Below are 72089 nucleotides of genomic sequence, written 5' to 3'. Positions count from 1 at the left end.
ATGTGGCATTGGATTATTGAGTTTTCTACATGAAGGGTTGGTAGTAGTACTGTTACAAAGGCGACTCTGCCAAAAATTTATATAGATCCAGGGAATTAAACATTTGAGGACGAATGTTTCTAGGGGGGGAAGGATGTTACATCCCGCATTTCGTACGTTAAAGTTTCGCCGTAAGTTAATCGACGTAAGCTTGGGAATGAGATTATTTTTAAGGTTATAAGTATTTATGTTATTTGCAACAAGTGATAAGTGAGTGTTGTGAAGATTAGAGGGTAAACAAATGAAAGAATGAGTATTCGTTGAAGTTTATCAATTTGGAATAAAATACGGTCCAAGCTATAATACCCGGTATTTATGGACTAGTGTCATACAAGGTACCACATGACCATGATAGTAAGATATATAAAGTATGTTAAAAGTGATTAGTATTTTAAGTAATTTGAGATAATTCTTAATTATGTAGATAATTGGTTAAAACATGATACGAACTTAGCCGAGCCTTGAAATCACATCAAACAACGCTAAAATAATGAATCACACATCAAACATGATACGAACTTAGTCGAGCCTTCAAATCACATCAAACAATGCTAAAATCACAAATCGCGCATCGATTCAAGCCTAATGAACCTTTGAACTTCTAACTTCTACATTCGATGCTGAAACTTATCAAATCACGTCCGATTGACATCAAATTTTGCAGACAAGTCAAAAATGACACAACAGACCTACTCCAACTCCCGGAACCCCAATCTGAGCCCGGTAGCCACAAAGTCAACTCTCGGTCAAACTCCTAAATCTTCAACTTTTGCCATTTCAAGCCTAATTCAACTACGGACCTTCAAATCATAATTCATACACACTCCTAAGTCCATAATCACCCAACAGAGCTAACAGAACCATCAAAACTCCATTTTGAAGCCATTTACACACAAGTTAACCTCCGGTCATCCTTTTCAACTAAATCTTCCAACCTTGAGACTAAGTGTCTCAACTCATGCCGAAACTTCTCCGAACCCGAACCAACTACCCTGTCAAGTCACATAGCAATTATTTAAGCATAAAATTAGCAGTAAATGGGGAAACGGGACTACAACTCTCAAAATGACTGGTCGAGTTATTACACTATAATTCATATTGAGTAACTAAATAATTATATTAAAATAAGGTGAAACCCCAAAAAACCATACAAAAGGGATAAATGTATGAAAGCCAAAGAGATGTGCCACATAAGCTTTTCATTTATATATATATATATATATATATATATATATGTGTGTGTGTGTGTGTGTGTGTGTGTGTGTATGTGTGTGTGTATGTGTAATGACTTGGCCGGTTGTTTTGAGCACTACCACATCGTTTGGCGATTTGAGGCCCTGAGTATTTTTACTTCAGGACTTGCAGATGCAGTCGGATTTGAATTTCGGGAAGTTTGTGGTTGATTTGGAAGGATAATTCTCAATTCGGAAGATTTAAGTTGGAAGAGTTGACCAAGGTTTGAATTTTGGATAAACGACCTCAGAATTGGGATTTGAAGATTTCAATAAGTTCGTATGATAAAAGTCGACATATATATATATATATATATATATATATATATATATATATATATATATATATATATATATATATATATATATATATATATATATTTGTATATGTAATGACTTGGCCCGTTTTTTTGAGCTCTACCGCGTCTTTCGGCGGTGTGAGACCTTGCGTAGTTTCACTTCATGTATTATGACTTGAAGGTATAGTCGGATTTGAATTTCGGGAAGTTCGGGATTGATTTGGAAGGATAATTCTCAATTCAGAAGATTTAAATGGGAAGAGTTGACCAAGGTTTGAATTTCGAGTAAATGACCTTAGAATTGGGATTTGAAGATTCCAATAAGTTTATATGATAATTTTGGACTTGGGCGTATGTTCGGGTTGAGTATCGGATGGTCCGGGAGCATTTTGGCGCTCATTGTGGAAAGTTGGCATTTTGAAGGTTTTAGAATTTCTTAAATTTGATTTGAAGTGGACATTTGTATTATTGATGTCTGTTTGGGATTCCGAGCCTTGAAATAGGTTCGTATTGTGATTTGTGACTTGTACATAAAATTTGGCATCATTCCGGAATGTCTAAGTGGGATACAGATGCATTCGGCGAAGCATGAAGGTTTGAAAGTTAAGAGAGTTTAAGCAATTGAGTTTGATCTTTAATTCTTGGTTTTGATATTGTAATTCGTGTTTCGTGCCTTTGAACAAGTTTACTTAGGGTATGTAAACTTGTTAGAATATTTGTCGGGGTTCCACAGACCTCGGGTGAGTTTTGGTGTGGTTTCGGATCACTTTTAGGCCTTTTGGAAGTGCTGGTAACTGGTGTCAGGGGTATGAGATATGATCGCTAAGAGCAAAGTGCATTCCAGGCCTTGTTTTCACGATCATGGAATAAAGGTCGCGATCGCGTAGAAGAAATTTCTGTTGTCAGCAGTCTAACTTCGGGAGCTTATATCATGCAATATATAAGGAATTTGGAGATGAACTAAAAATGAAAGTTGCAGCTCTTTGAATCTAATTTTGCAAAAATCAAACCATTTATCATTTGGAATTTTGTACAAAATGTTGTGGCCATTATACCAAAGGGTATCTGTAAAAAAGAAAACACAATTTATACATCGCGATCGGGGAAGTTTGGCCGCGATCGCGATGAAGAAAATGATGCTGGAATATTTTTTAACCATGATCGCGTGGCTAATGACCGCGATCGCGAAGAAGGAGGCATGGCAGGTGTATTAAACATCCAATTTTGGGATTTTGAGTTTATTTCTTCACTTTTAAGTCCTTGGAGCACATGTAGGGCGATTTGGGGTAATTCTTGAAGACCATTTTTGCCATATATCATTAGGTAAGTTATTACTACTTGTTGTAAGTATATACAAGGATTATATACGAATTTAATCATGGATTTATAGAAATATTGAGATTTTGGAAGAAAACCTAGAATTTGGTACTTTTTTTTTTAATTTTGACCACGAAATTGGACATGGAATTAGGAATAAATTATATATTTGAGTTTGTAGTGTTATGGGTAATGAATATCTTCAAAATATTTTGGAATCCGGGTACGTGAGCCCAGGGGTTGACTTTGTTGGCTTTTTGAGTGGAATTGAGAATTGTTATAAATTGTTAAATTATGAGTATTGGAGCATAGTTTGTTTAGTTTGCACGTGTTTGATTAGTGTTGGATCGTTCGACATTGGTATGAGGTGTTAGAGAGGCGTTGGAGCCGATTTTAGAATTTCGGAGTGAAGTAAGTCTATTGTCTAACCTTGTGAGGTGGAAACTACCTCGTAGGTATTAAATTGTTATGTGCTATTAGTTGTGGGTGTTACGTACGCACGAGGTGACTAGAGTTCGTACGTAGCTAAAAACATGTTTATGTCTGGGTAGACTTAGGACTTTATCATGTAATATTTAAATTATTTGAACTCAATTTGCTAGTTTAAATACTTGAATTTGTAAGTGAGATTTGATTTTGGATTATGTTATGCCGATCTGTATCACCTTGAGTTGTTTGGCGAGATATTAGATAGATGGTAAAAGTCATGTTTAATTTATGCTCTTGTTCTTGTGTTGCAAACACATGCCCTGTAATTCGATAAGTTTCCTCCTTTATTATGGATCGAGCCGAACGCCTCGGCAGTATATTGAGATGCATCTATGGTTCACGCCGGTTGACCCTCGACAATGTACACATTATTCTAGATCGGGTCGTACGACCTCGGCATAATTCGTGCGTGAAATCGCTAGGAGTACGAATATCTTCGAGATTACCCTCTTGATTAAGGCTTGGAAATTACATGATATTCCCTTTATCACCGGAGATCGGATATTTACTTGATGGTTCTTATTTGTTGAGCTGACATATGGTATTTGGGAAATTTTAAAATGATATTTTGTTAAAGGATCACGTTAATTAACTACTATTTCTTATTCTATCGATATTGTTGTATTTCATGCTTATTTAAAATTCATGTATTTTATTTATTGGACCACTAGTAAGTGTCATTGTCGACCCCTCGTCACTACTTCTCCAGGATTAGGGCTAGTTACTTACTAGGTACGCATTGATTTATGTACTCATGCTACACTTCTACACTTATTATGCCGGTATATTTCTGATGGTCATTTGGGCGCGTAGGCGCAGTTGCCCAAGGGGACTTTATGGTGAGTTGTATTCTATGTTACGATCCGCAGCACACAGAGTTTCCATCATATTTATTTACTTTATCTTATATTCTAGACAGATGATGTATTATTATTGTACTTTCTTGTCGATGCTCATGCACTCGTGACACCGGATTTTGGGATATTCTCGTAGTTGTTAATGGTTTTGAATTAATGTTGTCATCTTTTTATTTTATATCTTACTAATATTGTATGTACCCATGATTTTTAAATGCATAGATTTCTTCCTTTAATAAAACTTATAATTTCAAAAGTAATAAAATAAATAATTATTTAGATGATTCACCATTGGCTTGCCTAACGGCGTCTTGGGCGCCATCGCGACCTATAGTGGGTTTTGGGTCGTGACAGCTTTGTATTAGAGCGCTAGGTTTACTTAGGTCTCACGAGTCATGAGCAAGTCTAGTAGAGTCTTGTGGATCGGTACGGAGATGTTTGTACTCATCTTCTAGAGGCTACAACACTGTTAAGAGAACTTCCCTTTCCTTATTCCTTATCGCGTGATTTGATTTCGTTGAAGTTTATGCCTTTAGTTTCTTCCTACTCATTCATACGCGACATTGAGTACTTGTTATCAGTTGGGCATCAAGGAGTTGTGGAGATGCTACATATGTGGTACAGGATGTTTTTCCCCAATATATGCGGGCGGACCATTATCTTCGCCTTGTGGAGGGGTGATCTGTTGTTTCAACCTAATGTTAGTGTTGCATATGGTTTTGAGGTTATACACAACGTATTATGGTAATCATGTGTTGTTATCGCGTAGGGTTGGTGTGAATGGTAGGGTGCTTGCTTATGTGCTGTGGTAGTGAGTAATTCTAGAGGAGGATTATTCGGTTCATGAATGGGAAGTATGGTATTCGTTCCAGCACTGGAGAGGCATTTGGGCTATGGATGTTCAAGTTTTGGGTAACGGAGTGGCCAGATTTGATATCTCCAAACTTGGTGGGATTCATGTTTGTGTTGTGGTGTCACTGTCCTTGTTTGAACACATTAAGGCTCGTCTGTATAATGGTCTTCATTTGTTTTCCTTTGGAGAACGGTATTGTGAAATGGTACCTAAGAAGCAGTTATCAGAGATGGCGGTGTGTAGCGGTTTCAGAGTCGAATCGGTGTTTCTAGTGTTGATGGCTCGAGAAAAATGATCTTCAAGGAGGCTTATAGTTGGTAGCAATTTATTAGTTCTGGTGCTACAGAGATGGATTATGATTTGAGGTAGTATTTGGGAAGCGAAGGATGAGGAAGGACATGGAGGGAGGTGCCTCGCAGAGGTTAAATTGATAGAGGTCGAGTAGTTCTCTTTGGAAGATGGTTAACCCAGAGTGAGAATGTTAGTGTATCATATGGATTTCATGATAGGATGGCCACATTCTTCCAGAAAGCTTGGTAGGATTATGGTCATGGTGAACAAGGGACTAAGTCTGTGTATTTCGTTTGAGATGAAGGCTTTTCTGCTTCGGAAGTTTGAATATAACGGAAAGCATTTTCTTTGGATGTAATATGACTTTGAGTTTTGGATGCATCGCTAGACATTCAATTGATGTTGATGGGAATGAGCGGACGCAATCAATTGGTGGGCGAGTGTGGGCTCAGTAGGATTAACTGATTTTGTGGTGGATGTAATCAGGGCAATGTTGTTGGAAGATGTCGATATGGGGTTACACATGTGGGCTATCTCCTGTGAGGTGTTAGGAGTTGTGTGATTTCTAGTAAAGGTGATGAATAACTTTATTTTCTATGTACTCTCGCATAGTAGCATGATAGGTGCAATGAGCGGTATGGGATTTGAATTTGGGGATCAATATTGCGATCCGGTTCTGACAGGAATGTCGTGTGCTCGGAAGAGCTGGGGAGAGATTTCAGATGTTCAGAGTATGCTGGCGCTATGTTTTTTTTTGACTCACCTGAGGATGGTGTTTTGTGGAAGAGGCATTGTGTGTTGATTTGTGGATTCTTAGTTGGCATTACAGAAATAGTATGGTTCGTAGCCACGGATATGCAAATTTTTCTACCTGGTACATAAGATTGTAGGAGTATCTCCCACAAGACAACTGTGTAAACATGATGTATCAGTCATTTAAATGGTTGAAATTGAAATCAGGTATGAAGATTCTGGTACAGTCACTGATTGGAGTATTTATGTCTGAGAGACGCTCCGTTCCTTTGGTTACTGACTGTGGGAGTTGTTCCTGTTTTGACGGTTGATCGTATGTGTCATGGATAGGGTCATTGTGGATCTTTGGAAGGTTATTGACCTATTTTGGAATGACCGGAATCGGCTTTGGGGTCTGTGGGTAGGCCTTATGTGAAAGTATATTTTATACCAGATCAGATATGCTTATTCAGAATAACATTGCTTATGGATGAGTCTTCGGGTGTGGTGGATGATATTCATGCCTTAGTCTATTTTAGGTGCTACTCTTTTATGTCACGCGGGTTATGAGACGACTTGATTATTCAGACGTGTGTTGTAGTCCTGTGTAGCTTATGGTGTTATATGAGCGAAATGGTTCTTGAGATGCAGGTCGTTTATTGAACCTTAGCCGTGCTTGGTATTTTGTCGTGCATGGTGCTATCCGTCTCCCCAGACTTGTGTTTATGCACTTGGCGTGCTTGAGGTCGATATTCGGGCATTTCGTGGGTATGAGCAATTTTAGCTCGATGGGTATTTTCTTATTTGGTTGTCATGTGCGGATCGGGTTGCACGCCCCAACGGTGAGATGTTGAGTACGGATCCTTATACTTATTTTGTGTGTTCTATTTCTCACCCTTGTGTTAGTTCATATCGTTGTCTGGTTGATTTGAATGTTATGCGGGATGGGTAGTTCCTTGCCAGAGTTCGTTTTTATTCTTTATTGGTCATATTCGAGTTATAGATTATTGGAGCATTGATGGTGTCGTATGATATTTTAGACAGTGTTTGAGGTGGATTATTGCTCGAGCATCTTGTACTAGGGGAGACGAGGTTATTGGACTTTAAATTATTGCGATCGGATTTATATGATGTATATTAAAGAGAAAATATTGCTAATCAGTTCAGAATGTGGCTATGGTTCATGTCGAGTGGAAGAGATCCATGATTTATTGATTTAACGGGTGATATATGTCTCTTTATTCGTTGTAGTGTTGCGAGGGTTGGAACAAGGCCTTCATGTATTCGGAGATGTATTACCGATACTGGATTCAAAAAAATTTGCAGTTATCGTAGTTGGAGGATGTTACTATTTATGTGGGGTGCATTGTATGTTTACAACATGTGGGTATGATCATGTTTTGATAAAACTTGCCGAGATCGATACGCTGTACGTATGCTGGAATCGAACCTTGGAGAGAATTCCGGATGTTGGGATTTGGTTCTAAGGCTTGTGGACTAAGGTGGAAGGAATGTGTAACACCCCAGAAAATTTCGAAGTATTTAAGTGTAAAGCCTAGTAAAATTTCGCAAATGAATTCAAGGTTACGTGTTTGAGGATTGTATAAAATCTTCACAGCGAGCTTTCTCGCCGTGTCTCATACTTTTTGGGTTGAACAATGCATTGAGGAGTAAAGGAAAATTTTTGGTAGAGAAATGCATTTCTGCGGTCCATTATGCGACCGCAGAATCACTCTGCGGGCCGCATAATGGCCGCAGAGTGAGGCAGGTATGGGCAGGTTTGGATGCCACTCTGCAATCGACTATGCGACCGCAGAACTGTTCTGCGATTCATTATGCAACCGCATAACAGGTCTGCGGGCCGCATAGTGATCGCAAACCCAGGCAGATTTTTTCTAGGAAAAGGCACCAATTGTGCGGCCGATATGCGGACCGCATATCAATTATGCGATCGCATATCCTGTTACGGAGCTTCATTTTTGGATTTTTATCACCTGACCCTACTTCGTTAAATAGACGCAATGGACCAATTTTGAGCAAAGATCTGATGTTTTAGAGAGAAGTGAGAGTATTTTAGAGAGAGAGGAAACCCTAGGCTAATTATTCATCAAGTCTTGCTCAAATCTTGAAAGATTAACAAGGAAAACTCACAAGGTCTTCATCCTAGAGGTAATTAGTAAGATAATTCTTGGGTATGAGAGTTGGTTATTTTTCATGCATGTGTTATCGAGGGGTGTAGGAAGATTGTTGAGCTAAAAATGGTAAAGAATGGGTTGTGGGATGATGGAATCCTCCATAAAAGGACCTTGAAACCTTAATGCACACCTAGTGTTTGATAAAATGCTCAAATGAGCTGGAACCATGATCATGTTCCTAATTTTGGTTCAATTTGTTATATTTCTCAAATAGATTGAAGTTGCTAAAATTTAAGGAAAGCTCAAAGCGAGGTATGTTGGCTAAACTTTCTCTCTTAGAATTGAATTCCATGAGATTCCCGTAAGTTCCAATTATGGTTGTCTCAAGTTCCTTATTCTATGTTCCGAGTTGTTCCCAATAAATTTGAATGTCCCGAATAAGCAAAGTGATGAGAATTGTGTAATCAAAACTTGTCTCGGATGTTCCTATCACATTACGTTATCCTTTGGGAATGTGTTCAAGAATGATATGTGTATTAAAATGCTATGTCTTTGAGTCTTATTCCAAATGAAGGTTATGATGCCAAATGATGTGAGAAAATCTCAATATTCTTAAAACTCTTAATTGCTCATATGTGTACCTAAAGTCTTGATTGGAAATGTCTTATTGTTGATAATCTATAAAGATGGTTGGAAGTGCAATAAGTGAATTGGGGATATAGAGTGTGGCCAACGTGCCAAGAATTTAAGTTATAGTTGTGGCTAGTGGTGCCAATGAAATGAGAATATTGGTAAAGATTACGAAATGAGCCTCGACTCAACTGTTTTAAAATGACTTCGAAAATAGAATTGCCTAAAAGCTTTTGTACTCAAGTCATGCCATATGGGGCTGTTTCAACTAATACTATGCTTTGTGAGTATTTTTAATGTGTTTTGCGTTCTTACATATTCGTGAGTGAAAATTGTGTATTGCCTTTTTTGGAGAAAAGTATTTCAAGAATAAATGGTGTGTTACTTGTTGATGATTTTAACTTGCGCATCAATTGCCAATTATTTTACTCCATTTCTCGGAAAGAAATCTATTGTGCTTAAATTGTTCATTTCTAATGAACTTAAAGTTATGATTTCTGGAATATTCTATATGTTGATATTTGATGATGATCTTTGAATTTGAAAGAGGTGAAAGTGTGGGATATGAAATACGGCCATCGTGCCAGGAATAAAGAATCTTGTGAATGGCCAAATGAGCCTGGGAAATATTATCGTTGTGAAGGACTGGAAATACTAATGAGAATTTATACAATGTTAAAAATGTTGAGGTGAGTACAATTGTATTTATGTTACCTCTGTGTGCAAATCAAATCAAAAATGTTTTGGGAGCATCATTAGCAAAACTGAGGAAGGGTGGGTCATAAGGCCCACACCTGAAACTACACATGTCGGTGTAGGGGTGAATTGTGATTATTCCCCTCATTTGGGATGAAATTGAAATATTGGTGAAATTGTGAAATTGTGATATTATTCCCATTAATTGGGATGGAAATGGTAATAATTATGGATTGGAAAAGTCAACCTACACGTCATTTGTGGGAAGGTGGCCTAGCTGATCGGGTGGAGATCGGACGCCATGTTGCGCACATGTATGGTACTACTCTAGGTAACAACTTTCTTTCGCATCACATGTCAAACCACATTGTTCGTGGGGAGATGGCCTAGCCGATCGGGCGTGATCAGACTCCGTGCTAACAAAGACGGTGGTATATCGGTGCTAATGATCTCCCAACCAAAATTGTATATGAAGTTCGTATTTTGAAAGTTATTATGTTTTAACTGGACATTTGGATATTGTTGATTGTGACTTGCTGTTTCTATGTGTTTCCTTTTCTTATATGGGCATTCTATTTTGAAAGAGGACTTGTAGCTATACATACTAGTGCTATTCGACAGTACTAACGTCCCTTTTGCCGGGGGTGCTGCATCTTTAATGGATGCAGGTAGTTCTATTGCAGGCGGCATTGATCAGTGAGAGCAGTGCACTCTTTTCAGCTGATTTGGTGAGCCCCACTTCATTTCGGGGTCATGTATCTTTTGATTCTCATGTACTGTGTTTTGAGGTATAGCCGGGGCCTTGTTGTCGGCATTTTCATATTACTCTTCTATTGTACTTAGAGGCTCCGTAGACAGGTTGTGGGTTGTTTTTGATGTTGGGAATTGAACTAGGAATGTTGGTATTTGGAAATCATATTTTTCATTAATTCTATAAACTCGTAATATTTTGAAAATTATGAATGAAGTTGTTAATGGGAATGAAAAGGAGGTTGTTAATAAAAATCTTTTCAGTGTTTGATTAATGGAGTACATCTCCTCTTTATTCATTTACTCGGTCGGTTTCTCTCGGTTGAGCGCCCCAAACTCGGGATTTAAAGGTTTCAATAGGTTCGTATGATGATTTTGGACTTGAACGTATGTTCGGGTTGAGTATCGGATGGTCCGGGAGTATTTCGTCGCTCATTGTGGAAAGTTGGCATTTTGAAGGTTTTAGAATTTCTTAAGTTTGATTTGAAGTGGACTTATGTGTTATTGATGTATGTTTGGGATTCCGAGCCTTGGAATAGGTTCGTATTGTGATTTGTGACTTGTACGTAAAATTTGGCGTCCTTCCGGAAAGTCTAAGTGGTATTCGAACGCATTCGGCGAAGCATGAAGGTTTGAAAGTTAAGAGAGTTTAAGAAATTGAGTTTGATCTTTTTTTCTTTGTTTTGATGTTATAATTCGTGTTCCGAATCTTTGAACAAGTTTACATAGGGTATATAAACTTGTTAGAATGTTTGGACTGGATTCTTCGGACCTCGAGTGAGTTTTGGAGTGGTTTCAGACCACATTTAGGCCTTTTAGAAGTACTGATAACTGGTGTCAGGGGTGTGAAACGCGATCGCAAAGGTCTGGGCTGCGAACGCGAAGAGTTCGCGATCGCGGAATGAAGGTCGCGATCGCGTAGAAGGAATTTCTGCTATCAGTGGTCTGACTTCGAGACCTTATATATTGCAATCTATAAGGAATTTGAAAATGATCCAAAATTGAAAGTTGTAGCTATTTGAATCTAGTTTGCATAAAATAAAACCGTATGTCATTTGGTATTTTTTACAAAATTTTATGGTCATTATACCGAAGGGTATCTGTGAAGAAGAAAACACAATTTGTACATCGTGATCGCGAGAGTTTGGCCGCGATCGCGATGAAGAAAATGATGCTGGAATATTTGTTAATCGAGATCGCATGGATAATGACCGTGATCACAAAGAAGTAGGCCTGACAGGTGTATTAAATATCCAATTTCGAGATTTTGAGTTTATTTCTTCACTTTTAAGTCCTTGGAGCACATGTAGGGCGATTTGGGGTGATTCTTGAAGATCATTTTCTCCATATATCACAAGGTAAGTTATTAATACTTGTTGTAAGTTATATACAAGGATTATATACAGATTTAAGCATGCAAGTTTGTAGAAATTATGAGATTTTGGAAGAAAACCTAAAATTTTGGTATTTTTGGATTTTGACCACGAAATTGGACATGAAATTAGGAATAAAATATATATTTGAGTTCATGGTATTATGGGTAATGATTATCTTCAAACAATTTCGAAATTCAGGCATGTGGGCCCGGGGGTTGACTTTTTGAGTAGAGTTAAGAATTGTTATAAATTGTTAAATTATAAGTATTGAAGCATATTTTGATTAGTTTGCAAGTTGTTTGATTAGTGTTGGATCATTTGGCATCGGTATGATGTGTTAGAGAGGCGTTGGATTCAGTTATGGAATTTAGGAGAGAAGTAAACCTCTTGTCTAACCTTGTGAGAGAAAAACTACCTCGTAGGTATTAAATTGTTATGTGCTATTAGTTGTGGGTGTTATGTATGCACGAGGCGTCGAGAGTCCGTACGTAGCTAAAAGCATGTTTATTTCCGGGTAGATTAGGACTTTATCATGTAATATTTGAATTATTTGAACTCAATTTGCTAGTTTAAATACTTGAATTTGTAAGTGAGATTTGATTTGGGATTATGTTATGCTGATCTGTATAACCTTGAGTTATTTGGCGAGATATTTGATAGATGGTAAAAGTCATGTTTATGTTATGCTCATGTTCTTGTGTTGCAAACACGTGGCCCGTAATTCGATAAGTTTCTTTATTTCTTATGGATCGGGCCGAATGCCTCTGTAGTATATTGAGATGCATCTATAGTTCGCGATGATCTACCCTCGGCAGTGTACACAGTATTCTAGATCGGGCCGTACGATCTCGACATAATTTGTGCGTGAAATCGCTAGGAGTCCGAATATCCACGAGATTGCCCTCTTGAATAAGGCTTGGAAATTACATGATATTCCCTTTATGATTGGAGATCGGATATTTACTTGATGTTTCTTATTTGTTGAGATTATATGTGATATTTGGGAATTTTTAAAATAATATTTTGGTAAAGGATCACGTTAATTAACTATTGTTTCTTATTCTATCAATACTGTTGTATTTCATGCTTATTTAAAATTCTTGTATTTTATTTATTGGACTCTAGTAAGTATCGATATCGAACCCTCGTCACTACTTCTCCGGGGTTAGGCTAGTTACTTACTAGATACGCGTTGATTTACGTACTCATGTTACACTTCTGCCCTTATTGTGCAGGTATATTTCTTATGGTCATTTGGGCTCATAGGCGCAGCTGCCGAGGGGACTTTATGGTGAGTTGTATTCCATGTTACGATCCGCAACACATAGAGTTTTCATCATATTTATTTACTTTATCCTGTCTATCTTATATTCTAGAGAGATGATGTATTATTATTGTACTTACTAGTAGATGGTCATGCACTCGTTACACCGGATTTTGGAATATTCTCGTAGATGTTAATGGGTTTGCATTAATATTGTCACCTTTTTATTTTATATCTTACTAATATTGTATGTACTATAAGGCCCCGTAAAAATTTGCCAAGGAATTTAAGTTTTTGTGGTGTCGAGGTAGACTAAGGTTTTGTGATTATTCTATAGTGCCTCCCTAGGTTCTGTTATATTTAAACACTCGGCTTCTAGAATCATTTACCATGCAATTGTCATGTGCAGAGAGTTTACGATCCTTAATATTCCACATCCCTGGATGGATAGGAGTTTTATTTGCCTTTCTCCCTGGAGTATCATATTAACCATTAGAACCTCTCCAACTCATGCATGATTTCATCCCAATATTAGGATGTCCTAGATACATGGTTTCCCTCGTGTATGGTTAAAGTTAAGTAGTCTTACCGCGACCTTTCCTCCCCACTTCAGGTGGATGTTTCATATTTTGGCACATATCATGAGCATATTGATTTGAAAGACAAGTTTATTGCATTCCTCTCATATAGCATAAACTATCGGGAAGGGTTAAAATGTCGGAGTCATAACCTTACAAGTGCTCAACCTCTTTTTCAACCTCGCGGGCTTGGGGCGTAGATTCCTTTTGTCAAGTACTGTTAAGAGCGTAACGCAACTTCATGTATTTTTGAAACCTCTATCACATTCATGGTGCAAGAATCTTCTCATTTCAAGTCAAACTGATTTTTCCTACACTCTAGGAGGCAACTAGTGTCACGTACTTGGCTATTTCTCCTTAAGGCTTACTAACGCCGAACAAGGCACATAAGGAACGAAACAATTGCTACTATCCCTATTATAACTCATCGTCTTCTAGGAATAACTGATACTAATACCTTTATCCTCCCGATCATGCCTCTTATATATCATATGTCTAAAATGACTCACTTCTTTTACATCTCAGGATCATGTACATGGTTCCTACATTATCAATGTGTACTACTTAACTCTATGCCTCATTTGTCGAATCAATGATTAACCATATCAGCGCTATTGGTAGTAATCTTCCTATCTCTTAGGATATAACCTCCTGAAATGCCCTGCTCAGCACATTGATGGATTCTTGAACAACCCTAGCTCAATCTCGAACTTCGTTGTTCTAATTCGTGGCAGATCTATAGAGAGTTGTAGGTTCAAACATGTCAAAGAAGAAGCATCATTCCATGATCAAACATATTGAATAGGAAACTCTATGGTCATATTCATTCAAGCACGTCATAGAATAAGGAGAAGGAGAGGGTTGAAGGTCGCCACAAGTTTAATTCGTGTATTCGACGTAGAGATTTGGTAGTTGAAGAAAGTGAACGGGTCTTCTTAAGATTTCCTCCATGGAAATATTATATGAATTGTTAATAAAGGTAAAGTAGGAGCAGTGCATATTTGGGCCTTATGGAATCTTGAGGAAAATAGGCCGAGCTATGCGTATGATGTCCCCCATCGTTATCCCCCATACAACCGGTGCTTCATGTGTCTATTTCCCAAGAAGGTTGTTGGATATCCCTTGTTTATCATTCCAGTGGAGGCTATTGAAGGTGATGTTAATGGGTAATTGGCTTATGAGAGGTACCTAATTGTAATCCTTGTTAGATAAGTCCGGAAGTTGAGATTGCCTCTATCAAGTGATATGGCGAAGTCTATGAGTCGAGGAGGTCACCTCGAAGGCCGAGGGTATTGTGGAAAACAATATTCTCACTTGTTTGTATAGCCAAACAGTTGTGGTTCGAAAGATACTTTCTATGTGTTATGATTTAAATATGTACAGTTCATGTCCAGATACTACTTTTGATAATATAATGCATGTAATGTTGAGATTGGTGTTATTGATATATATTGTGATGCTTTGTTAGGTTGTGGATGCGTTGCTCGTCGCGGTACAAACTTTTTCGGTTGAAGAATGTACTGAGGAGTTGATGTAAAGTTTTGGCAGAAGAAGGCAATTCTGCGGTGAAATTCGCGATTGCAGAACCGTTCCGCGAGCCGCATAATCATCACGGAGTTGAGCAGAAAAATAATTGAATTTTGAAGGCTGTTTCGCGGTCCATTATGCGATCGCATACCTGTTTCACGGTCCGCACTTCCGTCGTAGAATTGGCATGAAGAATATCGGAGGGGGATTCTACAGTCCATTTTGCGACCGCATAACAGGTCTGCGGACCGCAGACCTGGTCGCAGACTTGTCCAGGCCAGGCCAGGCCAGTTTTTGGGATCATTTTTTGTGGTCCATTTTGCAGGCCACATATCTATTCTGCGGTTCATTCTGCCACCGCAAAGTTGAGTTCGGAGGGTCCATCTATCTATTTTTATAACTCGACCCTATTTGTTATAAAATGACTTTGAGGTTATTTTGGCTGGGTTAAATGCCTATTTTAGAGAGAGGGGAGTGCGGAGAGAGAGAGAGAGAGAGAGAGAGAGAGAGAGAGAGAGAGAGAGAGAGAGAGAGAGAGAGAGAGAGAGAGAGAGAGAGAGAGAGAGAGAGAGAGAGAGAGAGAGAGAGAGAGAGAGAGAGAGAGAGAGAGAGAGAAGGGATCCCCAAGTTCTTTGATCATCAATTCTTGCTCAATCTTGAAGATTCAAGGGAATCACTCACTAGGCCATCATCTATCCAGGTAAGTCCTTCTCCTAAGCTTTCATGCAAGAGGTTATGGGTTTAAGTATATCCCTATCATATCATGATATCCTTCAGGAATGTGTTCAAGTATGGTTTAGGTATTAAAATATTTTAACTTCTATTCATGTTTCAAATAAAAGTTCATTATGCTTAAATTGAAAAGAAAACCCAATGTGCATAAGACTCATATAGCTCATATACATATCAAATACCTATTTCCAAACGCCTTTATTATTGATAAACTATGACGATGTTTGGAAGTGAAAGAAGTGAGAGTGAGATATAAAATGTGGTCATGGTTGTTATAACTAGAGCGTATGATTTGAATTTGTATTTCAATCGTAATCACCATGATCTCCTTTGTAAGAGCTTCCAATGTGTTTTGAATTCTTATTTACCCATGAGTTGAAACCGTGCATTGCCTTTTTAGAGCAGTATTTCAAAAAGAAATGGTGTATTACTCAATTATGATTTTTAACTTATGTTGCGATTGCAAGTCATTTTTCTTCGTACTTTGAAAATAAATCTATTGTGTTTAAATCCTTCATTACTAATGAACTTAAAGTCACAATTTCTAGAATATTCTATATGTTGATGTTTATGATGATGATCCTTGCAAGTAAAGAAATGACAGTGTGAAATATTAGTTACTGCCACCATGCCTTGAATAAAGAATCACAGGAATGGCCAAGAGAGCCGATGAAATAATGATGTTGTGAGTGGTTAAAAGTACTAATGAAGAGATATATGGTGTGAAAAGTTATGAGGTTAATGTATTTGTATTTATATTTCCTTTGTATGCAAAACAAAATTGTGTTTGGTAGTATCATTAGAGAGTCAAGGAAGGGTGTGTTGTAACGGCCCACACCTGAAACTACACGTATTGGTGTAGGAGTGGAGTGTGATTATTCTCCATAATTGGGATGGGATTGATGTTATCTGTGAAATGGAAGTCAACCCACACGGCATATGTGGGGAGACGGCCTAGCCGATCGGGTGGAGATCGGACGCCATATCGCGCGCATGGTGGTTCCTACTCTTGGTATCACCTTTGTTTCGCATCACCATGTCGATCCACATTGATCGTGGAGAGATGTCTCAACCGATCTAGTTTGTGATCAGACTCCATGCCTCGTGTATGGTGTGATGATCGGAGGCTGATGATCTCCCAACCGAAAATGTTAATTTCTTATTTTGAAAATTGTTATGTTTTAACTTGGCATTTGGATATCATTGGTTGTTACTTGTTGCTTTCATGATTATTCCCTTGTTATATTGGCATTCTATTTCATGAGAGTATATTTAGCTTTACATACTAGTACTATTTCAAATGTACTAACGTCCCTTTGCGGGGGACTCTATATCTTTAATGGATGCAGGTAGTTCGTTAACGAACAGCTTTGACCCTCGTTAGGAGTTACTCTCCACTCAGCAGGTTTTGGTGAGCCATATTCTCTTTCGGGCCTTTTGTCACTTGACATTGTACATTGTGTTTTGAGGTATAGTCGGGGCCTTATCGCCGGTACTTCCATACTACTCTTCCGTTGTACTTAGAGGCTTCGTAGACATGTTGTGGGTGGTGTTTGATGTTAGGTAATGAACTAGAAGTGTTGGTATTTGGCAAACATGTTTTTCCCTCGTAATTATGAACTTGTGATATTTTGAAAATTGTAAATGAATCTCATTTGAGTAATGGAAAAAGAATGTGATAAACTTTACTCCTCTCATGTTTATCTCTTGTTACTGATTCTTATATTGTTAATGGGTCAAGGTTGAGTAGAAGGCATCCAGTAGGCTTGCTTAACCAGGGTATTTCGGTTGAGCGTCGGTCGCGCTCCCCAATGTCGGGGTGTCACATGTACCCATGATTTTTAAATGCATAGATTTCTTTATTTAATAAAACTTATAATTTCAAAATTAATAAAATGAATAAACTTTTAGACGGTTCACCATTGGCTTGCCTAATGACGAAGTTGGGCCCCATCACAGCTTATAGTAAGTTTTGGGTCGTGACAATATATGCATATATATAAGGTCACAAGTTTCAGCGGTTTTAAAGTCACACGATGGCATATTTAAGAAAATAAATTTGAAAAGTTCGTCATTTTTTTAAATCTCGTATTGATTTAAACTATGTCACATAAGCTAAAACAAATTAAGTAATATAATTAACGACAAATCTTTAAAACAAGTAACCGGTCGAATTCAACTATTTATTTTTTTGAACGATATAAATAAATTATACATGATTATATATATGTATATATATATTATGCATTCTGTTTATTCTTAATTTAAATGATTGAGATAACGGCTTTTTTTATTAATTGTTCTATAAACAACCTATAATAAGTTAGTACTTGGAGAATCCAAGTCTTCCGGTAGAAAAGTCATTCGCGAAAAGCTTTAGGAATATAAATGGTTCACACAAGACCACGTCTACTAATTACCATCGACCTTCTTGCACATATACATACTAGATAAGATTGTCCGTGCTATCGCACGATGCCCAACTGCTTGTTTTTTTTCTAAGTATTTTGCTGCCAATAGAATAGTGCTACTTCTATAGATGAGAAATTAAACTATCATAACTAGTAGGTTTTCGATACATCATACAAAATGATAGGATGGTACAATATCTGCAAGAAAGGACATAAAAAAAATTTACAATACTACTGCTATCCAATCAATCATAAGTAGCAATTTCAACCAGATATTATTAATTCAATACCCATAAAATATAAAAAATGTGCATCTTCAAGCAAAGCAACACATCTTTTCCATTTGAGTATCAGCTACAATGTCCAGCTTAACAATCGCTTTTATTATACCAGAAACAGAAGCAAGCAACAGACAACATAAGAGAGGTTTTATAGTACATTCAAAGACAAGTAAATACCATAAAGTACTGTCAAATATATAATTATTTGTGGCAATTTGAAATTTTAAAATATAATATTGTGTATTCGATTTTGAATACCCTTGATTAGGAGGTGGCAAATTTACTCCTTTGAGTATTACGAAGACACGATATTAATAGAATACTTGTTTTTATCCTATAAGTTTGTTTTCACAAAGCCCCTGAAGGCATCTTAAAGAAAATGTATTTGGCCAGCAAAAATATTTGCCTCTTATTCTTTCTATTATTATAATTTCACAAACGATCATTGCTCGTACTTTCTAAAACAAATATATGCAACCTTTTTTATGGGTTCCTGTAAAATGTAAATGCAATTGTGCACAATAAAAAGAAAAACAACAAATTTAGTTACAATAAATGATTGAGAATCTTTGAAACTGTTTTATTGTTTTCACTAATTCTTTCCAAGTAAGGAAGTAAGGATATAAGTATTGAATGCAGCAAAAACAGTGTCTCAAAGTTCCTTGTTTAATTATCTAACGCCTTACAACCATATTCAGGGGAGGTGCCATGGTGTATGTTATTCACTGACGACATAGTTCTGATTGATGAGACGCGAGGCGGCTGGAGGTTTGGAGATATACCCTTGAGTCTAAGGGTTTCAAGTTGAGCAGGACTAAGACAGAATATCTGAAGTACAAGTTCGGCGTCGAGTCAAGGGAAGTGGGCATGGACGTGAGGCTTGGATCACAGGTCATCCTCAAGAGAAGTAGTTTTAAGTACTTGGGGTCGAATATCCAAGAGGACGGAGAGATCAACGAGTACGTCATACACCGTATAGGGGTGGGGTGAATAAAATGGAGGTTAGTTTTAGGAGTCCTACGTGACAAGAGAGTGCCACCGTTACTCAAAAGCAAGTTCTATAAAGTTGTGGTTAGACCGGCCATGTTGTATGGGGCAGAGTGTTGGCCGGTTAAGAACTCTCAGATCCAGAAGATGAGAGTAGCAGAAATGAGGATGTTGAGGTGGATGTGCGGGCATACTAGGATGGATAAGATTAGGAATGAAGTTATTCGGGAGAAAGTGAGTGTGGCTCCTATGGATGACAAGATACGGGAAGTGAGGCTCGGATGGTTCGGGCACGTGCGGAGGAGGAGCCCTGATGCTCCGGTGAGGAGGTGCGAGTGTTTGGCCTAGGCGGGTACGAAAAGAGGTAGAGGGCCGCCGAAGAAATAATGGGGAACCATTAAGAAAAATTTGAAAGCTTAAAATCTGGGCTTCCTCTTTTTAATTAAATTTTAAGATATCATTAATTAGTAACAATCAAGGATACAAAACTTTTGTATGGTTCTTTTTATTAGTGGGGGGAAATCACAAAAAGAGAACACATAAAGAAAAAAAAAGAACACAACTTTTATGTGGCTTTTTAAGTTCACGTAACAAAGGGAAGTTAGTAAACAGTAGAATAACATGAGATGAAAACATGTATACTATTTATATGTTACCTGGAAATGTTACAATCTCTTTCAGCTGAATCACATTTTCATGATGCAGCTGCTTTAAGATTTTAGTTTTACGTATAGCAGTTATCGGAAACTGCATAAAAACACTAAGTAATGTATACGAAACTGATTTCGGCCTTAAAATCATCTTCTTTTCAACCTTGTTTATTTTGCATTCTCTGCAGTCCGTATTTTATATTTCTATTTATCCTTACGATTTGTATTAAGTTATACCACATACCCTTAGAATTACGTACAAATTCAACTCTATCCATTTTTCAGACCAACATTGAATAATCAGTGAGACAAGAGTTTGAAGGAATTAACCAAATACAAATCATACTAAAATAAGCTCACCGTTCTCTTTCGTTGTCCATGCGTGTCGTCTTCAAAGCCACAATTTCCCCTGTTCTAATTTCTTTAGCCATGTACACTTGATTGCAATGTAAAAGATATGCAACATTAACAGTTGTATATATAATGATCAAATTATTGAGCACCAGCTCAGGTAGACCGAGTTGTTCTACGGGACCAGGTCGTACCCGCAACCCTGGTTCTAAACGGGTTCAATATGGCATGTGAAACCACCAAATGCGAGATAATTCTGCCGATAAACGTGGTCGGGACCATCCAGGAAACGAAGTTCCACGTAATCGAAGGCGACATGAGGTACAACGCCCTTTTCGGAAGGCCATGGATCCACAACATGAGAGCTGTACTTTCGACCCTACACTGGGTTCTTAAATTCTCAACATCGAAGGGAGTCAAAATAATGTACGGAGAACAACCGGCCACAAGAAAAATATTTATCGTCGAAGAAGCAATTCCGATATCCTCACCTTCGTCAACAAAGGGGTCGGACTCAAAAGGGGAACGAGATGCCAAATAGCAATCACAGACGTCAGCTTCAACCCAACCAGAAAATCAGAAGATCGAGGTAGATGATGATCAAAGGATCCCTCGATCCTTCGTGGTTCCCGATGATTCCGACGCTACCCAATCAACGATTGAAAAATTGGAGCAAGTCGTACTAATCGAGCATTTTCCCGTCGAAAGGTATACCTGGGAACGGGATTAACCCCCGTACTCAGGAAAATACTTATTCAATTTCTTATCGATAACATAGACTGTTTTGCTTGGTCCAATTTAGATATAATAGGGATCCCACCGGATATAATGACGCATCGGCTAAGCCTGGACCCTAAGTTCAAACCGGTGAAGCAAAAGAGAAGACCCCAGTCCGAGGTAAAGCACGCATTCATAAAGGACGAGGTAACTAAACTTCTCAAAATAGGGTCCATTCGGGAGGTAAAATATACCGAATGGCTAGCCAATGTAGTTGTAGTCCCTAAAAAAGGGAACAAACTTAGAATGTGTGTAGATTATAAGGATTTAAACAAGGCATGCCCCAAAGATTCTTTTTCGCTGCCCAACATCGATTGCATGATCGATGCCATGGCCGGCCACGAGGTCCTTACTTTTCTCGATGCCTAATCCGGGTATAATCAAATCCAAATGAACCCGGAAGACCAGAAAAAGACTTCATTTGTAACAAAGTATGGAACATATTGTTATAATGTGATGCCCTTTGGCAATTAAATACATGAGCTACTTACCAACGCCTAGTAAATAAAATGTTTGAGGAACAAATAGGTAAATCAATGGAAGTTAATATTGATGGCATGCTAGTTAAGTCCCTGCGCACAAAGGACCATTTGACTCATTTGCAGGAAACATTCGAGATTTTAAGGAAATACAACATGAAGCTCAACCCCGAGAAATGTGCTTTTGGGGTCAGTTCGGGCAAGTTCCTCGGCTTCATGGTATCAAATCGGGGTATCGAGATCAACCTCGATAAAATCAAAGACATCAAAGACATCGCCATCATGGACAGTGTAAAAGCCGTGCAGAGGCTAACGGGACGGAATGCTGCCTTAGGTCGATTCATTTCAAGGTCGTTAGATCGAAGTCACAAAGTTTTCTCTCTACTCAAAAAGAAGAACGATTTCGCTTGGACCCCGGAATGCCAACAGGCATTAGAGGAATTGAAGCGATATCTATCGAGCCCACCAGTGCTTCATACTCCAAAAACAGACGAAAGCTTTTCTTGTACTTGGCAGTATCGGAAATTGCGGTAAGTGGTGTCCTAGTTCGAGAAGAACAAGGTACGCAATTTTCCATTTATTATGTAAGTTGAACCTTAGAAGAAGCAGAAACCAGATATCCACACTTAGAGAAATTGGCACTTGCACTGATAAGCGCCTCTAGAAAGTTAAGACCATACTTTCCATATCATCCCATATGCGTATTAACCACTTACCCACTTCGTAATGTTTTGCACAAGCCCGAACTATCAGACAGATTGGCCAAATGGGTCGTCGAACTCAGTGGGTACGATATCGAATATCAATCCCGGACGACCATCAAGTCTCAAATTTTAGCGGACTTCGTGGCCGATTTCACGCCGACCCTCGTACCCGAAGTCGAAAAGGAACTCTTGTTGAAATCGGGTACATCATCGAGGGTATGGACCCTTTTCACAGACGGGGCTTCAAACGCGAAGGGGTCCGGGCTAGGCATCGTTTTAAATCTGCCTACGGGCAGCACTAATAGGCAATCTATTAAAATTACTAGGTTGACTAACAACGAATCCGAGTATGAGGTCATGATTGCAGGACTCGAGTTAGCTAAAAGCTTGGGAGCAGAAGTCATTGAAGCCAAGTGTGACTCTTTACTGGTGGTAAATCAAGTAAACAAAAACTTCAAAGTTTTAGAGGATAGAATGCAAAGGTATATGCAAAGGTATTTGGACAAACTACAGGTAACTTTGCACCGTTTCAAAGAATGGGCATTACAGCATGTACCTCGAGAACAAAACAGTGAGGCCGATGCACTTGCAAATTTGGGATCATCGGTCGAAGAAGATGAAATCAACTTGGGGACTGTCGCTCAACTCTCGAGATCCGTGATCGAGGAAGGTCATGCCGAAATAAATTCTACAAGCTTAACCTGGGATTGGAGGAATAAGTATATTGAATACTTGGAGAACGAAAATCTCCCATCTAACCCTAAAAATTTGAGGGCCCTACGAACCAAAGCTTCTCGATTCACACTAACTGCAGATGGAACATTATACCGAAGGACATTCGATGGACCGTTGGCAATTTGCTTAGGTCCAGGAGACACCGATTACATCCTACATGAGATTCATGAGGGTACTTGTGAAAATCATTCTGGTGCCGATTCGTTGGTCGGAAAAATAATCAGAGCAGGATATTATTAGGTCGACATGGACAAAGATGCAAAGGAATTTATTCGAAAATGTGACAAATGTCAAAGGTTTACACCGATGATCCATCAGCCCGGAGAGCAACTTCACTCAGTCCTATCCCCATGGCCATTCATGAAATGAGGAATGGATATCGTCGGCCCTTTGCCATCGGCCCCAGGTAAAGCTAAGTTTATTTTATTTATGACTGACTATTTCTCTAAATGGATTGAAGCACAGGAGTACGAAAAAATAAGGGAGAAAGAGGTTATAGACTTCATCTGCGATCATATCGTATGTCGATTTGCGATACCCGCTGAAATAGTGTGTGACAATGGGAAACAATTTATCGGCAGCAAAGTGAAAATATTCCTCGAAGACCACAAAATAAAAAGGATATTATCAACACCGTATCACCCTAGTGGGAACGGACAGGACGAATCGACAAACAAGATTATCATTCAAAACCTAAAGAAAAGGTTGAACGACGCTAAAGAAAAATGGAGAGAAATTCTACCCGAAGTTTTTTGGGCATATCGAACAACATCAAAATCTAGTACGGGGGCAACCCCGTTCTCCTTAGTATATGGCTCCGAAGCCTTAATCCCAGTCGAAGTTGGGGAACACAGTGCCAGGTTTCGATATACAACAGAAGAGTCAAATCACGAGGATATGAATACTAGTCTCGAATTATTGGATGAAAAAAGAGAAGCTGCTCTCGTTCAATTGGCCGCCCAAAAACAGCGGATCGAAAGGTACTATAATCGAAGAACCAATCTTCGCCATTTTAAAATCGGGGACTTAGTGCTAAGGAAAGTCACCCTCAGCACCCGAAATCCAAATGAAGGAAAACTGGGTCCAAACTGGGAAGAACCATATCAGGTTCTCGAAAAGGTTGGTGAAGGATCCTACAAGCTCGGTATTATAAACGGCAAACAACTACCAAGCAATTGGAACGTGTCGCACCTAAAATGATATTACTGTTAAGGTACGACCCTCTCATATTCGTTTATATTTCAAAATTAACCCTTGCAGGAGTCTGATCAGGAACAAGGATGGATCATTCAACACGAAGCCTTAGGTCTGAAAGCACGCGTTGCTCTCTTTTTCCCTTAGACCGGTTTTATGCCAAATGGGTTTTTCGGCAAGGTTTTTAATGAGGCAACCATTGATCGTGCTAATTTAGAGCAATCAAACAGTATCCAAGGCCTCTTTACAATCAACCTCGAATATTGGTGGGGCATTACCCGGAAATATATCAAGTGTACGTACGAGAATGTTACTTCATAACAACAGGGTTATGATAGAAAATATTGTAAGAGCCAAATGGTCAAAACAAACCATACTCGTTTAGGTTGCTCGATCCGTGGTATAGAATATAATCACATGTATAATGACATGAAAAGAAACTTCTTTGCCCATATCTCGTGTCTTACAACCGATCCTCTATTTCATGATCTACTACGCAAACAGGTTCAAGGACCGACCATTACCCCACAAATCGGGGACTGCCACTCGACTTTTAAGCCTACGGGCTACTCTTATTTTGAGTTCGATAAATCACTCACTCAATCATTAAGCCTACAGGCTACATTACTTCGAGTTTGAGCAAGCAATCACTCTAATACTAAGCCTACGGGCTACTCTTATTTTGAGTTCGAGAAATCACTCAATCAATCATTAAGCCTATGGGCTACTCTTATTTTGAGTTAGAGAAATCACTCACTCGAATACTAAGCCTACGGGCTACTCTTATTTTGAGTTCGAGAAATCACTCACTCAATCATTAAGCCTACGAGCTACATTACTTCGAGTTCGAGCAAGGCACTCACTCGAATACTAAGCCTACGGGCTACTCTTATTTTGAGTTAGAGAAATCACTCACTCGAATACTAAGCCTACGGGCTACTCTTATTTTGAGTTCGAGAAATCACTCACTCAATCATTAAGCCTACGAGCTACATTACTTCGAGTTCGAGCAAGGCACTCACTCGAATACTAAGCCTACGGGCTACTCTTATTTTGAGTTCGAGAAATCACTCACTCAATCATTAAGCCTATGGGCTACATTACTTCAAGTTCGAGTAAGGCACTCACTCGAATACTAAGCCTACAGGCTACTCTTATTTTGAGTTAAAGAAATCACTCACTCAATCATAAAGCCTACGGGCTACATTACTTTGAGTTCGAGCAAGCACTCACTCGAATACTAAGCCTACGGGCTACTCTTATTTTGAGTTCGAGAAATCACTCACTCAATCATTAAGCCTACGGGCTACATTATTTCGAGTTCGAGCAAGCACTCACTCGACTATTAAGCATAAGGCTACTATTATTTTGAGTTTGAGCAAGCACTCACTCGACTACTAAGTCTACGGGCTACTCTTATTTTGAGTTCGAGAAATCACTCACTCAATCATTAAGCCTACGGGCGTTTAAGCAGAAAGGGGAAATAATAGCCGTCTTTTAGAGGCCATATGGGTCCAACCTAAAAGAGCTTAATGGTCAATACATTTAGAGTGCGAGACGTTGTTCTCACTCAACTCAGACCTAAGGGTTCTACTAGTCCAAGTTCGAAATAAAATTGACTTGAACTTAGCTCAAGGATCCGCCATAAAACTTCAAAAGGTATGTTAGTGCAAGTTGAAAGTTACCCATTAGTTGATAAAAAAACCTAAGGGTTTATTCTATCATAAACGTACTCGAATTTAGTTATAAAAGCGGCGCGATCATTGCATCGATCAAGCCATCCGAAATCTTGAACATGTTATTAAACTTGGGGACTCACCCTGGCGTACCAAAAAAACCTAAGGGTTTTGTTCTAAGTCTGAACTAGCATTCAATCGATTACAGAAGTTGCAACTACAGAGTTTTCACAAAGCAAAATCACAAAACACATTTGAACAGAGAAGATATTCAAAAGAAGTTTCCTATTATATATCGACAGAAGAAGTTATTTACCAGGGACTGATAAGGGTCTTACAAAAAGGGAAACTAAGTCCTAACTACAGCCGGTTTTGACCTCTTCTTCGGGAACAACTTCTCCTTCAGGACCCTCATCAGATCCACCTCGACTGCCTTCTTCATTATCGTCCCCGTCATCGAAGCAGACAAGCTGCCTGGCTTCGGCCTCAAACACCTTGGCTCGGACTATCTCCTCGGAAAGGTCAAAACCTCAAGTATGAATTTCCTCAAGGGTTTCTATCTGGGATTGACACTTTGCCAAGTCGATAACCCATTGCTCTCGGTCAGAAGACTCCCTTAGTTGTATCTGAGCAGCCTCAGCATTAGCCCGGTACATGGCAATGGACTTATCCGACACGACTTTTGTCTTCTTAACCTCCACCTTGGCCTCAGCAAGCCCGATTTCGAGCTCTTCAATCCTCTTGGCTTGGGCCGAACTTTTCTCTTTGGCACCCCAAAGTTGAACCTCGGCCGATGACAATCTGGCCAAGGCAGTTTCTTTTTCTGCAGCCAGGCAGTCCATTTTATCCTTCCATTGATCACAATCGGCCTTGACCTGATCGACTTCTCCCCAAAGTAACTCGTTCCTTTCAACCTTTTGCTGCAGCTGAGATAGCGAAGTATTAGCTTCCATAGTTGGGTCAAGTCCATACTCTATCAAAAGAGTGCTCACCTGCTTATCTAGCTCAGCCTCTTCCTCATGAGCCTTGGCCAAATCCGATCGGAGGTCCTTTATAGCCTCGTCATTTTGGCCGCAAAGAAGCTTCAGAGCATTCTTCTCCTTCGAGACCTTTTGGAGCTCGGTTTCACACTGGTTGAGGTCAGCTCGAAGCTTGACAAAGGCCTTCACAAAAGGGGAAAAAACAAGTTAGCTAGATGAAAGCCTGCATAAGTTTGGCGAAGGTCTACACAATAAATTCTTACCCGAGATAAGAGACGTTGGGCTTCTTCTAAAAGAATTGAAGCGTCACTAAGATCGGAGGCATCATCTACTCCAGTAAAGCAGTCCCGAAAAGGATGCCCTACGCCTCCGCCTATATAAGGGGCCTTCAAATCTTGAGCTTCCCTTAGCGCCTCCTCAGAAAAGGCCGGAAGAGAAGACGGGTGGCCTACTATCATGACCTCGAGCAAGTCGCTCAGAATGCTCTAATCAACCTTCGTGATCTCAGAACCATCCTCGTCTGGTATAGCTGTAGTTGTCCGAGAAATGACCTCGACCTCAGGTAACTCGGGATCCCCACCCGATTTCTTTTCAGGAGCCTCCTCGATATGAGGCTTGATTTTAACAGCTGCCCTGGGTCGGACCGTCAACACCGAAGCATTTTCTTCTTCTTTCTCTTCTCCGTCTCTCAATTTTTGGACCGAGTCCATCCTGAGGGCGATTATTTTTCTCCTCAGCCTTCGAGGTTTGGGCTTGGGGTCCTCGGACTGCAATACAACTTTCCTCTTCTTGTCTTCCCCCAGCTTCGGAAGCGGGGACTTGTTTCCTTCCTCGCCACTTGAGGGCCTCAAAATGGCATCCTTGGTCAGGCCTGCATGAAAGAAAATTAGTAACAGACGAGGTATAAAAAATGATTCAGAACATAAAAGGGAGATCCTTACCATGATTCTTGGCCTCCCACCTACCCTTTGCCAAATCACGCCATACGCGTTCGGCGTAGGTGGAAGTCGAGGCTAACTTCCGAACCCAATCTTCAAGGTCTGGTACTGCATGAGGCATCCACGGAACAGCTGCACATCTAAAGGTGATATTAGGCGAAATCGAAGAAGGTACGGAGAACAAAATTTAAAAGGATCACTTACGATTGAAGTTCCACTCCTCAGGGAACGACATCTTCTCCTCCGCGATAATATCACGGGTCCTCACCCGTACGAAACGGCCCATCCAACCCCGATCCTTATCCTCATCGATGCTCAAGGTCAAGGCCTTCGTTGCCCGGCGTTGGAGCCTGATTAGTCCTCGATAGATTCGAGGCCGATACAGTCGCATGAGGTGACTTAGAGTAAACTCTAGTCCCTCGGCCTTGCCAGAGAAGAAGCGCGAGATAATTACTATGCACCATAGAGAGGGGTGGACTTGGCCGAGGATGACCTGATACCTTTTGTAAAAGTCGATAATCATAAGGTCGAGGAGACCCAATGTGAAGGGGTAAGTGTAAACACTTAGGAACCCCTCCACATAAGCGGTGATACCCTCCTCAGGAGCGGGAATATGCACCTCGATATGGCTCTCTGTTATCGAGCACATGTACATCGACACATGCTCACATCGGCCCGAGATCGATGAAGGAGTTTTGATCTTGAAGTCAGATTTTAGAATACACGGTCCGGGAACATACTCGTGGGGGAAGCGGCTCCGTCAGCGCCTTGCCGCTGGACGGCCGGGAAGAAGAGCTAGAAGCTTTCTCTTTCTGCGGTACAGTCTTTGAAGTTTTCGCCATTTGAATAAGTGAAGAAGAGGAAATGAAGGTAAAAAACTAGTGGTTTTAGTACTAACGAAGATGGCTCTACAAGCGACGAAAAAGAGGAGATGAAAAGAATAAGAAGATTTAGAGGTTTGATTAGAGCAAAAGTAGAGTTTGATTCAAAGAAGAAACTGGTATTTATAGGTTCACGGCGATGGTTCGGTGGTGCTAGTGGCCGACCGCTCACCGACACGCATTTAATGCCTTGAAAAAATAAACTGACAGGACAGCTATCACACGCGTCATGATCAAGCCCGATGTAAATGTCAGCTTTTATCTGATCGAGCCATTGAGATATCATATCATTTCTCGCCACATCCTTCCCAAGAAACGAGGGGACTATCTGTATACAGTCAAAACTGATTTTGGCCTTCGTACGTCTAATCGAGATCGAAACATAATGGATCGAAGAAAGTCTTTATAATATCGAGATGGGATCCAAAGAAGGCACGAACGAGCTTCGATTTTAGGGGACAGATCAATCACCGAGTTCGAAGTCATTATCGAGCTCGGGTCTGAATCGAACTGTGATGAGATGCTATGGAATTGTTCTTAAGGGGCAAAGGCCAACCGATACCGAGCCCGAGTCATTACCAGACCCCGAGTCAGCATCGAGCTCAAGTCCGCATTGAGCTCTAAAAACAATACTGACCAGCACTGAGTCCGATCAAGTTCGAGCTCACAGACAAGAGCCGTTGCAACCGCACTAAGGGAGAGAATCTCAGCGGGAATTAGGGAAGAGCTTATTTATCATAGGTTCCCCACTATATATTTTTAATTATATCCAAAGTAGGATCCTCCACTATAAAAAGGATGGCTACATTTCTGTAAAAGGATAATTTTTTCTTACATTGTAACTCAAACACCATACACTCCTATATTGAAGAGTTATTCTTTTTAGCTTCATAAATAGATTCATCTTTCTTAGTCCTTAAAATCATCTTCTTTCCAACCTTGTTTATTTTGCATTCTTTGCAGTCCGTATTTGATATTTCTATTTATCCTTATGATTTATATTAAGTTATACCACATACCCTTAGAACTACATACAGCTTCAACTCTATCCGTTTTTCGGGTAAACAAGTAATATTTCAGACCAACGTTGAATAATCAGTGAGATAAGAGTTTGAAGGAATTAACCAAATACAAATCATACTAAAATAAGCTCACCGTTCTCTTTCGTTGTCCATGCGTGTCGTCTTCAAAGCCACAATTTCCCCTGTTCTAATTTCTTTAGCCATGTATACTTGATCGCAAGGTAAAATATATGCAACATTAACAGTTGTATATATAATGATCAAATTATTGAGCACCAGCTCAGGTAGTCATCCTGTTTCTACAGTTACAATGTCAAACTAAAGAATGGATAACTAACTACTCCCTCTTTTTAGATCTAATAACCACTTTTCCATTTGATTTGCAATTCAGAAGAACATGAGTTACTGGCAAAAGTACATCCAAATTTTGATTTCATCAGTATGGAGGTTGATTAAGGAGAAAAAAAAAAACTCCATCCATCTCAATCGTGCATAGGTGGGGCATAGAGAAGAAAGAAATTTGAGAAGGAAAATAGGGTGCTCGCTGATTAAACTCCTACTTTCTACTCAACTGTACTGAACTGAAAGTTGAATTTTATACTAAATAAACTTTTATTTCCGACTTTAGTTTTGGTCTTCTTAAGGACTTTGGTAAGGACGCCACTCTCTTTTCTCGTAGTTGACTCTCTCTCTCTCTCTCTCTCTCTCTCTCTCTCTCTCTCTCTCTCTCTCTCTCTCTGCCAAATGCTCCATCCCCATCCCCAACGGCTAAAAACCAGACCAAACATTCACAGGCAGCCGGTGACCACTCCATGCCGGTGACCACCCCCACAAGCAGGTAAGCCTCCCTCCCCCCATCTCTCATGCCTCCCCTTCCTCTCTCTCATCTTCCCCACTCTCATACTTACTAGAGCAACAACACTGCTGACGACTGTTGTTTCACCGGGCAGCAACATTGGCCCTTTTCCCTCTTGCTTTTCTTCTTAATTTGTAATTCTTAGTTGCGGGTAATTCCTCCCTCCCCCCTCCCCCCCGTTATGAATCAACCCCAGCCCAATAAGGATATCAACACACAAATAACTATTGTGCTGAGAAGAGCTATTGGGATGATAACAAGCAATAAGGTCAGGCTAATTTTGGATCCGAGTTGATTAGTGAGCCTAAGAACTATTCTATTAAAAGAGTTATGGTCGGTGATTTTGGGATTATGCTTATTGTTGAAGACCCTGTTCTCCTCTCGTCTCCGTTCTTCTAGCTTTTTCCTCTGGACTATCTCTTTATGTTCTCCCTCGGCTATCTCAATCCTTCTTCTCTGAATCTCCTTCTTAGTTCTAGTATCTGTTATTGTAATGATTGACTCTTTGAGTTTATGAATTAAACCTATCATTTTTCTTGTTTACTTGTGTTATGAATTCGGGTTCATAACATTGGTGCTTTCATCGATTCGGACTCCAATGGCAGCGATGATACTAGATAAATTCAGCAATGGCAACCCAGAGAGCTGGGTTTAGCAAGCAAAGCAGTACTTCAAATTCATTGGCTTCTCCGAGGAAGACTGGTTACCTCTTCCTTACTTCTACCTTGAAGGTGAGGCCCTCGTATGGTTTAATTGGCTATATCATAACAAACAGTTCTACGATTGGAACCATTTCAAGGAGAAATTATTTTTACGATTTCGAAAACGGACCTTCGCAGATTCCAATAGGAGTGTGGTTGATCCGTCCCTGGCTTTTCATAGCTATGTTAGTTATGCTACTTTGTGTCCGTCTGAAGCCCATGTATCTCCCTTACCTGATTTGAGTTATAATTCCAACTTCTATGGGTTAGCATTTGCACTCAAAGTTGGAAACTCAGAGGCGAAGCATGTGTTCGATGAAATGTCTACTTGAGTTTTACCAAAGTAGTGGATGAAACTTCTTCTGTTAAAGCAGCGTGGCAAAGCGAAGATGCACATGTCTCTATCTCTCACTTTGTAGCTGATTTGAACGATAACCAATCACCTACGGTGTTCAACAAAATGTTACATAGTGGTTGTCCTAAGGTAGTCGAAGAGCTGTAATCAGATGCTCCAATCGAACTGCATGATGTCCAAGCTACAATTCCTAAAAGCAGCAAAGTCCAATTGTTCGATTATAGTTCCCATAGAGATATGGCAGAGAGGTATGTTGATACGACTTCTCTTGATCGTGGCTCTAGTGGTCGGCAAATTGAATTTGAGGTCTTGGAAGACATGTATCTTGCTGACTTTTTCATGGGACCAGAAACTATTGTGAATTTATATCTTGATAAACGTTTTATGGAGAATGAGGATGCGCATTCAACAGGTAAAATGCCTTCGGATGAAACGATACCGGATGTTGAACATGAAAATGCTAGTGGGGAAGTAGAACATGATAACAGTATTCTATTGGTGGTGAGTGTACCGCATATTACTTTCTTAATGAAATTCGATAGTACTTGTAACGACTACTCGACTATAGTTGCGCACGATTTCTAGGAAATCTCTGAGAAATCAGCTTGTCGTATTGATAACACTTTCACTGGTCAATTCAAATCAATTTCCATTTAATCTTGGTGTAAATCTCGTTGTGGTCACCGTTCGTGGAACTGCGATGGGTTTTTGTGTTGGAGATCCAGGAATGAGTTCCAAGTTAAGTATCAAGTTCAAGTCTCTAACAGGTTATACACTGAATGTGGCACCACTGCTATTGATGGGATCTACTGGCATATTTTTCTTCTTTGCAAATGTTAAATCTATGACTCAAGTGTGGGATCCCGGACGGCTATAGTTGCATAATCATTGTTGGACTTGCTATTTTACTAGAAAAACATCTGACTTCATTACTGATGCATTAGCCGTTGGTCCACATCTTGGTGTTGTTCTAAATGTTGCTGGCAAAATTCACAGAAAAGGAACTGCACAAGTCCTTCAAGGTGTCATAGCTGGACAAACGAGGGTAAATCTGAGAGCCCAAGTTACTTTTGATATGCTTGTACTCTTCGATCCAGGAGGAGGCCCTTTTGATGTACCAATTCATGAAGATAGAAATGGTGTCTTTGAAGCAACCTTGAATGCCATAGCTACTTTGTTTATATACAATGCACCTCTCTCTGTTGACAACTTTGATCTTCAAGATCGGAAAGAAACTATTCATGAATTTACCAAGTTAGAATATGGCCTATCATATTTTGGTTTTAATTCCCTTATTGAATCACATTATACAAGTAGCATTAGAGTTAATGGTGCACTAGGTGAGTTGCGGAGAAATATAAAAGGGGATAGCAATATTGACTCCATTACTAGTTTAGGGATGTTTGAAACTCTAGAGCTTTGCCCTGAAGTTAATGGTGTAGTTGAGTCTATGGTGGGGTGTTTCAGCACTTTGAGTAGGAGAACAAACGAACAACAGATCGCAATGGATCTATGAGTTGAAATACTGGAGAAAACGGGCTGTCAAGAAAACTGCCAAGCATTTGTTGCTTTACTGGGGTACTAGAGGCACAGCTTGCCCTTGTTACAGAGGGAGTTGTTGTTCTGCCTTCTACATGTGATAGAGATGACCTCGCCATATATATATGCATACCGATATTTGTGTTAGTTATTGATGCTACTTCAATAAATATCATATCTCGCAGATGTGTTGTTGGCACACATGGGGCTGCTGGTTTCTTTTTGATATGCAAGTGGACTTTCGTGATAGGCCTTATACGTGTGAATGTTTATCTAGCTACAACTAGTTTACCATTGTCCTTTATTGAAGAATTTTTTGTCTTAAACCTTGAAGATAAGGTTCTTATTGAGGATGAGGGTATTGTTATGAATAAATCCCAACCCAATAATGATATCAACACACAGATAGCTATTGGACTGAGAAGAGTTGTTGGGCCGAGAACAAGCAATAAGGTCAGGCTAATTTTGGATCCGAGTTCATTAGTGAGCCCAAGAACTATTATATTAAAAGAGTAGTGGTCGGTGATTTTGGGATTATGCTTATTGTTGAAGACCTTGTTCCCCTCTCGTCTCAGTTCTTCTGGCTTCTTCCTCTGGACTATCTCTTTTTGTTCTCCCTCGGCTCTCTCTATCCTTCTTATCTGAATCTCCTTATTAGTTCTAGTTTCTGTTATTGTAATGATTGACTCTTTGAGTTTATGATGTAAACCTATCATTTTCCTCGTTTACTTGTGTTGTGAATTCAGGTTCATAACACCCCCCCCCTTTTTCTCTGCTCTTTTTTTCTTCGTTCCCTCTTTCTCTTCGTTCACTTTTCTTTGCGCTTGTTTGCTACGGCTGGGACTTCACCAGTGATAGCGGTGACAGCCCCCTCCCCCCTTTGTTTGGCTTCGTGGTGTTTTGTGTGTATTTCTGGTTAGGGTCGGTGGCTTTGGCGGCGAGCGAGACGTGCATATGCAAATAGTGAAGAACAGCCCGGGCGACTGTCAGTAAGGGGTGACGCGGGAGTTGGACGTGAACGTGCAAGATGGCTACAATACTGCTGTGTATACCAAGACAATTCCCAGGTTCTAATTGCGGGAGTTGGTTCCTCCCATTTTCCTATTTCCCTTCGTTGTGTTAGTTAAATTGCTGCCATCTTAGTTCGTACTAGTTTAATCTTAGTTCGTACAATTCCTAGTCTAATTGTGTGTTAGTGATTTCCTTTAGTCTGTCGTATGTATAGTGGATGTGGTCTGGGATGGCCGAGTGAGGTCATGTCCTCGGGGGGAGTAGGGGTGAGGCGGGAGGTGGGGCAGGAGTTCGGGGGTAGGAAGGAAGGCAAGGGAGGTAAGGGGAACAAGGGTGCCTATAATGGGACATTGTTATTGTTGTACTGAAATGAAAATTAGCACAGAAGTTCCAAGAGAAAGAGGAAATCTAAGGGTTGTTTAATTCAACAGCAACCCCCTGGAGAAGCAATCTAACAATATTCAAAAGCTTATCATTCACACCATTTCGACATTTGTGCATCAACTAATCTATACCTGAAAATATAACAAATCAATATCTTAGCCAGATCAAACCCTGGAAAGATTTAATCGAGCCGCTTATCTGCAAAGAGTAGTTTACAATAATTGAGTATCTTGCCATGCATCAATGATGCTCCAAAGCCGGATCATATCTACCAAATACAATGCATAACAGCCTCACAAATTCATCAATTTCAGCCATGTACTTCTTATACCTAAAGACTGCCCTTGGAAAGAGTACCTGATTTTGCTGAGCCGGAACCAAATGCTGCATATTGTGTTGCAGAAACATTGGCCGTGGAGACAGTATTTGAAGGACAAAAGATCTGGGCAGCACCAGATTCATATCCCTGGGCATGCCATATCTACCAGGTGCGCAGTGATGCATACATCTAAAATTGGAAAAAAATATATAAAATGCATTACATCTGGAGCATCATCAATATTTGGAAACCAAAATTTAGAACACACAAACCATATATTCAATTCAACAGTATTTAAACAATAATGATTAGCAGATAAACCAGTTCAACAAACACAGGTAGAGAAGATTCCATGTAAGTAAGAAGCATAGAGAAAAGAAAGCTATATGAGTTAATGAATTTTAAAGATCCTTTAAGGTAATGACCGAGCAGCGAGCATCAATTATACTACAATCGAAATGAAACTTGTTTAATATTGATTTTGGAATTGGTTATGCAGCGTTCCACGTACGGCAAAGTAACAAACTGAAATAACTTTATTAACTGCTTACTTAAATACAAAAATGAACAGGGAGATAAAGAGTTAAATTTATACGTAGTTCTAAGAACACGTGGTATAACTTGGTACAAATCGAAAAAGTAAGTAGAAATATATCGAATATTGACTGTAAAAAGAATGTAATACAGACCAAACTGAATGGCAAATGATTTATGAACAAGAAAGACGAATCAATGTATAAAGCCCAAAAAAAAGGATAATCTCTCCATGAATATCAGTAATCTTTTCAATATGGGAGTGTGTGGATAGCCTAATAGAAATGATTGTCATCCTTCTTATAGTGAAAAAAAATCCTACTTTGGATATAAAAAATATATAGTGGGAATCCTATGATAGATTAGTTAATTGGCTTTCCCTTAATTTTTGCCGAGATTCTCTCCCTTAGTGTGGCTATAACGGCTTTTGTCCCTTAGCCCGATCTTGATCGGACATGGTATTGATCGATCCCCAGATTTAGAGCTCGATATTAACTCGAGCTCGATATTGACTCGGGGCCCAGTATTGGTCGGTCTCTAGCTCTTGAACTCGATAACATCACTTCACATCATAGTTTGATTTGGACCCGAGTTCGATAGTGACTCCGAGCTCGGTATTTGATCGGTCCCTGAAATTTGAGCTCAGTATCGTTGCTTTAGATATCATCTCAATATTATGAAGATGACCTTCGGTCCATTATGTTCCAATCTTGACTAATCATACGAAAGTTGAAAATCGGTTTTGACCGTATACAAATAGTCCCGTCGTTTCTCGGGAAGAATGTGGCGAGAAACGATATGATTTTTCAACGGCATGACCAGATATACACTGACGTTTCCATCGAGCCCAACCATGAAGTACGTGATATATGTCCCGTCGGTTCAGTTACCAAGGCATTAAATGCGTGTCAGACGATGGTCGGCCACTGCTTATATTGAACCGTCATTGCCAACCCTATAAATAGCTCCCCTCTTTACCATTTTTTACTTTTAGATCTCCAATCTCCAAATCTTCTAAGTTCCTTTTTGCATCTTCTGAGTTCTTCATCTGTGAATATGTGATTTTCATAACAAAATCTCTCTTTAGAACACCAAATCTTGTCATCTCCCTCTATTTTCAATCTTCAAATCTAAATGGCAAAAATGTCAAAAACTGTTCCAAAAAAAATAATGCTTCTTCTTCACGGCCCGCCGGAAATAAAACACCGGTGGAGCCATGACCTGAGGAGTGTGTTCCCGGGGGGTGCGTTCTCACATCCGATTTTAAGACCGACAAAGCCTCATCGGGTTTCGGTCAATGTGAGCCAGTATCGAGGTATATGTGCTCGATAACGGAAGGATACCTTAAACAAGTAAGAAAAGATTGTCACTGGGAAAACAAAGAAGTGATAATCCTGGCTCCCGAAGAAGATATTACTACTTATGTGAAAGGGCTTTTAAGTGTTTATACTTACCCTTTCACGTTGGGTCCCCTTGACCCTGTTGTTATCGATTTTTTCCGCCAATACCGCATAAACCTAGGCCAAATCCATTATTCTTTTTGGCAAATCGTTATTCTTATCTGCTTCTTTGTAAACAAAATCGAGGGGATGTCTTTCACCCTCGACCATCTCATCAGGTTGTACAGCCCCCGCCTCTACCGAGGTGGGTTAATAAAACTCCAGCGTCGGGCCACCAAAGTGTTATTCTCAAGCATAGACAAGGACAAGGACCGAGGCTGGATGGGAAGGTTCGTTCGAGTGAAGACTTCTGACCTAATCCCAGCCGAGAAGATTCCATTTCCCGAGGAATGGAATATGAAGCGTAAGTATAATCCTATTGTTAGCTCCTATTGTTTTGCTCCTTCATTTCTTTCTCATCGATATCCTTTTCTGTGATGTAGCGGTTGCTTGGATGCCCGGTATAATTCCTAACCTTAAGAGTTGGGTACTGGACCTGACTTCGACCTCACATATGATGAGCGCTCGTGGCGCGATATATCAAAGGGCTGATGGGAGGTGAAAACACATGGTAAGCTTCTTTCCCACGTCTTTGTTGACTTTGTAAAGAGTTTCTTATTTATTCTCCTTTTATACAGGCCTTGGCAAAGATGTTGTTATGAGGCCCTTATCCGGTGAGGAGGAGACTTGAATCCTAGTACCAAAATCGGCAAAGCAAAAAAGAGAGGAAATAGATCTCGACCTCCGAGGATCCGGAACCTAAGAAGACAACTCGTAAGTCGAGGAAGAATACCATCCTCTTGACCGAAGACTTTGTTCGGTGTCTTAGGGATAAAGATGAAGAAGAGGGAGATGATGACTCCGGGCTGGTCGCCCAAGTGAAAATGAGCACCGAGGCCTCAAAGGCTACTGAATCGGTGAAGGCAGCAGAGATTTCATCTCGTGATGAGGGAGTCTCGGGAAGAGAATTGGTCGAAGTCCCCGAGTCGTCGAGGATCGAGGATTTTTCCCACCATAATGAGCCAATGGTGGGTACGGCTGTAGGGCTGATCTTGAGGCCCCTCGAGATGGAGAAAATGCCCCAAGTGGTTCACTTGGGGCAATAGAAATTGGAGGCTCCCCGCTGCTCCCCTCGTTTTTTGAGGGAATGATTCGAGAGGCTCGGGCCTTGAAGACCCTTTTCGTCAAAGGAGGTCACGGAAGGGAAGATCCCTTTTGTGATTATTTTACTAGGGTCGAAGATGATACTGGCCTGAGAAATTTGGAGGTCTCGAGAAAGGACTTGGGTGAGGCACGGAGCCCTTTCAACTAAGTGTAGCAAGCTCTGAATCGGGTAAGCCTTTTCTCTTCTTGTTTGTATTACCCTTGTGTTTGTTTCTATCTTCCTATCTAACTTCTTTTCTTCTTTCTGCGTAGGCCTCATCGTTTAATTGGAAAGCATTTTCTCGGTCTCGAGCTGAGTTGAGTCGATATGAAGCCGACCGTCGAGGGCTCACGGAGGAGAGGAATGCCCTTAAACTTCTCGGTGGGCAAAGAGAAAAGGAGGTCAAGGTAATACGAGTCGAATTGGCCAAGGCTCATCAAGACCAGACCGATCAGGTAATAAAAATCTTAAAAACTCATGGGCTCGATTCGGGAACGGAGGCTAACATTTCAATCTCACAGATGCAGCAAAAGATCGAGATGATCAGGCATCTTCGTGAGGAGGTCGATATGATAAAGGCGAAGACCTTGGGTTGGAAAGAAGGTATGGACCGCTTCGCTGCAGAAAAGGAAATTGCTTTATCTAAATTGTCATCGGCCGAAAGTCAGCTTCGAGGCTTGAAGGAAAAAAGCTCAATTCAGGCGAAGAGGATAGAGGAGCTCGAGGCCCGGTTGGCTTTCGAACTTGTAAAGGCCAAGTCTGAAGCTGAAAAGGCAAAGGCCGAGGCAAAGGCGATTGTGGCCGTTTATCGGGCTGATGCTGAAGCCGCTCAAGTACAAGTGAGAAAAGCAGCCAAGACCACCCAAACTCGGGCATATTGGATTGCTGAATTTACCAAATGCCATTCTCGGAGGAAAACCCTCGAGGAGATACATGCTTGAGTTTTCGACCTTACCGAAGAGATAATAAAGACTAAAGAACTTGAAGCCGATGCTGGAGCCTTAGCTTCCGACGATGACGATGATGATGATGAGAGCAAGAGTGGGCCTGAGAGCAGGGAAGAGCTCGATGGAGAATAGACTGCCCCCAGAGAAAATCAGGAACCTTAGGGTTTTTTCTTTTTTTGATCTTTTTGTGTGGAGTCCTGATCGGACCTTGTAAATACTCTTATGTATATAAAGATCTTTTCCTTTTCTGATTTTGTCTTTGTTTCATTTTCTGTCTGGTGAATATTTTCATAAGTTCGAGGCTTTAGGCAATTTGATCGAAGTCGGACCTTGTAGTCTTTATAATCGAGTGAGTGTTTGCTCGAACTTGAAGTAATGTAGCCTTTAGGCTTTATGGTCGAGTGAGTGTTTACTCAAACTCAAAATAAGGTAGCCCTTGGGCTTTGTAGATAGTTCCCGAGTGAGAATGGTTGCTCGAACTCGAGCTGGGGTAGCCCTTAGGCTTTATAGTCGAGTGAGTGTTGTTCGAACTCGAAGTAATGTAGCCCTTAGGCTTCGTAGTCGAGTGAGGATGATTTCTCGAACTAGAAATAAGAATAGCCCTTAGGCTTAGTGGTCGAGTGAGGACTTGCTCGAACTCGAAATAAGGTAGCCCTTGGGCTTCGTAGACGAGTGAAAATAATTTTTCGAACTCGAATTAATGTAGCCCTTGGGCAAAGTGGTCAAGTGAGGACTTGCTCGAACTCGAAATAGGGTAGCCCCTGGGCTTCATAGTAGAGTGAGAATGATTTTTCGAACTCGAATTAATGTAGCCCTTAGGCTTAACGGTCAAGTGAGTGTTTGCTCGAACTCGAAGTAATGAAGCCTTTAGGCTTTATGGTCGAGTGAGTGTTTCGCTCGAACGCAAATTAATATAGCCTTTGGGCTTTGTAGATAGTCCCCGAGTGAGAATGGTTGCTTGAACTCGAGCTGGGGTAGCCCTTAGGCTTTATAGTCAAGTGAGTGTTGCTCGAACTCGAAGTAATGTAGCCCTTAGGCTTCGTAGTCGAGTGAGAATTATTTCTCGAACTCGAAATAAGAATAGCCCTTAGGCTTAGTGGTCGAGTGAGGACATGCTCGATCTCGAAATAAGGTAGCCCTAGGCTTCGTAGTTGATTGAGAATGATTTCTCGAACTCAAATTAATGTAGCCCTTGGGCATAGTGGTCGAGTGAGGACTTGCTCGAACTCGAAATAAGGTAGCCCTTGGGCTTCGTAGTTGAATGAGAATGATTTCTCGAACTTGAATTAATGTAGCCTTTAGGCTTAACGGTCGAGTGAGTGTTTGCTCGAACTCGAAGTAATGTAGCCTTTAGGCTTTATGTCGAGTGAGTGTTTCGCTCGAACTTGAATCAATGTAGCCTTTGTGTAACACCCCGGAAAGTTTTGAAGTACTTAAGCGCTATTAAAAAAGTCGATGTGCGCTAATTATATTATTTTGTGTGAAGACGGGGTCTATTAATGGGATGGATATCAATTGGATATGATAATAAGTGTACGAGTCATATTATAAGTGATGTGAGGTCTAAGGAGAACCCTAAGTCCAAGTCAACTTGAAAATTTCATGATAGACTAAAGTTCCAAATGAGTACGCACAAAACAAATTTTTGGACGATCTTATCTATATATATGTAAGGCGTTAGGTGATGTATGACCTATTGAATTAAATATCTTTGAGTGTAGTTTCTAACTCTTCAAAACGTTTGTCATTTGGACATTCCTACAAGAGGTTATGACCAAATTACCAAAGGCTGGGGGAGGAGCCTGCGGATGCGAAGCATCCGAGGCCGCGTCCGAAAGAGAGGCTGGCAGTGAAGTGATGCCATAGCGTCCAGGTCCGCATCCGAGCTTCAAAGAGGAGTGAAGTGGGGATGCGAAGCATCCAGGGCCGCATCCGAAACCCAGAAATCTGGGCCTATAAATACAAGGTCGGGTAAAAAGTGTATTTTATGTATTTGGGGGTTAGGGTTCTTGAAGTGAAGGGGCGATTTTGCGCTCAAATCAAGTCGAATCGACCAAGGTAAGTTGTTAATGATGTTTTGGGTTGATTATTACTCTATATACATGAGTTCTAACATCATTCTTACATCCAAATACAAGATTTCATCATCAAATCTTCAAGAACACAAAAATCACCAAAGTTGTGATTTTTCAAGATTGATCTACTAGAGGTAATTCCAATGCTTCAAACTCATTTATTATGAGTAGTTAGAAGTATTTGAAGCATTTGTTACAAGTTTTAATGGTTGAAATATTGGACTATAAAACCTTAGTTCATGGCATGAATAGAACTTTTGAGAAAATAAGAGAGAAGATGAATGGTAATCTTGGCGATGAAATTTATGAATACAATGAATCTATGGGATTTGTTACTAATATTGGTCTCACTGGATGTTGTTATTGTAGATTGAAGTTGATTAGTGTAGTGCATCGTTGTAGTATCATTAAGGAAAGAATTTGAGGTATGTTGGCTAAACTCTTCTTTAAGAATTGGAATTTCCAATATCCTTGTAAGTCCGAGATACTGATTAGAAATGGAGTATTCCGATAAGTTATGTGATGAAGATATATGTTCAATTCGTGTTTCAAATTCTTTTATCATATTGCATTATAAATTGAGGATGTGTCCCAAACTATGGATTATGTATCCACATGTTATAATTTCTAGTTGTGATTTATGCGAAAGTTATTATGCCAAGTTCTGTAGAGATTGTGATTGTGATACTCCTCTACCCACATACATTGGGGTGAGGCAGCATGACCGCTTTGTGTGGGGATTATGGTATTGTGGGACTGCACCTCCACCCGCATACATTGGGGTGAGACGGTACGATCGCTTTGTGTATAGTTTTGGTATTGTTGTGGCTCCACCACCCGCATACATTGGGGTGAGGCGACATAGCCGCTTTGTGTTAGTATCGGTATCGATGATGCATTTCCACCCGCATACATTGGGGTAAGGAGGCATAGCTACTTTGTGTTGGTATTGGTATCGTTGATGCATTTTCACCCGGATACATTAGGGTGAAGTGGCATAGCCGCTTTGTGTTGGTATTGGTATCGTTGATGCATTTTCACCCGCATACATTAGGGTGAGGCGGCATAGCCGCTTTATGTAGGTTATTGGTACTATGGTTATATCTCCACCCGCATACATTGGGTTGAGGCGGCAGGGATGCTTGAATAGAGTTGTGGTATTGTACTTACACCTCCACCTGCATATATTGGGTGAGGCGACGGGACCGCTTGTGTAAAGATGGTTACAGAGGATCTCATCTTAAATCCTATAAATGTTATTGATAGCTCTTAATAAGCTTCCTCTGGTTTAAACGGTTATCTATATTATTCTATTGATGCATTGGTTCATCATATTCATTTTGTATTTCTGAATTCTTTAATTTGTGTTTGATTTTTATACTAGTACTATTCGACGGTACTAACGTCCCTTTTGCTGGGGGCGCTGCATCTTTAAATGGATGCAGGTGGTTCCACAGCAGGAGACATTGATCAGCAATAGCAGCACACCTTCTTCCCAGCTGACTTGGTGAGCCCCACTACATTCCGAGGTCATGAATCCTTTGTACTTTGTGTATTTTGTTTGGGGTATAGCCGGGGCCTTGTTGCCGGCATTATCCTGTAGACATAGTGTGGGTTGTGTATTGGTGCTGGAGAAGACAAAATATGTTATGTTGTGGTTATATTACTTGTCCATTGAGACTTTAAAAATGATGAAGTTGTTGGAAATGAATTGCTATTGTAGACGTGAACACTATTTTGTCTAATTAATGAAAATAGGTATTATCTCCATTTGTTGATGAGTTTGGGTAGAATGAAATCTAACAGACTTACTTAGTCGGGTCCACTCGGTTGAGCGCCGGTCGCGCTCCTCAATTTTGGGGCATGACAAACTTGGTATCAGAGCTTAAGGTTTTAAAGTGTCCTAGGATGTCTCGGAGCCGTGTCTAGTAGAGTCTTTCTTATCGGTGTGTTATCGACCACATCTATAAGATGGAGGCTACTTGGATATTTAGGAATAATACCCTTCTTTGATATTCTGTATCGTGTGATGAAACTGGTTGTGAAATTGTTCTTCCTCCAACTCGTGCGTTGATGTTCAAGGTAAGTTTAAATGCTCTTTTGGTTTATTCCAAGTAATGTTGTCATGTGACATGACGAATGGGTAAAGGCCTAAATATTAAACAGATGGCACATGTATCTTGTTGAATGAATAGTATGACTATATGAGACAAGTATATAGTACCATGAGCATACTTTATATGAGAAGAGTACTAGAAGTGATTACCCACCTCCAAAGAGGTATTGACGTGATAAATGAGACCTAAGCTTAACTAGTACATGTGGATAGTGTGGGAACCATGTGTATGATTCAAAGATGTAAATATGTTACATAGGCACGTGATATATGAAAGGCATGGCCTGGAGAGTAATGATAAATGTGTAGGTCTCGCACGGGAGAAAAGAAGTTATGAAAGGAGAGTCAATTAAACCCACAATGAGAAAATCCTAGCACTAGGAATGTTATAATAAAATCCCAGGAATGTGCGAAGTTGTGTTACACTCCAAAAAGGATATTGACACGAGGGATTTGGATCCCAGGTCTGTGTGGCTGAATAAGAGTAGAGAACTTATGAGGTTAATACCATGGGGACTTAAATCTCCCTAATAGTCAATCATATACATGAGGACTAGAGATGCGAAACATATGTCCTTCAAATTGCTAAATTCAAGACTTGTGTCAAAATGTGAAACATTCACCCCAAGTGGGGAGGGAACGACCATGTTGACGCTACTTAAGTGCAATAAAACGAGAGTAGGGCCATGTAGCTATGATGTTTGGATATTTTGTTGAAGACATGTGTAGTCTAGAAAAGTGGTATGGGATAATGTGATTCTCTGAAAGGAAATTCAAAAGATAAACCACTAGTGCAAAAATAATGTGGAAGGTTAAGAAATGTAAATTCTTCGTACGTGGCAATATACATGACAAGGTCAACGATACTAGAAACTAAGAGTAAGGTTTGCAAAAGGGTTTTATACTTGTTAGAGAGTTAGGGACAATGGAACCCAAGGAAGTACTATAGATCAAATGTGAAAGGCTTGTGAGTTCTTAGAATGAGTTAATCACGGATTTGCGATTTAGCTAAAGTTCCAAGGCTTTAGGAAAGATAGAACGAGTGGGAGAGATAAATGTGATGGTATAATAACCCAAGAGTGCATCGGGACGTGATGAAGAATCTCTTAAGAATCTTACAAGAAAGGAAGTGTTAAGTGATACATGGATGAACACATTTTCCCACGGATATCCCAACAAGTGTCGAGAGGCGAGCAGGATGAATAAAAAACTAAGGGAAAAGACCACGTAACATATGGAAGAACGCATGGCTATTCACTAACTAGGAAGAATGAGGCGAGAAGAATTGGAAGAGAAATCTGATATAGATGTTCCACTAATGATGAAATATCGCAAGATGATCATTTATGCCTCTAGGCAACTGAAGAATCATGAGAAAAAAAATAATCCAACACATGACTTAGGACTTGCGGCTATGGTGTTTACATTAAAGGTTTGGCGTCATTAATTGTATGGGGTCCAGGTGGACATATTCACGGACCAAAATATCCTTCAATATATTTTCAAATAGAAGAAATTGAATCTAAGGTAAAGAAGATGGCATGAGTTACGTAAGGATTACGATATCAATATTCTATATCCTCCGTGGAAGCCAATGTTGTGGCGGATGCTCTTACTCAGAAATCTATGGGTAGTTTGGCTCACTTGAAGGCATGTCAAAGGCCGTTGGCCAAGGAAGTTCATAGATTAGCTAGTTTGGGAGTTCATATTGCGGATTCTAATGAAGAAGGGGTAATTGTACAAAATAGGGCTGAATCATCGCCTGTGGTGGAAGTCAAAGAGAAGCAATACAACGATCCATTTTTGGTGGAATTGAAGGTGGAGATTCAAAAACATAAAACTATGGTTTTTCTCTTGGCATGGATGATGGTACACTAAGGTACCAAGGGCGACTTTGTGTTCCAAATGTGGATGGTCTATGAGAAAGAATTATGACTGAAGCTCACACTTCTAGGTATTCCGTGCACCTAGGTTCTACGAAAATGTATCATGATCTTAAGGAAGTCTATTTGTGGAATGATATGAAGAAGAATGTGGCGGATGTTCTAGCAAGATGTCCAAATTGTCAGCAAGTGAAGGCCGAACACCAAAGGCCCGGTGGGTTGGCACAGAACATAGAAATTCCAATGTGAAAGTGGGAAATGATTAATATGGACTTTGTGGTAGGATTACCGCGCACTCCACGCAAGTTTGACTCAATTTGGGTGATTGTGGATCGACTTACAAAATCAGCACACTTTTTGCCGGTTAAGACTACCAACACAGTGGAGTAGTATGCTCAGTTATATATCAAAGAAATAGTCAGGTTGCATGACACCCCAGTTTCCATCATTTCTGATCGAGGAGCACAATTCACTGCTAAGTTTTTGAGAAAGTTTCAGCAAGGTTTGGGCACTCATGTGAATCTTAGTACAGCCTTTCACCCGCAGACTGACGGGCAGGCAGAGCGGACTATTCAGATGCTTGAGGATATGTTGCACGCTTGTGTTATGGACTTCAAAGTTAGCTAGGATGATCATTTCCCACTCATAGAATTTGCATATAACAATAGCTACCATGCTAGCATTCAAATGGCACCGTTCGAGGCTTTATATGGTAGGAGATGTAGATCTCCCATTGGGTGGTTCAAAATTGGGGAAGCAGATTTGATAGGGCCAGACCTTGTGCATTAGGCTACGAAAAAAGTTAAAATCATTAAGGAGCGGTTGAAGACTGCTCAGAGTCATCAGAAATCCTATTCGGATGTTCGTCATAGAGATTTGGAGTTCCAAGAAGATGATTGGGTATTCTTGAAAGTTTCCCCCATAAAGGGTGTAATGCGATTTAGTAAGAAAGGAAAATTGAGTCCGAGGTATGTCGGACCGTACAAAATCATTCAGAGGATCGGTGAGGTGGCATACAAGCTTGAACTACCACCTGAGATGTCATTAGTACACCCGGTATTTCATGTGTCTATGTTAAAGAAAGTAGTTGGTGATCCGACGCTCATTGTTACGGTTGAGACTATTGAGGTAAATGTGAAATTGACTTACGAAGAGATTTCGGTTTCTCTTATTGATCGGCAAGTCCGAAAGTTGAGAAATAAAGAAATTACATCTGTAAAAGTGTTATGGCGAAACCAACACGTGGAAGAGGCTACTTGGGAGGCGGAGGAGGAAATGAAGAAAAATTATCCTTATTTGTTTGAATAGCCATGTATTTATAAAGTTATGATCTATGAAAAATATTCTAAGAGTTGCTTTCTATGAATTTTGTATCATTTGAACAATTGGCGTTAAGGGTGTTTCTTTCCTGAAATATATTGCTTATGAGGCCACAATTGGTGTTGTTTTGTATGATGTTATATCATTGGATTATGTATATGTTGTTACAATTAGTTTCTAGGGTTCTCTGGCAGGTGGACAAGCCTAGTTACAGGGGAAACTCTGCCGAATTTTTTACGAATTTGTAAAGATAGCCAAATTTTAAGGGCCATAAGTAAGTTGAAATTTTGGAAAGGAAGTATGAGATCAATATAGTCATTAGTTCCTATGTATAATGGTTGGAGGTATAAGGATAACTCTATTCTTAGAAGTGACTTGTGAAACATTCGAGGACGAATTTTCTTAAGTGGGGGAGAATATAATACCCCGGAAAATTTCGAAGTACTTAAGCGCTATTAAGAAAGTCGATGTGCACTAATTATATTATTTTGTGTGAAGACGAGGTCTATTAATGGGATGGATATCAATTGGATATGATAATAAGTGCATGAGTCATATTATAAGTGATGTGGGGTCTAGGGAGAGCCCTAAGTCCAAGTCAACTTGGAAATTTCATGATAGACTAAAGTTCCAAATGAGTACGCACAAAACAAACTTTTGGACGATCTTATCTATATATATATATATATATATATATATATATATATATATATATATATATATATATATATATATATATATAAGGCGTTAGGTGATGTATGAACTATTGAATTAAAGGTCTTTGAGTCTAGTTTCTAACGCTTCAAACCGTTTGTCATTTGGACATTTCTACAAGAGGTTATGACCAAATTACCAAAGGCTGGCGGAGGAGCCTGCGGATGCGAAGCATCCGAGGCCGCGTCCGAAAGAGAGGCTGGCAGTGAAGTGTTGCCATAGCATCCAGGTCCGCATCCGAGCTTCAAAGAGGAGTGAAGTGGGGATGCGAAGCATCCAGGGCCGCATCCGAAACCCAGAAATCTAGGCCTATAAATACAAGGTCAGGTAAATAGGGTATTTTGTGTATTTGGGGTTAGGGTTCTTGAAGTGAAGGGGAGATTGTGAGCTCAAATCATGTCCAATCGACCAAGGTAAGTTGTTAATGATGTATTGGGTTGATTATTACTCAATATACATGAGTTCTAACATCATTCTTACATCCAAATACAAGATTTCATCATCAAATCCTCAAGAACACAAAAATCACACAAGTTGTGATTTTTCAAGATTGATCTACTAGAGGTAATTCCAATGCTTCAAACTCGTTTATTATGAGTAGTTAGAAGTATCTGAAGCATTTGTTACAAGTTTTAATGGTTGAAATATTGGATTATAAAACTCTAGTTCATGGCATGAATAATACTTTTGAGAAAATAAGAGAGAAGATGAATGGTAATCTTGGCGATGAAATTTATGAATACAATGAATCTATGGGATTTGTTACTAATATTGGTCTCATTGGATGTTGTTATTGTATATTGAAGTTGATTAGTGTAGTGCATCGTTGTAGTATCATTAAAGGAAGAATTTGAGGTATGTTGGCTAAACTCTTCTTTAAGAATTGGAATTCCCAATATCCTTGTAAGTCTGAGATGTTGATTATAAATGGATTATTCCAATAAGTTCTATGATGAAGATATATGTTCAATTCGTGTTTCAGATGCTCTTATCATATTGCATTATAAATTGAGGATGTGTCCCAAGCTATGGATTATGTATCCACATGTTATAATTTTTACTCGTGATTTATGCGAAAGTTATTGTGCCAAGTTGTGTAGAGATTGTGATTGTGATACACCTCCACCTGCATACATTGGGGTGAGGCGGCATGACCGATTTGTGTGAAGATTATGGTATTGTAGGACTGTACCTCCACCCGCATACATTGGGGTGAGGCGGTACGACCGCTTTGTGTATAGTTTTGGTATTGTTGTTGCACCACCACCCTCATACATTGGGGTGAGGCGGCATAGCCACTTTGTGTTGGTATTGGTATCGTTGATGCATTTCCACCCGCATACATTGGGGTGAGGCAGCATAGCCGCTTTGTGTTGGTATTGGTATCGTTGATGTATTTCCACCCGCATACATTGGGGTGAGGCGGCATAGCCGCTTTGTGTAGGTTATTGGTACTGTGGTTATATCTCCACCCGCATACATTGGGTGAGGTGGAAGGGCCTCTTGAGTATCGTTGTGGTATTGTACTTACACCTCCACTACATATATTGGGTGAGGCGGCGGGACCTCTTGTGTAAATATGGTTACAGAGGATCTCATCTTAAATCCTATAAATGTTATTAATAGCTCTTAATAAGATGGTTATCTATATTATTCTATTGCCGCACTGGTTCATCATATTCATTTTGTATTTCTGAATTCTTAAATTGGTGTTTCGTTTTCATACTAGTACTATTCGACAGTGCTAACGTCCCTTTTGCCGGGAGTGCTGCATCTTTAAATGGATGCAGGTGGTTCTACAGCAGGAGACATTGATCTGTTATAGCAGCACACTTTCTTCCCAGCTGACTTGGTGAGCCCTACTTCATTCTGGGGTCATGAATCCTTTGTACTTTGTGTATTTTGTTTGGGGTATAGCCGGGGCCTTGTTGCCGGCATTATCATTGTACTCTTCTTTATCTATAGAGGCTCTGTAGATATAGTGTGGGTTGTGTATTGGTTCTGGGGAAGACAAAATATATTATGTTGTGGTTGTATTACTTGTCCATTGAGACATTAAAAATGATGAGGCTATTGGAAATGAATTGTTAATGTAGACGTGAACACCATTTTGTCTAATTAATGATAATAGGTATTATCTCCATTTGTGGATGAGTTTGGGTAGAATGAAATCTAACAGGCTTGCTTAGTCGGGTTCACTCGGTTGAGCACCGGTCGCGCTCCTCAGTTTTGGGGCATGAGACTTTGGGCTTTGTAGATAGTCCTCGAGTGAGAATGGTTGCTCGAACTCGAGCTAGGGTAGCCCTTAGACTTTATAGTCGAGTGAGTGTTTCTCGAACTCGAAGTAATGTAGCCCTTAGGCTTCGTAGTCGAGTGAGAATGATTTCTCGAACTCGAAATAAGAATAGCCCTTAGGCTTAGTGGTCGAGTGAGGACTTGCTCGAACTCGAAATAAGGTAGCCCTTGGGCTTTGTAGTCGAGTGAGAATGATTTTTCGAACTCGACATACGAATAGCCCTTAGGCTTAGTGGTCGAGTGAGGACTTGCTCGAACTCAAAATAAGGTAGCCCTTAGGTTTCGTAGTCGAGTGAGAATGTTTTCTCGAACTCGAAATAAGAATAGCCCTTAGGCTTAGTGGTCGAGTGAGGACCTGCTCGAACTCGAAACAAGGTAGCCATTGGGCTTCGTGGAGCTTGATCTTATTTTTTTCGTTGGCAGTCCCCGATTTATGAGGTAATTTTTCAAACTCCGGTCATGGTTGGCCCTTGAGCATGTTTGCATAATAGATCATGAAATAAATGAATCTTTCTGAGATATGAGATATCGGTAAAGAAGAAATTTCTCTTTATAAGTCATTATACACGTTCATGTTTTGTTCCAGAGCTTGATCAAACTATACGGGCATGGTTCGTTTTGACCATTTGGCCCTTATAATTTTTCCTATCGAAATCCTGTTGCCATGAAGTAACTTTCTTGCATCGAACTTAATATATTCGAGGGTAATCCCCTCCCCCCCCCCCCAGTATTTGAGGGTGATTGAAAAGAGGACTCGGATACTGTTGAATTGTTCTAAGTTAGCACGATCAATGGTTGCCTCATTAAAAACCTTGCCGAAAAACCCGTTTAGGATAAAATCGGTCAAAGGGAAAAGGAGTGCAACGCGTGCTTTTAGACCTAAAGTCTTCGGGTAGAATAATCCATCCATGTTTGTGGTCGAGCACCTGCAAGGGTTAATTTCAAAATACAAATGAACATGGGAGGGTCGTACCCTAGCAGTAATATCATTTTAGGTGCGAAATGTTCCAATTGCTCGGTAGTTGTTTGCCGTTTATCACGCCGAGATTGTAGGACCCATTGCCGACGATTTTGAGGACCTCATATGGTCCTTCCCAGTTCGGACCCAGTTTTCCTTCATTCGAATTTCGGGTGTTGAGAGTGACTTTCCTTAGTACCAAGTCCCCGATTTTAAAATATCGAAAATTGGTTCTTCGATTGTAGTATCTTTCGATCTGCTATTTTTGGGCGGCCAATCGGACGAGAGTGGCCTCTCATTTTTCGTCCAATAATTCTAGGCTCGTGTTCATGGTCTCGTTATTCGACTCCGTTGTTGCGTATCAAAACTTGATGCTAGGTTCTCCAACCTCAACCGGCATAAGAGCTTTGGTGCCATAAACCAACAAGAATGGTGATGCCCCGGTACTGTATTTAGATGTTGTGCAGTATGCCCATAGGACTTCGGGCAGTATTTCTCTCTATTTTCCTTTAGCATTGGTTAATTGTTTCCTAAGATTTTGGATGATGGTTTTGTTGGTCGATTCGGCCTGTCCGTTTCCACTGGGATGATAAGGTGTTGATAGGATCCTTTTGATTTTGTGATCCTCGAGAAATTTAATTACTTTGCTGCTGATAAATTATTTTCCATTATCACATACAATCTCGGCCGGCACCCCGAATCGACATATGATGTGGTCCCAAATGAAGTCTATCACTTCTTTTTCTCTGACTTTCTCGAAAGCCTGTGCTTCAACCCATTTAGAAAAATAATCAGTCATAAACAAAATAAACTTAGCTTTACCTGGGGCAGATTGGAGGGGACCGACAAGGTCCATCCCCTATTTCATGAAAGGCTATGGAGATAGGACCGAATGGAGTAGCTCCCCGGGTTGATGAATCATGGGCGCATGTCTTTGACAATTGTCGTATTTTGCGAATGAACTCCATTGCATCCTTGTTCATATCGGTCCAGTAATATCCTGCTCTGATTATTTTGTGGACCAACGAATCGGCCCCGGAATGATTCCCACACGTGCTTTCATGAATTTCACGTAAGATGTAATCGGTATCTCTTAGTCCCAAACATATTGCTAGTGGACCATCGAATGTCCTCCTAAATAGAGTTCCGCCTTCGGACAAGGTGAACCGTGCTGCCTTCATGTGTAGAGCCCTCGAATCTTTTGGATCTGATGGAAGCTTCCCGTTCTTGAAGTATTCTATGTATTTGTTTCTCCAATCCCATGTTAAACTTGTGGAGTTTATTTCGGCGTGTACTTCATCGACGAACCTAAGTTTGCAAGAGTGCCAACCTCGTTTTTCTGTTCTCGGGGTACATGTTGCAAAGTCCATTCCTTAAACGGATGTAGAGTCACTTGAAATTTATCGAAGTACCTCTGCATTCGATCTTCTCGGACTTCAAAAGTACCGTTGTCTTGATTTACCACGAGGAGGGAATCACATTTAGCCTCTATGACCTCAGCTCCCAAGCTTCTAACTAGTTTGAGACCTGCAATCACGGCCTCATACTCGACTTCATTGTTAATCAATTTTGTAGTTCTAATATACTGTCTAATTACATTACCTGTGTGTGATTTTAGTACAATGCCTAATCCGGACCCCTTCGCGTTCGAGGCACCGTCCGTGAAAATGGTCCAGACTCCCAAATAGGTACCCGGTTTCATAAGTAGCTCTCTTTCAATCTCGGGCACGAGGGTCGGCAAAAAGTCAGCCACGAAGTCTACCAAGATTTGAGACTTGATAGCTATTCGGGGTCGATATTCGATATCGTACCCACCGATTTCTATGGCCCATTTGGCCAAATGACCTGAAAGCTCGGGTTTGCACAAAATGTTTCGATGAGGATAAGTTGTTACAACATGTATCGAGTGAGATTGAAAATATGGTTTTAATTTCCTAGAGGTGCTTATTAAAGCAAGCGCTAATTTTTCTAAGTGTGGATATCTAGTTTCGGCCTCGCCTAAGGTCCGATTTACATAATAAAAAAGGAATTGCGTACCTCGTTCTTCCCGAACCAGGACTCCAATTACCGCTATCTCCGAGACAGCTAAGTACAAGTAAAACTATTCGTCCACTTTCGGGGTATGAAGTAGAGGCGGCCTCGATAAATACCGCTTTAGTTCTTCCAAAGCGTGTCGGCATTCCGGAGTCCATGCAAAGTTGCTTTTCTTTTTAAGCAGTGAGAAAACTCGGTGGCTCCTATCTGAGGATCTTGAAATGGATCGTCCCAAGGGGGCTTTTCTCCCCGTTAACCTTTGCAAGGCCTTCACATTATCTACCACCGTGATGTCCTCGATAGCATTGATTTTATCGGGGTTGATTTTGATTCCTCGATTGGATACCATAAAACCAAGAAACTTGTCTGAGCCAACCCCGAATGCACATTTTTCGGGATTAAGATTCATATTGTACTTCTTTAGTACGTCGAAAGTTTCCTGCAAATATTTTAAATGGTCCTCTACTCGCAGGGACTTAACTAAACATGTCATCAATATAAACTTCCATTGATTTTCCTATTTGTTTTTTGAACATTCGATTTACTAGGCGTTGATAAGTTGCACCGGCATTTTTTAGACCGAGTGGCATTACGTTATAACAATAGGTGCCATACTTGGTGACAAACGAGGTCTTTTCTTGATCCTCCGATTTCATTTGTATCTTGTACTCATAGTAGGCATCGAGAAAACTGAGAGCCTCGTGACCGGCCGTGGCGTCGATCATACGATCGATGCTAGGCAAAGGAAAAGAATCCTTAGGGCATGCTTTGTTCAAGTCTTTATAATCTATACATATTCTAAGTTTGTCTCCTTTCTTAGGGACCACCACCACATTTGCTAGACATTCGGGATATTTAACTTCTCGAATGGATCCTATTTTAAGAAGTTTAGTTACCTCGTCCTTGATGAAGGCATGTTTGACTTCGGACTGGGGCCTCCGTTTTTGCTTTATCGGACAGAATTTTGGATCCAAGCTCAGCCTATGAGTGGTTATCTCCGGTGGGATCCATGTTATGTCAAGATGGGACCAAGCGAAACAGTTCATGTTAGCTATAAGAAATTGAATAAGCTTTTTCCTGAGCTCGGGGTCTAACCCCGTTCCCAGGTATACCTTTCGCTCGGGCAGATGTTCGACTAGTATGATTCGCTCCAGTTCTTCGATCGTTGACTGGGAAGCATCGGTATCATCGGGGACCATAAAGGATCGAGGAATCCCATAGTCATCATTTTCGTCAGTCTTCTGATTCCCTAGTTGGATCGAAGCTGACGTTTGTGATTGCTATTTGGTATCCTGTTCACCCTTCGAATTTGATCCCTTTGTCGATGATAGTGTAGATATCGAAATTTCCTCATCGATGGCAAACATTTATCTTGCGGCCGGTTGCTCTCCGTAGACCATTTTGACTCCCTCCGATGCTGGGAATTTCAGAACCTGGTGGAGGGTCGAGGGTACAACTCTCATATTGTGGATCCACGGCCTTCCAAAAATAGCATTATACCTCATGTCGCGTTCGATTACGTGGAACTTTGTATGTTGGATGGTCCCGGCCACGCTTATTGGTAGGACTATCTTGTCCTTAGTAGTTTCACATGCCATATTAAACTTGTTTAGAACTAGGGTTGTGGGCACGATCTAGTCCTGCAGACCGAGCTGCTCTACGACCTTCAATCTAATAATGTTTGACGAAGTACCTCGATCAATTAACACATGCTTAGCTTGAGTTTTATTCATGAGTACAGATATTACCAGTGCATCGTTGTGGGGTTGCATGATTCCTTCTGCGTCTTCATCACTAAAGGACAAGGTTCCTTTAGGTGCATAATCCTGAGACCGAAATCACTTCTCTCTTTCAATCGACATCTTAGTACGCTTAAGCACTGGCCCTTGGGGGGTATCGATCCCACCGATGATCATGTGGATGATGTGTTGTGCTTTTTCTTGTTCGTTTATTCTGAAATCCCTATTTTTGAAATGGTTTTTGGCCTGTTCACTTTAAAATTCTCGAAGGTACCCTTTATTGAATAAACGGGCTACCTCCTCTCTCAGTTGCCTGCAATCTTCCGTTCTGTGACCATGACTGCGATGATATTCGCACATTTGATTGGGATTCCTCTGGGCAGGATCGGTCTGCAGAGGTCGAGGCCATTTAGTATCTTTGATGTGTCCAATAGCCGACATGATGGCGGATGCATCGACGCTGAAGTTATATTCTGATAACCGTGGTGCTTCCTTAGGTCTGATATGCCTGTCGAAATCATTCTTGTTCATCAGCCCTCGAGGCCTTTGGCCTCAATCACTTTTTTATCGCCTTGTACGGGGTTACATCTCGGTTTGTTACCAATATTATCTCCACTATACGGCCGTTATCGGTCCCTGATCGGCCTTTGTTCTCGGTTGGTGTCCATTTTAATAACGGACCCAGAACCCGACTGGTCGTCTTCAACTCTGATCTTCGACTGATACCGATTGTGTTCATCGGCCCAGGTAACAGCTGGGTACGCGATCAAGTTCTGCTTCAACCGTCGTGAAGCCATCAAGCTTCGTTCATTTAGACCTTGAGTGAAGGCTTGAACAGCTCAATCGTCTGTGACCGGCAGTAGATCCATTCGTTCCATTTGGAAACGAGATACGAATTCCCTTAGCATCTCGTTATCTTTTTGTCTTACCTTGAAAATATCGGACTTCCTGGTTTCGACTTTTATGGCCCCAACATGTGCTTTTATGAAAGAATCTGCAAGCATAGCAAATGAATTGATAGAGTTAGATGGTAAATTATGATACCATATCTTCGCTCCCTTTGACAGGGTTTCACCAAATGTTTTCAATAATACAGATTCGATCTAATCGTCTTCTAGATCGTTCCATTTAATGGCACATGTGTAAGAGGTGATGTGTTCGTTGGGGTCGGTTGTTCTATTATATTTAGTAATTTCGGGCATGCGGAACTTCTTGGGAATCGGTTTTGGAGCTGCGCTCGGTAGGAAGGGCATTTGTACGAATTTTTTGGAATCCAAGCCTTTCAATATCGGTGGTGCCCCCGGGATCTGATCAACCCTTGAGTTATATATTTCCACCTTTTTATCATTTGCTTCGATCCTCCTTTCTTCTGACTCTATTCGTTTCGTTAGTTCATCAAGTATCTTAACAATTTCAGAATTAGTCCCCGATCCTTGCTCATTTGACCTTACTACAGTCGGCCCCGTTTTGTGGGTGATTTCTTGGGGTGGACTAGGCTTAAGTTTGGTCGGTGCCTGGGTTTGGATATGCAATTGGGCTATTGCTACTTGTTGAGCTTGCAACATTTCGAAAATCATACGCAAGCTGATTCCGTTTCCTCAGCGTTTTGGGTATTTCGAGCTGCAGATCGAGTTTCACCATGAATGCTATTTTCAGGGTCGGAACGTTGGTTTGCCTCGATGGCCGCATGTGAATTAACGTCTATTGGCTCTTCGACCCAAGCTCTAACGGGATCGATGAGCGACCTTCCATCCCCGGGGGTTAAGTTGTTATTCTCATCTTGAAGGCTAGCTTTGTTGTCGATAGGTAGGGTCATTAATTGAGAATTCGTCGTTTTTAACCGAAAATTCAAACACTTCCAAGAGCAAGTGTAAAATATTGTGTTTCACATAGATTTGTACCAAATAACCACTATTATCCTTAGCCCCACGGTGGACGCCAAACTATTTACCCGAAAAACGGATAGAGTTGAATTTTTACATAGTTCTAAGGACATGTGGTATAACTTGGCACAAATCGAAAAAGTAAGTAGAAATATATCGAATATTGTCTGTAAAAAGAATAAAATACAGAACAAACTGAATGGCAAACGATTTATGAACAAACAAGACGAATCAATGTATAAAGCCCAAAAAAAGGATAATCTCTCTATGAATATCAGTAATCTTTTCATTATGGGAGTGTGTGGATAGCCTAATAGAAATGATAGTCATCCTTCTTACAGTGGAGAAAATCCTACTTTGGATATAAAAACTACATAGTGGGGATCCCATGATAGATTAGTTAATTGGCTTTCCCTTAATTTTCGTTGAGATTCTTTCCCTTAGTGCGGCTATAACGGCTTTTGTCCCTTAGCCCGATCTCGATCGGACTTGGTATTGGTCGATCCCCAGATTTAGAGCTCGTTATTAACTCGAGCTCGATATTAACTCGAGCTCGATATTAACTCAAGCTCGATATTGACTCGGGGCCCTGTATTGGTCGGTCTCTGGCTCTTGAACTCGATAACATCACTTCACATCATAGTTCGATTTGGACCCGAGTTCGATAGTGACTTCGAGCTCGATATTTGATCGGTCCCTGAAACTTGAACTCGGTATCCTGACTTCAGATCTCATCTCGATATTATGAAGATGACCTTCGGTCCATTATGTTCCAATCTTGACTAATCATACGAAAGTCGAAAACCAGTTTTGACCGTATACAAGTCACATGGTCAAGAATGTTACATACAAACACACAAATCTATATAGGAATTTTAATTCTTACATCTTAATACTACTTTTCTTTAAATTTGAATAATTTTATTAGTCAAATTAATTTCTGTAATTGCACCATAGTGCCAATAAACTCAGACATCTAAATTTTAGAAACTGCACATATTTAGACTCATCTTGAGAATACCTAGGCAGGTATTTCACTAAATCTTTTTCACCTTCTTAATTCCAGTAGATCCCCAACATGCTAGAACTTGATTTAAGTGATGTTCTTTTAGGAGCAACTTTCTTTCTAAATAGCTTAAGCCTGTCAGTTCCAAAAGTCACATGTTATTCCTGCAACCAGCATTGATTGAGTCAATAGCGCATATGACAAGTTTAGGTTCAATTCATCTTTTGGCTATATTTGGCTTGGTGTGATGTAATCATCGAAAAAAGTTAAAGCAATTGCCCTTATCACATCTTTCTCACAAAATAGCAACAGAGAATATTCTAAAGCAGTAGCACATGTGTTTCGATGATGCCTCAAAAGGCAGAGATTTTAAATATTCAGCCATTAGATCAATATCAACAATGATATGTAAAATAATCATGATATAGAGGATAGCTATTGATATACATTATGATATAAGCAAGGCGTTGCAAAAAGAATCATAATGCACCTTTCATGACCTATAGAACAAATATGGCAGAATTGAACCAATAGTGATGCCTAACTGTTTCCATGAACTTGTATTAAGCTTTACAAATAGTTTTCAAAATTACTTCTATCGTGTAATTTTTTCCCTAAAGTTCTATACTCTAAGCAGATGGTAGAGTGCTTTTAGTAATAACTATATAACAACACAATTATTAATTAAATAACCACAAAAGAGCATATTAAAATTGTTGGTCTGAAATATGGAAAGCGAAGCAAAATCTACTTACTTGGTCCTGACATTCAATATTTTGTTGCAGATACTCACCCAGAAAGAAGGGCAAAAATAGTTATGCCTTCTAAGGGCTCTCGTTTTTCTTGTTTTTGTTTTTATTTACAGAATATGTACTTGTAAAGATACATTTTAAGAAATTTTATCACCTAGTCTCTTACAAGTTACAACTACAAAGTCATTGTATAACAATAACAAGAATATATCCGGTGTAATCCTATAAGTAGTATTTAGAAAGGATAGTGTGTACGCAAACCTTACCCCCACTTTGTGAAGATAAAGAGACGGTTTTCCATAAACCTTCAGCTCAAGAAAAACATAATCACATCATTTTGAAAAAGAAATATGATAGTGGACAGTCATTATAAACAATGTAATTTTATAGTTCACAAAGAAAGGCAGACATAATTGAGTTTTCACCGGGCTGCCCTTTTTAAAGAAAGGCAGACATATTCTTCATATATTACATTTTACTGCAGTCGATACTTTACAGTAATCAGTTAAATTATTAGGTAAGTTTTTTCTAATTCTATCAAAGTATAAAATTTTATAGAAAATGTCAAAAGTAAAGAGTAATGAAAATTTGAACAAACCTAAACACTACTACCAACTATCTATATAACACAACTCTAATGATGAAGTAACTCTTCTGGTTAATTTTTCTCTACAAAACGTGTTTGTTCTTAATTATAGAACATCGCATCTATGATATACTTTCCCCTAGTTAGATTATTGTTAGTTTTTAAATTTTTCAAGCATCAGTCAGATTAGTAACTAAATTTTATGAAGCTAAAATTACGACATCTAGAAAATAAGCAGCGATAACACAAAAAGCTCCAAATAATGAAGAAGTCGTCTTTTTCATGTAAACTCAGGATAACAAAATAGAAAGAAATCAGAATCAGATTAAAATAGTGGCTGAAATCCAAGTCAGTCACAAGCTCATATATTCTAAAATCCTCAATTGTTAACTCTTGGTCAAAATGACCAAATCTTTAACTACAAACAAAAACGGAAAATGATCAAATAATCAGCGAAAACCCGAATTTCTTTCCAAGGAATTTTTTGAGTTTCAAAAATTCAGGATAAAATTAGAAAAATATTTCGAACACAAAAGAAAATAAAACAATCACAGTACTGATAAAAAAGAATAAAATAGAACAGTAAAAACCGTTCGACTACACGACCTTCTTAATGGAGCAACTATGAAACTGTAAAAAGACGCAATAGAAACCCCAATTTAAGAGACCGTTTGGACATAAGAAAATTTTTGCTTTTTTCTTTTTTTCAAAACCAGTATTTGTTAATAAAATTTCCAATTTTCACTTGAAAATGCATTTTAGAAATTTTCAAAAATTTAAAAAATTCAAAAAAGTTGTTTTTCAAAATTTTCACTCAAATCACTCACAAAACTTCAAAAACAACCCAAAATTATATTCATGTCCAAACACAACTCTAAATTTCAAATACCATTTTCACTTGAAAATATTTTTCACCCTATTTTGAAATTTTATAATTCTTATGTCCAAACGCCCACTAAATATCACTTTATATTTCAGAAATTGACGTTTAGTTCTAGACACAAAGAGTTTAAACGATGAAGAAGGAGAAGCCAAGGTAATTCTAGACAAGCGAAGAGCGAGAAAAGCAAATTATTAGGCAGCGGCCGTAAGAGATGGAGCGGAAATTACCTATTTAGAACTACACCGAACAGCACAAAAGAATAGACATAGGGGCACAACAGAAATTGTACCTAGTATAGAATTGCAAACAGACCAAGCTGCCCTCTGTCGGCAAGCAGGGATGCCGACGGTCTCCTGCTTGTTTTAGGACTCTTCTATATAGTTATTATTAGGCCAAATATATAGACAACCCATTGAACTTGATTGCATTTTTTATTTTGGTTCTCTATTTCAATTTTGTTCCATTTTGGCTCACAAACTCTATTTCTTATGTTTCATTTTAACACAAAAACTTTTATCCGACGTAAAAATACAGCGCGTATACGTACTTGCTTGGCCAAATACATAGACAACCTATTGAACTTGGCTCCATTTTTTATTTTGGCACTCTATCTCAACCTTGTTCCATTTTAGCCCTCCAACTCTATTTCTTATGTTTCATTTTGACACTCTATCTCAACCTTGTTCCATTACGGGTTCGAAAGTTTAGCGGTTTAGAAGTTTATGAAATTTGTGGGTATTTGAGGATATGCATGCACACACGTTTCACAAAATATAAAATTTATTTCAAAATATTTTATTTTTTAATTTTTTTTACGAAACCGACCAACTTCGGTCGTGTTTTTTGGTAAAAGAATGCAGGAAACTCTTTTAGTGTCCCGCAAAATTTATTTTTTAAGAAACCGACTGAAATCGGTCGATTTTCATATAAACAGTAAATGAGGAAGGAAATAATGAAGATGAAATATGGGGGAAGGAACTTGGGGGATTAAAAATGTGGCCAATAGTTATTTTATTACTGTTGGAGAAGGAATTTTGCCATAAACAATCTGCCTCACGCGCCTACCATGCGAGCCAATTCACACTATGTGACTAGTCAGCTTTCGTGTTAAAATAAAACATAAGAAATAGAGTTGGAGGGCCAAAATGGCACAAGGTTGATATAGAGTGCCAAAATGAAAAATGGAGCCAAGTTCAATGGGCTGTATATGTATTTGGCCTTTATGTTATTATCGTTGGAGAAGAAATTTGCCCAAAAAAATCTTCCTCATGCGCCTACAGGGTGAGGCAACTCACACTCTAAATTTAGTGAGCTTTTGTGTTAAAGTGAAATATAAAAAATAGGATTGGAGGGCCAAAATGGAACAAGATTGAGTTAGAGTGCCAAAATAAAAAATTGGGCCAAGTTTAATGGGCTTTCTATGTATTTGGCCTTATTATTATTGATAGAATAGAATAGAATAGAAAATAGAATTAGAATTAGAAAGAATTAGTCCACGCTAAGGTCAGTTAATTGATTACTCAATTGCTAATCAGTTGAATAGAAGTCCAAAATATCCTTTGATAATGACAAACAAAAAGGTAAGCTTAAGGCCGCCAGAGCATACAATCTCTCTATATATATATATATGTATATATATATAAAAGAGGGAATAACCAAGCTGATGTGGCATGTCTCGTATGCAAGGATTCTCATTTATCTTGATTCTCTTTTTTTTTTTGCTCTTTTTCACTCATTTTCCCCATAAAAAAACTTTACTTCCTTTCCAGCGCTAAACAAAAATTTATAAAACGCTCAAAACGTCCATTACGAAACGTTATGTACAATGACGCAGTAGATGACCATTAATTGAAACATCACACCCGTTACACTAAACGGCACATTGGTAAGCTTTCAAATATAGTTTTGTACATAAGTACAACATCCCTTCACATTCTGTAGATTGCTAAAAATCATAACCTGATTGCGTGGTCCTATTTACATCTCGCCGTCGTTGGAATCGGATCCAAAATTGATAGCAAATTTTTCACTGTGACAATGTAAATCGCGAATACCAAGAAATTGGTGATATAGAAAGATCGCGGTAATTTTCTTTTTGACTTTAATGATACTCTCCTTTTATTCCTTTTTACTTCATTTAGTTATATTTTAGTAATATTAAACATTGCTCTTAGTGTTATACACGGACATGTTGCGAGAAAGATCAAACAACCTATATAAATATTATTTGCCCTTGACAATTGCTACAGTACGGTTACACTACTCATCTCTTTCATGTTCTTTATCCGTCAAAATGTACTTATTTATTTTTATATAGGAAGACTCTTACGTATTTATAACACCATAAAACTTAGACAAAATGAATATTACCAAAAATTAAACAAAGTTCGGTATTAAGTAGCAAAATAATTGGTATATGAACTTACTGAAACTCCCCAAGCATCACAACATCGTTACATTTGTTTGTATATGTGACATTAATACTAGTACTAATTCCAAAATTTGCATGTTGAATCTTTGTTCAGAAAATTGCATTAGCTGCACCAACAATCCTTGGCCATAAATCAGCACACTCCTTCCCAATTGGACCAATGATAGCAGAACCTTTCATTTTTCCCTTGGGATTCACAATTACACCGGCGTTACCTTCCAAGTACATGAAGACACCATCCTTTCGTTGCCAAGGTTTACGTTGTCTAACAATGACAACAGACATCACTTTTTTCCTTAAACCAGGCTTCCCTTTCTTGACAGTAGCCATCACCATATACCTACATAATCTATTATTCTCTTATATATCAGTATAATGTACACTCATTAATTTGATACTATAACCTGCACAATGGTAATTCTAATCTATGCAGGTTGTTACGATGGGATCTCGATTGGTGTATCATCATTGGAGATGAGGATACATTGCATGTGATTGACAGCCTTGCATTTATGCTAGGTTATGATTCCTTAAAAATCTTCATTGATGAGCTTACAAAGCTCAATGCTATGTGGTGGTATGTGATGCAGAGAAAGTTGCATTACCCGCTAGGGCAATGGTATTTTGTTACATTTAGCTAAAGCAGTTGAATTGGTTTTTTAATAAGGCACCTAACTAGATATAACAACATGCAGGAAGGTTTTTCCTTTTCTAGAAACGATGAATATAATAGACCATGAGAGTGGGAAGAGTAACCTTGAGAATTAAAGAGTGGGCAATAGGAAAGTGAGGTTAGGCCAAGCAACTTATTTATTTATTTTCTCTTTTTTGAGTTTTTTTATCATTATTAAATCTTCATAACTCTCACCCTATTATCTTCATAACCCATACTTTTAATAATCTCATTAACTCTCATGTCTTTTATATCCACGACTGCCAAATATTTAATATGTAAATTTATGACAATTTGTATTTATCTTTTGTCCTTTATTTATTTTAAAATTTTTATTTTCGTAACTCAAATCTCTTTACCTTCCACTCTTAATAATATTCATAGCTTCTAGGTTGTTCATAACCCCCAAATATTTAATTCAAAATTTAAGATACCTTATGGTATTCTATCTTTTTTCTTTTTCTTCCTCTTTACAAATATTTTGGGTCTTCCTTTTTTCTTTACCAAAGACATTTGTGACTATTTTGATTTTATTTATTTCAAAATCATAGTATATACAAGAACAAGAGTACAGCAGAAAAGTTTCAGATTTATTTGTTGCTTATCAAAAGATATCTTTACTTCAGTTATGTACAATGTTATCTCTCAACATACACAACTAACTTTAGTTTATATCTTTTTCTTCGTATAATTGGTAGCTTTAAGATGAAATTTATGTAGTTTTCATTTTAATTAGAGTATTATATAGTTTAGTACTATTTAGATCTTTATCAATTAGATGAGACTTAAATAAACTTCATATAATACATAGAAGTATCTGTTCAAAATAAACCAAAATTATAAAATTAACCCAATAGTAATATGCTATATAAGTGTTTTTGCTCTCATAAAAAGAGGGTTAATATCTAAATTAGTCATTAGCATAATGGTCTTATGAATTATGTATGTTTTCTAAAATCGCGCGAAGCGCGGTCAAATTTACTAGTTATAAATATTGTATACAATTCAATCAATGTGTCTTAATTTTTACTTTAATTTATTTCAAGAAAAATATCATATCTTTATATTCAGTACGTTTTTATTTTAATATTCTCATTTATCTTTGTTTAAAGCGGGTTCAATTTATTATTTTCTATATAAATGTTATTTGCTTAAATATAATTTTTCAATATGCACGGTATAATTTTTCAACGAAGTGGGTTCAACTGAACCCTCTTGACACCGTCTGGGTCCGCCCCTAGTCGTTCAAGATTTGCTTTACTAACTTTCACATGACACCTGATTATTTCGATCCTAACAAGTGATATCAGAGCAAGGTTCAAGATGGGTTCATCTTGGCGGGTTTAGTTCTAGCCGTAACCTATTTGACGGTCATCCCGATTTCTGTATGAGAAATTTGACCGAAGTATTACTCACATTGAGACAAACTTTATGGTGGAGATTTGGAGATACGACTTGTTGAAGATTATGTGAAGAAGGTGGATCAAGTTTATTTCGTCGGAAAATTTAGTCCAAGGGAGAGAATTGTTAGGTGTTGTCCTAATTTTCTTACCATATTTGATTTTTCTATTTCTTGAAGGAAAAGATAACATAATTACCATAATTGAGTTTTCCTTCTTTCAGATAAATCTCTTATATTTGGATAGTCCTTTTTCTAGGAGGAAAATATTTTAGACTTCTAAATTGAGGATCATTCTTTCTCATTCAGCAGCATCCACAATGTAGCCATAAGGGGTTTGAGAGTCTTGTTTAGAGGGAGAACTTATCGGGACAAGTGTTGGTGTGTCACTTGTGTTTGCCTCTTTGTGAGGTTGTTCTCTCGATATTTTGTACTCTCTTTTATATAGTGGATTGCTCATCTCCGCCGTGGACGTAGGTCAATTGACCAAATCACGTTAAATATTTGTGTCTCTCTTGATAAATTTCTCTTTTTTATTCTATGATTTATCGTCGTTCAAGGTTTGCTTTACTAGCTTCTGCATGACACTTAATTATTTCGATCCTAACATGTCTACCTAGTGATTTTTTTGATATATGTTGGGATGGATCTATATTTTCTCTTCATGGTTACTTAAATATTTGATGTTTCTCAAGTATAGGCTTGTAGATATGTCCTTCATGGTTAATGCTAAGCTTACTTTCAATATATCATGTATCAGAGATATCCCGGATGAAGAATTGACGATGAGGAAGACAGTTGTCGTTATTATCATCCAAGATTATATTCAAAGTTGAGTTGCGCATATCATCAAGATTATCTTCAAATTGGGACTTGGTTCACAGAGGCTGTAAACATTATACAATTGAGAACCTTCGCACAAATTTCACAAATGCAGTTGCGTTAATTACATTAACTTGCGTCCTTGTGGGCCTTTTCATAATCCGTTTGTCAAACTTACGAAGTCATGTATTTCTTTTATCGTACCACCAAGAGATATATCTAGAAACAAGGATTTTGGTACATTGATGTTTCCCAAAGTATTTAGATGGTTTAATTTATTACAACACTATATCTCTGCTGTGGATTACTTTATTTTTGTTGTTTTATTTCTTTCTCCACTCTTTACGAATTTCATTTGGTTTACTGCACCAGGTCATGTGCATGTTGCAGTACAAAGGAGCGCACATTCCTGAATTGAACTGCAAATTTCTAATGCTAGAGTAACATATGGATAAGTCTAATTTACATGGAGCAACTAGCCTTTTGCGAGCTTCGCCTTATGTGGAGACACTCAACATAGACATGAAAACTATACTTGTAACTTCCTCGAACATTCATCCTATGAAGTTTTAACATCCTCGATCCCCTTCGCCTTATGTGGAATATTAGAAAGACTAACATTTCAGTAGTAGCTTTGTAGTCTTCTATTTCTCTGTTGAGTAACATTTTTGTCGTACATCTGTATCTTCTATTTCTCTTCCAGACACAAACTCATTCCATTCCTTGCTCACAAAATATAACTTCATTCACGGTGGACCTGGGCAAAACCTCGGGCTACCCCCACTAGTACATATACATGTGTTAACTTTTGAATAACTTTTGGAGGTCATAACAAAAGCATGTACACATTCCTCATAAGGTAAAATATAAGATATTAAAGTCCACGAGAGTTACATAATTGTATAGGGTAAAATACGTTTATATTAAATGATTGCATGAGCAAGTGACACGTGGAGCCGAAGACAGAAGATAGATAAATCCGAAGGCAACAATACTGTATGTTACCTGAGAGAATTATACTAGCAAAGATGAAATAAATGTCTGCCACCCGGTCGCATTTAATGAAGAATATTCTATAACTTTAACTACACGGCCCGTTACAAGGAATATGGCATTCACTGCTTGCCGTTACACATTCTTCAATTACCTTCATAATTGACATTAAAGAGGGGCTTGATCCTAGGACCTTGTTTCCTAGGTGCAACTATAAATAATGAGCTATATTATCATTGTAGAGGACACGAATATTTTGGCAAACATACACTACACTCTATTCAAAGCTCAATATAATTTTATCTTCTTGTTTACTGATATCGTTGTTATTGTTCCCGGAAGCCTTGCTCCCGAAATTACTATTTCTGTTGTTTTATCATCTCAAGGCTAGATATTCTAATTTCATCTAATTCATCTATTATTTCAGGATCAAATTAATTCACTTGTCTATAAATCACGTATAAATTCAACTGTACCGTTTTACAGGCAAACAGTTTGGCACCCACCGTGGGGCTTATACAGTTGTGTAATTAAGTTGGTCCTTGCCTCTTTTACTAACGTGTTTGACTATTTGTTCTTAGCAAACAAATCATAGAAAATGGAAGATAATGGTGTTAACAACACACACAACCTTGATACCCAAGGAAATCATCCTCAGCACGAGGATTCAATCAATGATACCCACAGCGAGGGGAATAAGGCCACCCCGGTCCACGGAAGGAGATACCCAAGACATGTTCGATAGGCGACTCCTGATGATGCTGAAGAAGAGCATGTCGTCGAAGCGCTAAGGGTGTTGCAGGAGCAACATGAGGCCATTTTAGGCCACCTCACACGGCAGGATAAGGTTATGACAGAGTTGAAGTAGGCGTTGTCGCGTGCTTGCAATAATGCGAATGGATGAGGTCCAGTTCCTCTCGGTGCTCCCGCAAATCAAACAGCGTAGAAGGTCGATAACAACATCTCGAGGAGAGAAGTTGGATTCGATGGGACTTGAGGGAGCGTATTCGGTCATAATAACAAGAGCGATCCCTTCAAAAATGAACTCATACGGTTTATGAGGGAAGTAAACATCCGCATGGACCAAATCCCGGGTGCACCACCAGTGCTGAAAGGGTCGGATCAAAGAAGTACACTCAATTGCCGTACAAACCAAGTGCATCACCAGAATTGATCCCGAAGCCATTTAAAATGCCCCGAATGCCGAAATACGATGGGACTTCAGACCCTCGGGAACATATCACCACCTATACAATGGCAGTGAAGTGGAACGATTTAGCTCCCCACGAGATTGAATCAGTGTTGCTGAAGAAATTCGGAGAGACTCTCACGAAGGGAGCCTTGATGTGGTATTCACTTTTGCCTGAGCATTCCATAGACTCCTTCAAAATTCTCGCGGATTCTTTCATTAAGGCCCATTCCAGGGCCAAGAAGGTACAGGCTCGAAAGGCCGATATATTTAGGATTGCACAAGGAGAGTCCGAGTTGCTGCAGGAATTTGTAACCCGGTTCCAGATAGAAAAGATGCTTCTCCCGGACGTTCCGGATGAATGGGCGGTCGAAGCATTCACCAAGGGTTTGAATCCGAGAAGTTTCGATGTTTCCCTAAAGTTGAAAGAAAGCTTGCTCGAGTTCCGAGCGACAACTTAGGCGGATGTTCACAACCGGTACGAGTGAAATATGAGGATGTAGGATGATCTGCTCGGTTTCTCGGCACCGGTTAAAGGTCGGGAGAAGAATAAAGAGAAATCAAAAGACGATTTCGACACAGATAGACGGTCTTTGAGGAGAGGTTTTTGCCCTATGAACGGGATAAAGGATGCGGTAAAGGCTTCCGTTTGGCAGATAGGTTCATTACCGATAGAAGAGCTGATCGCAGCCCAAACAACAGATCATTACATGACAAGGAAACGTCAGGTTCTCGAGATCCTTCCTGCCCCAAACTTTCAGAATACAACTTTAACGTCAGTGTAGTAGAGTTGGTATCGGCTACGAGGAACATTAAAGAAGCACTGTTCCCGAAGCCAATGAGATTCGATCCCAGCCAGAGGGATCCTAATTTGTGGTACGAATACCGCAGGACGAATGGTCACCAGACTGGGGACTGCCGGCATCTACGCGAAGAGGTTGCGACACTCAGGGAATTCTTAAGTGACCAGGATAAAAACAATTACGGTCGCAATCATGACAATACGGAGCCCACTAAAGCAGGAGAAGATCCCCCGCGCCTAAGGATCAACATGATTTTTGGGGGGAACGAGATTAACGGGGTTACCTTCTCGGTGGCAATAACGACAAAGTTATCAGTAACCCACAGCAAGAGACTTTGGGGAGTCGTTGAAGAAAATATCACCTTCACAGAGGAAGACATGGATGGATTGTTTCTCCCGCATAACGACGCATTAGTAATCTCTTTAAATGCATTACATTTTAAAATCAAACGTGTTCTGGTGGATTTAGGGAGTTTGGCCAATATTATACAATGGAGGGTATTGTATCAAGCCAAACTTACCGGAAGCATCATTCCGGCCACAAAACTCCTCGCCGGGTTCAACCTAGCAAGCGTGACAATCCAGGGAGAGATCCTGCTGCCCACGAATGTCGAAGGGGTAATGAAGACGACCCTTTTCGAGGCGGTAGATAGTGATACCGGCTATAACATTATACTGGGAAGACCATGGTTGCACGAGATGAAAGCTGTGCCATCGACATATCACCAGTTGCTAAAATTCCCAACTCCCGAGGGAATTAAACAAATAATAGGTAACCAACCGGCGGCAAAGGAGATGTATGCAATTTTGGTCTCCAGTAGCAAAGGGAAAGAGCATGCAGCATAGCAATTATAGGAACCAGCGCCTGCTCCCGAGCCAAGAGAGGTCAACCATAGGGAAGAGTTGCCGAAATCTTATCAAGTGCGGAAGCGGAAGCGCTTGAGCAAGTCACATTATTCGAGAAGTTCCTGGAAAGGAAATTCAACTTACGGACAGGACTGCATCCCAAACTAAGGTCTAGATTTATTGAATTTCTTAAATTTAATGTCGATTGTTTTGCGTGGTCGCATGCGGATATGACAGGTATCCTGCCGGAAGTAGCCGTACACAAGCTATGCTTGGATCCCAACATTCCTCCGGTACGACAAAAAAAACGTCCTATTGTCGAGGCCAGAAACAAGTTCGTCAAAGAAGAGGTAACTCGCCTACTTGATATCGGTTCAATCCGAGAGGTAAACTATCCAGACTGGCTAGCAAATATAGTAGTAGTTCCAAAGAAGAAAAATAAATTTTGCATGTGCGTAGACTATAAGGACTTGAATAGGGTGTGCCCAAAGGACTCGTTCCCATTGCCAAACATTGATCAAATGATCGATGCAACGGTCGAGCATGAGTTAATGAGTTTCCTCGATGCTTACTCCGGGTACAACCAAATTAAGATCAACCCGGAGGATCAGGAAAAAACTTCGTTCATAACAAACTTCGGCACATATTTCTATAATGTGATGCCCTTCGGGCTAAAGAATGCCGGAGCCACTTACCAGCGGCTCGTAAACAAAATATTTGAAAAAAAAATAGGGAAAACCATGTAAGTCTATATAGACGATATGCTTGTTAAGTCTTTGAATACAGGTGATTATCTTAAACAATTGCAAGAAACTTTTAACATCCTAAGGAAGCATAACATGAAGCTTAACCCCAAGAAGTGTACGTTTGGGGTCAGCTCCGGTAAGTTCCTGGGATTCCTGGTATCACAAAGGGGAAATTGAAGTTAACCCCGATAAAATTAAAGCCATCGAAGACATCCCGGACCAGTTGTCAAGCATAAAAGCGGTTGAAAGGTTCAAGGGGAGATTGGCCGCTTTGAGAAGGTTCATTTTTCGGTCTTCAGAGAAATGCCATCATTTCTTTTCGTTACTCAAGAAGAAGAACAACTTCGAATGGACCCCGGAATATCAACAGGCTTTGAGGGATTTGAAAAGGTACTTGTCAAGTCCTCCGTTATTATCAAAGTCGGAGGAAGGAGAAAAATTGTTAATTTACTTAGCAGTCTCGGAGGTGGCGGTAAGCGCCGTTTTAGTCTGTCGGGACAAAGGTATGCAATCTCCCATTTATTACGTTAGTAGAATTTTAACGGGAGAAAAAAATCATTACCCACATTTGGAGAAGTTGGCCTTAGCCTCGTAGTCGCCACTCGAAAGCTTAGGCCTTATTTCCAGTGTCACCCGATAGATGTGGTGACCACCTTTACCATACGGAATATCCTTCATAAACCTAAACTTTCAGGTAGGCTGGCCAAGTGGACCGTCGAAATGAGTGAATTTGACATAGAATATAAACCTAGGACTACGATTAAGTCACAAGTTTTGGCCGACTTTGTGGCTGATTTTAGTCCGAGACTGTTACCTCTTGCTAACAAAGAAGTAGTGATGGTGTCAGAATCGACATCAGGAGTTTGGACCCTATATACATATGGAGATTCCAACGTAAAAGGGTCCGGGCTAGGCATAATATTGACCACGCCTTTGGGAGAAACCCTAAGACAGGTCATAAGAACGGTTCCTCTGCCTAACAATGAAGCGGACTATGAAGCTTTGATTGAAGGACTCGAATTGGCCCGTGGAATATATTTCGAGGTCATAGAAATCAAATGCAACTCCCAGCTGGTGGTAAATCAAATTGTGTCTCATATGTAGCGAAGGTTCAGTCTCTGCTTGCTCGGTTCCGGGAGTGGTCAATTATGCATATCCCGAGGGAAGAAAATGCAGAAGAGGACGCATTAGCTAACCTTGGCTCATCAACGGAAATGAAGGGATCGGACTTCGGTATCGTACAACTTATGCACTCGGTTCTGGACGCAGATAATTATTACGAGGTAAACGCAACTAATTTGGTCTAGGACTGGAGGAATGAGATCATTGATTGCATTGAGCACGAAAGGTTACCTGAAGATCCCAAGGCATCTCGGGCGCTGAGTGCTAAAATAGCGCGATATAGTTTCAAAGAAGGTCAATTATACAAGAAATATTTCCAAGTCTCGCTGGCCCGATGTTTGGGAACCTCCGAAGCTAATTATGTTATGCGAGAAGTCCACGAAGGGATCTATGGAAATCATTCAGGCATAGATTCCTTAGTACTAAAATTGGTAGGGGCAGGCTACTATTAGCCCTGAATGGAACCGTTGGTACATCAACCAGCAGAGCCATTTCGCTCACTTTTGTCTCCATGGCCGTTCATGAAGTGGGGAATGGATATCGTCGGACCACTGCCGCCGACACCTGGAAAGGTAAGATTTCTTTTGATTTTAACTGACTATTTTTCTAAGTGGGTTGAAGAAGGTCCTTATCAGAAGATCGGCGAACGTGAGGTGGTAGATTTCTTGTGGGAGAACATAGTTTGCAGATTTGGGATACCAAAAGAGATAGCCTGCGACAACGAGACACAATTTTCAGGCGCAAAGGTCATGAAGTTCCTTGAAGGCTTGAAAATCAAAAGGATCACATCTTCTCCCTATCACCCGAGCGCCAAAGGTCAAATGAAATCAATGAACAAAGTAATTATACAAAATTTTAAAAAGAGATTGGAAACAGCTAAAGGCAAATGGACCGAGGAACTACCTGAAGTACTATGGGCATACTGAACAACAGCTAAATCGAGCACATGAGAGACTCATTTATCCCTTGTGTACGGAGCAGAGGCTCTGATCCCGATAGAAGTAGGGGAGCCTACCTTGAGATATTTCCAAGAAAATGAAGAAGCAAACAATAAAGCAATATTGGTCAATTTGGAGCTACTCGATGAACGCAAGGACTTGGCGCACATAAGGATGACATTTTAAAAGTAGAGAATAGAAAGATATTACAATCGAAGATCCAACCTACGTTATTTCAAAGTGGGAGACTTGGTTTTAAGGAAAGTCTCTCAAAATACCCGGGAACTCAATGCAGGGAAGCTAGGTCAAACATGGGAAGGCCCCTACTGGGTTTCGGATATCACCGGGAAAGGGTCATACCAGTTGGAGAATAGAGATGGTGAAAAGTTGCCAATCATCTGGAACGTGGCACACCTCAAGAGATACTATTGTTGATGGACATCACCTATACTGAAAGTATGTGCTGCACTCTTTTTTCCTCGGTCCAGTTTTTGTCCCAATTGGGTTTTTCTAGCAAGGTTTTTAATGAGGCAGCAATGGAAAGCATACTACGAAGGAAGTTTCAACATCATCAATAAGACCTTTTAATAACAGGGCACACAAGCGAAGAACCACTCTGGAGCGATTAGATAATCGTTTGCTCGGTAGCAAAGTTCCTACCGAGAAATTAAGTTTTCTATCGAACAAAGGCTACCCGACCGCTCACAAGTGCAAGCCACTAGGGGATTGTTAGATAGTCTTTGGCTCGATAGCATAAATTCCTAAGGAGAAGTGAAATTTGTTACCGAACTG

General features: G+C 39.6%; 2 protein-coding genes and 1 long non-coding RNA gene across 3 annotated transcripts; 1 reads left to right on the top strand and 2 right to left on the bottom strand.

The window, feature by feature from the left end:
- Positions 1 to 26572: 26572 nt before the first annotated feature.
- LOC138901538 (kinesin-like protein KIN-14N) lies at positions 26573 to 27480 on the bottom strand. Its single transcript, XM_070189310.1, has 2 exons — positions 27286 to 27480; positions 26573 to 27205 (listed from the first exon to the last, which is right to left on the bottom strand). The coding sequence occupies exons 1-2, from the start codon at positions 27478 to 27480 to the stop codon at positions 26573 to 26575; spliced, it is 828 nt and encodes a 275-aa protein (XP_070045411.1).
- A 7590-nt stretch (positions 27481 to 35070) lies between these two features.
- Positions 35071 to 59713, bottom strand: LOC138900957 (uncharacterized). The gene is made up of 2 exons (XR_011412349.1): positions 59626 to 59713; positions 35071 to 35217 (listed from the first exon to the last, which is right to left on the bottom strand). It is a non-coding gene; the product is annotated as an uncharacterized lncRNA (long non-coding RNA).
- A 7195-nt stretch (positions 59714 to 66908) lies between these two features.
- Positions 66909 to 68491, top strand: LOC138901537 (uncharacterized). Its single transcript, XM_070189309.1, has 2 exons — positions 66909 to 67230; positions 67500 to 68491. Exons 1-2 carry the CDS (start codon positions 66909 to 66911, stop codon positions 68489 to 68491), a joined length of 1314 nt encoding a protein of 437 aa, XP_070045410.1.
- The last annotated feature ends 3598 nt before the right edge of the window (positions 68492 to 72089 follow it).

This window comes from Nicotiana tomentosiformis, chromosome 11, assembly GCF_000390325.3.
Source record: "Nicotiana tomentosiformis chromosome 11, ASM39032v3, whole genome shotgun sequence".
NCBI lineage: Eukaryota > Viridiplantae > Streptophyta > Magnoliopsida > Solanales > Solanaceae > Nicotiana > Nicotiana tomentosiformis.
Note: the sequence above shows the minus strand (reverse complement) of the source record. Positions and strands in the feature narration are given on the sequence as shown.

Bases quoted from the DNA above. Each gene is read 5' to 3' on its own strand.
- LOC138901537 (XM_070189309.1), top strand. From the start codon at position 66,909: ATGGCAGTGAAGTGGAACGATTTAGCTCCCCACGAGATTGAATCAGTG. The intron at 67,231-67,499 runs GTTTGAATCCGA...TCCGTTTGGCAG, and splicing joins GGTCGAAGCATTCACCAAGG to ATAGGTTCATTACCGATAGA.
- LOC138901538 (XM_070189310.1), bottom strand. From the start codon at position 27,480: ATGATAGTAGGCCACCCGTCTTCTCTTCCGGCCTTTTCTGAGGAGGCG. The intron at 27,206-27,285 runs GTAAGAATTTAT...CCTTTTGTGAAG, and splicing joins CCCAACGTCTCTTATCTCGG to GCCTTTGTCAAGCTTCGAGC.